We start from the raw sequence: 71,723 nt of genomic DNA on the forward strand, positions 1-71,723 counted from the left end.
CCTTGAAGTATCTAACAGCAATTAAAACACGTCCCTTTGTTCCTAAATTAATCTTTCTAATTCTCTTTTAAAAACAATTTGCAGGAGAGCCCTATGTTTAGGAGAGGGCTTCTGTACCAGCTGCAAGTGCTTCCAAAAGCCAACCTTGGGCTGAGGCCTGTGGGTAGGGGTGGTTTCATCCATAGGGCCAGCCACTGCCAGCAGGGTAACCTGACTCCCTTCCAGTGCACCTCCATCCCCACAGCCAGCTTCTCTGGGTGTCTTTAACTTGTTGAAGTATTTGCTTTTCATATTTGTGCAAGGTAGAAAACTTGAGGTCTCAGAAGCTCGTTTGGCGTATGTCACACTGCAGGAAAGCAGCAAACAAACCATGCAAGTGACTTCAGTGCTGGTGGGGGAGAGCACTGGGTCTGTGCATGCACAGAACTGAAGGAGCAAATCTTTGCTAAGCACTGCTTTTTAGCTAATGGTGAAGGCCAAGGTTAGATGACAGTAGTAATGTAATTACAACAATAAATTAGTAAGTGAGATGTGCCTTTAAGAGCAATGAATTGTTAGTCAATGGGACTGAGGTGTGCTTTGGAATAACGCTGCCAATGAAGCAAATAAGGTGCAGACGCCATGCATAAACCAGTGGTTTGGAGAGGAGATCCCAAAAAGGCTTAAAATGCCAATCCCATCTCCTGCTGTCAGTGTAAAGTAATCTGGGTTCCAATAGTTTTGGTGTGACTGATCCCATTCGGTCTAGCAGAGTTAGCAGCTCTTACTTGGGCACCGTGATGAGCTGCACCTGCAGGAGGGCTGTGCCTTCAGAGGAGGCAGCCCTGGCTGGGTGCTGCAGCGCTGAGAGGTGCTTCAGAAGCAGGTGAGTTCTGTTCCTCCCCTCTTTAGTAGACCCGTGCCTTTTTGCGGTACGGTGACTTGCTTGTTTGCTTGCATGTGGTTCTGAGAACTAGGCTGGACCAGAAGTGTAAGCACGTATGAAAACCTGGAAAGCTGACTGGCATAAAGCTCGTGGGCTTTCTTCTTGTGGCAGAGCTTGAATGTGCTCATGGCCACCTCCTGATTCAGGAGGGAACCTCTGTAGCTTCTTTCTCGTACAGCGTTCAGAACCCTCCCAAGGTTAACTGAATTAACAGGTCACGCACACAATTACACGTTCTGTCGCTTCATTCTCTTACTGTGACAGCAGAGATAGAGTGCTGGGTTTGTTTCTGCAGAGGTGGGTGCTGTGAGGGAGCAGTGATACTGATGCCCCCCCAGGGCTGTGCACACTCAGTGTCAGCCTGCTGCTCCTCAAGGCTTTGAGATGACTTTTCCTCAGTTCACGTTTGCTCTCCTTTAAGCTGGCTGAAGTCACATGTGAACTGAGTGGTGTTTCCTGTCCTTTTCCAATTTAAGTAATTGTTTGTACCATGTGAAAAGCCATGCAGCCACTGTACAGCTCTGGGTTGAGGTACATATGAGCACTGTATTTCCAGACCATGAAGAATTTCACAGCTGAAGAGCAGCGATGGTGGATTTTAACTCACACTCTGTGAAGATTACTTTTATTGTTGTTCTTCTGTTGTATCGTTTTCTTAATCCGATGCCTTTGGTTCCCACCATCGTTCCTGCTATTGACTTGTTTGCCTCTTTCCACAGGCAATCAATTATAAGTGGGAAGGCAGTGAGTGTCTGTGCTCCCTCCAGAGGGTTTCATTCTGTGCAGGGAGTGCCTTATTTGCAGGGCGCTTTTTCTCTTTAAAATTACATAATCTTTATTTTGCCAATATCGACGTGCTTTTTAATAGAGTTAAAAGTAGTAGAGAGCAAAGCAGTGCATGGACTCGCCACAGCTACCTACCTGAGCTGTTCACATGGTTCAGTTACTGCTGTTGGTGTGGTCTAGTGAAAGATGTCTGTCTTGAAGGGAATGTTGGGACTTGCTGAGGCTTAAATGCCAAGAAAGTTTAGCTGAGACAGGGGAGGTTTAGGTTGGATATGAGGAGGAAGTTTTTCATGCAGAAGGTGGTGAGGCACTGGAACAGGTTGCCCAAGGAGGCTGTGGATGCCCCATCCCTGCAGGCATTCAAGGCCAGGCTGGATGTGGCTCTGGGCAGCCTGGGCTGCTGGTTGGCAACCTGCACACAGCAGGGGGTTGGGACTGGATGAGCACTGTGGGCCTTTGCAACCCAGGCCATTCTAGGATTCTATGGAAGTGTTTTAAATAATTGCAGCTTCTTACTCTGACTGCACAGATCTGTTTCGTCACGCATCACACTCATCACAATTGTTTCATGTCTGAGGGACAAGCAGAAAGGAATTGCTTGATCTGGCCCTTAGGGATGGGGTGTATCACCAGGCTGCCAGCATAAAAGGAATTGGTGTTGTTCAAGAAAGGTGCTGTGAGGTGTACAGCCTTAGGGGAGAAGAGCAGGGCTGCAGAGCTCTCATAACTGATGTCTCAGACCAAGAAAATAAAGGCAGTGCTACAGTCAGGTTTGAGAAATCTTGAGCATATGGGATGGATGTAGTCATGGTATGGAGAGGTGGGGAAGGCAGAGGATATGCAAACTGAAGGGAATATTTTCTGAAGAGCATCCCCAAAAGCATGGAGCCCTGCTTTTCAAAGCATGGAGTGCTGCTTTCCAAGTGCCCATTTGGAGCCTGGCAGAACTGCGTGCCAAAGTTCAGCTTGGAAGGAAATGTGGCACAGCAAGAGAATCCTGCAGGGCTCTGGGCAGAGGTCAGGAGGGGACTGCTGGGGAAAGCTGGCATTTAAATAGCGAAGTCTTGCCTCAACAAGTGATTGGGTGGCTTAGAGAAGCTTTCTTGCAGATGCTGCTGCTAGAGCACCACAGAACTGTGCTGGGGCATCCCACAGCCCACGGAGCAGTAATAGCATGACACCAGTGTCCTTCTGGTCACTGCGACCCTGCCAAGGGCAGTGGCTGCAGAACCAACCTGCATCAGAGCCTGCACTGCTGGCACTGAGGTGCTGCTCAGCACTGAGCTGATGGGAGGCAAAGGTGAAGCTGCTCCCTGCTGGGAGTTACAGCAGTGTAGGGCAGCCCTGGCAATATCAGCCTGCTTGTAGGAGCAAGTGGTGCCTCTGCACTGTGCTGAACTCTACAACTCGCTGAAATGGTCTTGTTGTGTTGTGCTGGGGGCTGCCCTGCTCTAGGCTGGGTTTTGTGGAAGAGCCTTCCTGGCTGTTACCGCTTGTGGCCTCCTCTGAAGGATGCATTGGTGTGAATGAGGCAAAGCCAGTTCTCTTTGCTTTGGCTTCTCTGAGTCTCCATCTGACTTCTCTCTTACACTGAGAGGAAAGGCACTGGCACGCCTGTGCCCCTGCAGCCCCTTGCAGCTTGCCTGCAGGCAAGGGGGCTGGCTGACCTTCACCTGCGACGGGCATTTCCCATGTTAAAATTCCCCCATTGGCTTTGCAGTGATGGCTTTTCTGCTGTTGCAGTGGGAAGAAAACACTTTGTGTGCGTTTTCACCTCAACATCCGTTGAGATGTCCGACCAGACTGGGCACATCCTGTGATGTGTGCAGTCTGGGAAGCCTCCATCTCGGGAGAGTTATCTTAACCACCCTGAAAGCAGCTGTGTCCTTCCAGAAGGAGAGGGAAAGGAGATGTTTAAATGCCACTGGCCAGAGCTCCCTGATGTTCCTGGGTTTTCTTTTGGACAGCCTTCAAAAGAAAAATCCAGCCTGTGTGCTCTGTGCTGGCCCACGTCCCTGTTAGCAGCACACGCTGCTCTGCTGGCCGTGACACTGCAATTAGCTGTGTGCCCTGCATCCTTCTGTGTTGATGGAGGATATTTTTCTAAGCTGGGAGAAAGAGAGGTTGTGCACAGCAGTGCACTTGAGCAGAGATACAGTCCTGAGGACACTGTGTAAATGGGATGATTGCCCTTCACTCGACTCCTGAGTGCTTTGCTGGGAGGAGGAGGAGGCTCATTCTTTGGCTCCGTGCTCTTAACATTCCTTAGTTGTAGAACAACCTTTTAATCCATTGGTTTTCTCTGTAAAGTACCAGGAAGGAAAGGAGGAGAGGCTCAGTCGGACTGAACCATACAAAAGATGACATTGCAGCACTTCTCTCCATCTCTTCCCCATTTAGCTTTGGGGAAGGGTCCCCAGAGCATCTGCATGTTGGTTAAACAGCTCAGTTATTGCTCAGTAACTTTTAGCACTGCATCTTTGACACAGCAGACTGAGAAAACTTGTGTAAGAAAGGAGCAGAGCTGACACACGGTGTGTCTGCTGTTCTTTCAAAACCTGTGAGCTCCCTTTCCCTCATTTCTTCCCCCCCCCACAGTTCTTGGTGTGAGGTTGGAAGAAGCAATTAATTTCCTATCTCTACTTCCATTGCTAATCTTCATGCTTTGCCAGAATTGCACCTCCCTTGTCTGAGCAGTCTGACACTTACAGCCTATTTTCTTTGTCTGCTCTGATTTCTGATTATTCAGCCCTAATGAGGGGAGACTGCTCCTCCCGTGTGTAACTGTGGGCCCACGGTGCTCTGACCGTGAGTGAATTTCCCTGTTGCTGGCAGTGATGTTGTTCTCTGTTCTTATCTTAAAACTCTCTGATATGTTCCTGGGAGGACCGTAACAGAAGGAACCATAGCATCCATGATTTCTGGCCATCTATCAAGTGATCTCTTGATGCCGGAAAGTGCTGTGGGAAAGGGAATGCAGTTGTATTCCATGAGTTGCTCTTCAAATATGTGTATTGACTCTGGAAATTGGGGTAGATTCAACAGCAGTATCCAACTAAATCTCCCCACAGCCGTAGAGCTCCTGTGGGCTGAGATGTGCATGGCACAGACGTGGCACCAGGAAGGGGCCTTTTCTTGAGTCATCAGCACAGCATGGTTAAGGGTGGGACTGGAGCCGTCCTCTCTCCACACCAATATCTCTGCTGGACTCCTCAGGAGGGCCTGGTGATGGGGTGCTGGGTCCTGCTCTCAGCTGTGACCTCATCAGTCATGCCAGCATACAGACCCGCATGGAGGCAGCACCTGTGTGCCTTGGTAAGGTTCCACAGGAGCACAAACCATGCAATCTCCTTACTAAAATAGTAGCTGTGATTCTAAGATGGGACTCAGCGGGAGGCTACTGATTAAGAGCAAATTAGTAGATGGTATGAATAAGACAAGCTGAATGAGACTGTTTTTCTTTTTAAGATACACTGGATGAAACGTACAGCTGATTCTTCTTGCGGTTCTGCGACTACACTGGAAAATTGTGTGTCTTTATGGCCTGTGAGGAAGAAGTAGAAAGTGAACAGGTAGCAAGGCTTCCCCTGTTGGGTTCTGTTCTGTTAGGTGGGATATCAAATGGACCAGAAGCAAAGAGCAAATCTCCTATCTGACACATCTGATTGCCATCAGGCCCAGTTTTAGGATTATTTTGGTGTCCTTTGGAAGTGCTGCTGAACCACCCAGGCAATGGGCAGCTCCTGCTGTGTGATGGCTGCTCCCCAACACTGAATCCCCCTGTGCTGAACTCCTTTGCTGTGCTGGAGGGGACAGCCCTGTGCTCTGCCACCAGTGAAGGTGGTGATGCAGTGTTGGCTGCACCAGCTGTCAGTGCCATTAACAGCATCAGTGATACTGAGCCGTCCCATGGCTGCAGGCTGTGAGGCTGGTGACTCCAGCAGCCCAAGGGCTCAATGAGCACAAAGGCAGCTGCAGATCTGGATGCCCATCCTGATCCTGCCCACTCTCTGCAAGCACCACTGTGTGCCCAGCCTCGGCCTTCCCTGCCCTGCTGCTGCTTCTCTTTGCAGAGACTGCCTGGGAGGAAAAGCTCTTGTGCTCTTTAATGGGCTCTGCAAATCAGCGGGGCCTCAGTTGCAGATCTTCTGTAGGCCAGGATAAATCAGAGGGACTGAGAACAGTGGCTGCAGCCATGCAGTGCTGCTACATCTGACCCTCCTGCTGCTGCTCCTGAGCACACTGAGCACCCACACACAGCTTTGCTGGCTGCTGTGTGCAGTGACTGCTGAGGACTGGGGCTGCTCAGCCTGGGGTTCACTCCAGGATCCCCTTGCAGGGTCTCTCATGCATTACACAGCGAGGTTTCCCTTTCTGGCTTTACTGCAGAATCCCTTCCACGCCTGCCCCAGCCAATGTTCCCCTCTATGGAGACGTCTCTGGGATTTTCTGCTCTGTCTGATTCAGTTTTCAGGCTGCTCATTAAACAGACTTGCTCTTTCTCATTTATACAGAGGATCTGCAATAGGCTCTCAATGCGTGATATCAGAACTTACTATTCATCATATGCTCTGAGAGGGGCACATGAGTCCTTGCACTATTTTGCTCTTGGCTTGCTCCAAACTTGGAACAGGGAAACCTGTACCCATTGTATGGAATATTAATGGTTCTCCAGTCCTCTCACTGCTTTTCACAAGGCCGTAGTTACTGCGTGCCATCCAAAAGATGTTGATTTTGTTACCAAACTCATGTGGAAACTGAGATGTGAACAGCATATCCAACTCTTCACAGTCATGTAATGGCTATTTAGTAAGAGGTTCCTTCCAGACACTGTACAGGAGATGCAGCTTCATTAGAACTGTAATAATTGAGTGAGTTATCACAGAGTGCTCTTTGCCTTATATGTTATCTCATTCACAAAGCTCGGGAAGTGTTCTGATGATACTTGCACACCTCATCCTTTGGGGGTGTGATCTCCTGTGCCCTGCCTTATGCCAGTTCTTCCTCTCTGCCAGCGGTGCAAATCTGAATCAGCACCGCTGGAAGCACCAGCATTAACCTGGCTTACTGTATCTGTAGCTGCCACTTGTCTTCTGCAGAGCCCAGAGCAGGTGGCACTGGCCAGCTGTGTGCCCTTTGCCTCCAGCGTGTGCACTCAAGTCGTGCTTCTCTCTGGGGAGCCTGATAGTGCCGGTCTTGTTCTGTAGTGGGCTACTAACTGCTCTGCAGCGAACATCAGAGAGGTCCTTTCTGTCTCATGTTACCCATCTTGCCCCCGGAAGGAGGAGAGCAGGGTGATGCTGCAGAGGAGATGTACCTGACCAAGTGTGGTGGCTGTCAGGGTTAGTGGAGATCTGCCCGCAGCTCTGTGCTGTAAGACAGGAATGTCCCTCTGCGCTGCTGAGATGTGCCCTGAGCTGAGTGCTGCTGTGCAATGAGCGGTGAATAAAGGGATTACACAAGTGCACCAGGTGTGACAGCCGTGAGTATGGTACCTCAGGCTTTTAAAGAGAGCAAAATGCATGGATTTCCACCTTAGACAGCAGGTAGTTGTGCTGCCTGTGTGCCAGCCCCTGCTGCAGCCAACGTGGGCATCCCAGGGATGGCCCAAGCAAGCAGCCCTGTGATAGGAACCAGTGCTATTGGGATGTGTGGTCAATGGCTGCACTGTGCTACCATGCATCACAGCTGTCCTGAAATGCAGAGCTTCCTCACAGAGCTGAGCACTGCCTTGCCAGAACCTTCCCTAGCTGTGAACAGAGACTTCAGCATGTGAGATTTGCATTGCACTGCTGAAACCTTTAACACTGCTAGATGTGGAGCTGAACAGATCTGTCAGCTAACAGCACTTCTGGATGAAGAACAGGTGATTTGGTCCCAAATGGGAAACTTCTCTTTTGAGCCTCACCACTGTTCTGATTATTTTTTAATGTAATTCCTCTCCTGTGAGCACTGCATGTTGTTGCTCTTTGGTATGTTTTAATTTCTGACTCGAGGAGTTTGAAGGAGTGCTAAAGGTTCTCTCCTGGACTGCTTCTTGGGAGGCATCGGGTCACTAACAACGTCACATCATCTCACCTACCCTGGTGGTGTGTTTTCCTGACTTACTCTGTGTGAAGGTGAGCTGTAGCACAGCATCAGCATGAACCTGTGCAACACCATATGGGTTTACTTTTCTTTTCACAGCCTCCCTGGTCTCTTTTGTGTAGTTACCTATTTGATAGAGTGTGTATGCAGCATCTGTGAAGGAAAAACATCCTGTTATGATGGCGTGTTCTCCAGCATGTAAGGGCATGGGCATGCATTTGCTCTACAGCTTGGACAGGGACTCAGTAGTCTTGGCTGCATGCTTCAGTCTTGCTTTTCCCATAAGAACTATATGGTTGTGTTCTTCTGCCCTACTGAGTAACCTTCTGTGATGTCATCTTTATTTCTCTCCTGTTTTTGTCTTTTTTCTTCCCGTTCTGTGGACAAAATCCTGGCTTTTAATGAACTCATTGGAAATTCGGGCACTAAACTTAGTGACCAGCCTTAATACATTTTCATAATGAGGCTTTATGTGCTTCCTTGCTATACCAAAGGGAGTAATGGATGATAAAGAAAGGACATATAATTTGGGTTTCAGAGAAAACACCAGGAGTTGGACTCCATGGCCCTCATGGATCCCTTCCAACTCAGGATATTCCATGAACTCCAAAGAGTTATGCCTAAGTGAACACGTTACTCTCCCAAAACAGACATAACTCCTCTGTATTTTTTTGCTTTATAAATGGAAATGGTTAACAATATTTAAATTCATATACGCTGTGGCAATAATTCATTATCTTGTTGCCTGAAGCAGCGTTCTGGTTCACGTGTCAGTGTTCAGACATCTGTTTCATGGACAACTCAATAGCTAATGCAGCCTTAGTCATTTTCTTTTTAATATTAGTGTCTTTTATCTTAAAAGCATCCTTCTGGTGATTGCTTCTGTATTACTTAAATAGTGCTTTGTATCATATCCTTGACTTCAAGGCATTTAGAAGTGATCTGAGAGCAGAAGCAGTCGCAGATGCAGGGGAGCACAGCCTGGCCCTGCTCAGTGCATGGAGCTCCTGAAGGAGGCTGCTGCCCTCCACCTTCTGCCACTGCCCTGCCAGCCCGTGCTGAGCATGCAGCAGTGCTTTCCAGAGCTTAAGAAAGCAGAGCCAGCATTTGTATGTACATGGCTTAAAAGGCTGGGGTTCTCCCAGCTGTGATGTTAGGAGAACAACTAAATCCCCTCACTTCCCTTATTGAGCTCCCTAGAGCCACTGGTGCCTGACTTCTGTTTCTCTTGGTGCTGCCATGTGGAAACACGCACTGAGGAGACAATCTCACGGTTCAGAGAGCACTGTGTGATACTGCTGACCCTTCAAAGACATGCAAGTCATCACCATCCCACCTGCCTTTCAGCAGGAGCACGGGTGGGTTCTGCCTCCACTGAGATAAATCCCAAGCCAACAAGCCTGACAAGCTGAATATCCCTGGAAATTCCTCTTCCCACAATTCCCAGTCTGTGTGCCACAAACAGCGCTGTTGGTGAGGAAAAATGATTTGCACAGCTGAGGTCTGCCCAGGAATGGCTGCTCCCTCTTCCCAGGTGCACTTTTCTCTAACACCCCAAAACAAGGATAGGTCCCAAATCTGTATGCAGCATCCAACTGTCTCTGAGTTGTGGGAATACTTGGGTGGGGTTTGCAACAAAGATGTTTTGCACTGAGTCGTGGGAAGGAACTGAGAGTGCAGGGATACACCTGGAGCCAAATGGAGCTGGAAAGTGACGCTATGGCTGTTAGTCCCATTTAAAGAAGGTGGGTTTTGTCGCTATGGCAAAATGACAGTGACCTGTTTATTACGTCTGGGGAAAAGTGAACCTCTTGCTAGTTGTGGCTACTCCCTTCATTTGGGACAGGAGAGCATGTTGGAATAAATTTCCTGCCCCCCACCCTTGGGAACAGGAGGAGGGGACCCCAGGGGGTTCCCACCAGTGCTGGGCATGTTTGGGGTTTGAGATTCAGAGATGTGCTGCCTCCTTGTTAAGGATGGAGCATCTCCTTCCTTGCTGTGGCGTTCTCATGGCATTGTTGTTCCTTCTCAATCCAATTTTCACTTGCTAGTCTTCCTCTTAAAGTCACATGTAAGATGGCATAAGGAGTCTTTGCTGCTTGCATTCATTACCCTTCAGTTCTGACATGCTCCCCATCTCCTCTGTGAGCACTGTGAGCATCCGTCAGTGCTCCTATTGGAAAACCTTTCCCTTGGCTTTGTAGTGTAGCTATCTGCATCCAGCCTGGATGGAAACGTGCTGATGGTTGAGTTCCTCTGAAGCAATTGTTCTTTTTTTTCTTGTGGACATCGAAGCAAAGCCATTCCATCATTCTTAACACTTGATTATTTATTTTTTTTTCTACTTCCAGTTCTTTAGCTTATCTGCTACACTGTATTTATTGTGCTCTGTGCTTTGTAATGTTTATGTGTTTTTTTTTTATTGGAAGAAGAATGGATGTTAGAGGCAACTGCTGCTCTGTAGGCAGAGTAAATGTAACAAAAACAGGCAGAAAATGCACAGAACCCTTCAGTGGTGCTGTGTGCTCCTCTTGTCTGTCCCTCCCAGAGCTCCTGTACTGATCCACAGCCGATCATTTCAGTGGGAGTGATTGGCTCAGTTTTTAAATCTGTCATTTATTAATTAATTGACTGTAAAAGCTTCACATAGACTTTGTACTCTGACCATTACTCCAGCAAACAGTATTGAACAGTAACGGTTAAAATAGTAGAAGAGCTCTCAATGAAAGCACTGCAGCGTCCTTCGTGGTGCAAAGGGGTGAGTGAGGGGAGAAACAAACAAATGTTAAAATTGGAAGCAATCAAAAATCAGCTTTTTTGCACAGGTGTTTGCAGCTGACTCTTTGCATTGGGCCTATGCTTTTGCAACAGCTCGGGGCTGCAGCTCCAGTGCAGCCCTTTGGCCCCAGTGCCGTCAGAACAAGAGCGATTTCCCCTTCCTGCTCTCGGAGGGCAGTGTGAAGCAGCTGCTGTCTGCACTGCTTCTGCTGCAGCTCTGTTTCACGCCCGAGGCTTAAACATTCTGGACCAGCTCTTGCTAATGTTCCTAATGTAATATTTATCGTAACCTGCACAGTGAAGAGCCCGCAGATCCCAACAGCTGCAGCTTCCCTCTCACTTCTCCTGCCTGCTTGCTCCTGGTGAAGCCAAAAATGGGGGAAGCGGGAGTGCTGCCAGCAGTGCCTCGCCGTGCTGCTCACAGTGCTGGTTTGCTCTCTGCTAATCTGCTCGCTGCAGCCTCCCTCCCAGCCTTTATGTGGAATTATTATGCGCCAGCAAATAACCCAACCTGATGAATGTTGGTATTTAGCAGGGTAAGAATTTCAGTTAAATCAGTTTTGGGAACAAAATCTATCTCGGCAGAATGTCAGGTCTGCCCGCATAATGCAGTTTGGTGGTTTTATTGAGGTGCTGCTCAGCCCTGTGAAGTGCGTCATGCCCGCAGGCTGCGGCTGCTCTGGTCGCTGCTGCTGCTCTCGAGGTGCAGCACAGCATTTGTCAGGCGCAGGGAAACGTGGCCTTTCTCTGCTCCATGTGCAGTTTGGTAGCTAATGGCTGAAAACAGAACTACTGCAGCTGACCTCAGTCACAGCTTTGTCTCTGCTTCGCAGCCGGGGTTCCGCTGCGTGACTTCAAGGCGAAGAGAACTTCCACTGGAGGAGCACCAATAAAGGGGCTGAATGATGATAAAACGCATGCGATGCAGTCTGAATTCTAAATATCGCATACAATTAAAATGAAAGCGCCTTTTTGGGGAGCTCAGCTTCTTCTGAGGGATGCTCTGCATGGCCAGCGACGACAGAGGAGGAATTCAGGTCTGTGCACCAAACCCAGACGTGGATCCTGCTGCTGCCAGGTGCTGGGAGCGGGCTGTGGTTTGCATCACTTGCACGCCCTGGGCAGCTGCTGCCCTTGTGCCCTGCAGCAGGTGCCTATATACAAAGGCCTGCGTGCAGCTTTGTCCCCTCACTCAGCTGGACCAGCACTGCCCGTTGTGCTGCTGTGAGCTCAGGCCTGCCGTGTGCTCATCTGTCTGCGTGGTTCTTCTGGAGAATCCCCTGCTTGCTGCTAAAGCCTGTGCTGCAGATAACAGGGAAAACAACTTTCAGCACATAGAGAGTAATGGTTTCATCTTTGGATTTGTCAATTGTTTCCCTTTTAGCTGAAACGGGCTTTTTTTTTCAGGGAAAACCCATGTTTGATGTTCTTAGCTGGTATTAAAACCATTTCCCTTTTGAAGAAGAGAGGAAAAGCCGGCTGAGATGCCGATTATTAAATCTGATCCTATTTCCACGAGGACTGAACAAGAGAAATAAGTATTCATAGAATGAAAAGAAAGAAGAGCGGAGAGGTCAAAGGCAGCTTTGAGTCTGCCCAAATCAGGACGGGGCTGCACTGGTTCCTGCAGCAGATAAAGCTGCCTCGGTGCCGGGCTTTGAAGGGCATTGCAGGCACAGGAGTGGCATGCAGGAGAGTGCCATACTGCAGCAACTCCACAACGAACCCTTTTTATGAAAGAGCAATGGAGAAAATAGGGAATAGAATGAATAAATACAGCAAATACTTGAAACGAAGGATGAAAATCCCTGCTGCAGTGATTGCTGCAAGTGGAGGTGCTGGTCTGTTGCCACGGGTCCCCCATAGTCCCCCCTGCTCTGCACTGGGGAGGTCCCAGTTGGAGCACTGCTTTCCGTGCTGGGCTCCCCAGGTCCAGGCAGGTGTAAATAACACAGCACTGTATTCTTACTGGTGCCTTCAAAGTTGGTTCTCAGAGCCTTTGAGAATTTAGCAACTAAGTCTGAGTTGAGCCATTGGCATGTTGTCAAATTTTTTGCTCAAGTTGAAGTGAGTTGAACAGATGTTTGGGCAAATAGGTGAATATCAGAATTAAAAAGTGATTAAGTGACTTATAAGCAGAACAGGAAGATGCTGCCCTTTGCCCCCTGCATTGGGTCTTGGTGCAGGGGTGCCCCATGGGATGCATGTGCCACTAGCATGTGGCAAATGGAGCCTCACCCACATGGGGACTGCTATGAACCAGGGGTGAGCAGCCTGTCCTGACCTCTGGGCGGTTCTGTCATAGAATCACAGAATGGCCTGGGTTGCAAAGGCCCACAGTGCTCACCCAGTCCCAACCCCCTGCTGTGTGCAGGTCACCAACCAGCAGCCCAGGCTGCCCAGAGCCACATCCAGCCTGGCCTTGAATGCCTGCAGGGATGGGGCATCCACAGCCTCCTTGGGCAACCTGTTCCAGTGCCTCACCACCCTCTGGGGGAAAAACTTCCTCCTCATATCCAACCTAAACCTCCCCTGTCTCACTTTAAAACCATTCCTCTTGTCCTATCACCATCCACCTTGTAGACTGCCATTCCCCCTCCTGTTTATACACCCCCTGAACCTGTGAACAAACTCCCTGTCTTCTGAACAAACAGCACTATAAAAGGAACAAGAACTCTTATTCACGTTTGATGTGGTGTCCTAGGATCACAGAATCATTAGGCTTGGGGAAGACCTCTGAGACCCCCAACCCACCCCCACCACGTCCACTGGCTGCATCCCTCAGTGCCATGTCTGCAGTTCTTCCTCTTAGTGAGAGTCACTTAGAAATGCTCCTACCGAGGCTCGTTAAAGCAGCAATAAATAATGCAGTAATGTTGCAGAGGTGGCTGTGAATGTTACTTTACTTACTGGAGGTGCACTTTCTCCGTGAGACGGGATTTTGTTGGTAACTCTTTAATCCCACAAATGGTGCCGTGTGGACCGTGGTGTACGCCAGGTATGTGATGCATGCCATAGCACAGGTCGAGCTGCAGCTCAGTGAAAGTGTGTCCTGGGGCTTCTCTGATTGTACCTACAATGCGTTTTCCCTTAATTATCTTGTCATGATAATTCCCCTTAATTATCTTGCCATAATAAATTCAGTGGGTGAATTAATGCGGAATAGTCACTGCACGGCGCTGGTAATTTCAACAGCCTTGTTTTCGTTGTCAGTGTTTTTGCTGAGAAATCAGAATCCTTTCTGCTTCCACAAAGATTCCCTTAGTGTTAATAGTGCCTTGTTTTTTGACGTCCCTATTTCTGCATCACAAAGGAAGGCATGCCGTGTTCCTTTGGCTCCCCTCAGGGTGGAGGCATAGCTGGAAGTGCAGTAGGAAGTAAAGCTTTGTTACTTCAATGGACCAGACCAGTTCTGCAAACTTTTGCTAGAACAGCTGCCTGCAGCTGTGTGATTTAACATCTCTTGGATGCATTTTGTTTTTCAGAAGGCCAAAAAGAAAAAGAAAAAGAAAGTCAAAATAGCTCTTTTGTATAAAGATTTGAAGGAGTTGAGATCTGTGTGGAGCGACTGGAGTTTAATGGGGTGCAGCACTCTGGAAGCCCAGAGCTGTGGTGCTGGTGGCACAGCCTTCCCACTGCTATCTTCCTCCCTGTGATGTCTGGAGGAGGTGGGGAGGGTTCTGGGGGCTGGAAGAGCCCTTTCCCATCCCATCACTGCCCCCACAGCACTGGGCCAGTCCTACAGCATTGCTGCTGCTGCAGGAGGGAAGGTCCTGCCTCCTCCTGCTCTCATTAGTGGAGCTTGTTAGTGCTGCAGTGCAGTCCTCCTTCACTCAGGACGCTGTGTTTCAGCATCTGCAACCAAGCCCAGGAACCTTTACATACGGATGACCTACACAAGGCCCTGGTTTGGTCAGAATCGATAACTTGGATCTGTATTCTTGAAGCTGGCTGTCGTGGGGCACTGCCTCACACACGGCCTGTTGCTGACAGCCGTTACGGTGAGCCGTGATGCAGGTGCTTGCCATGGCTGTGCTCAGCACTGATGGAGGAGCTCTCTGTTCTCATGCACTGCCCTGGGTCTTCCCATTGCATCCCTTGTCTTCTCCAGAGCTCATAAAGCTCCGAGGGTAACACAGTGATGGGGAGAAGCAGGTGAGCCTGCGGGTGGCCTTAGTGCTTGAATGGGCTCCTCTCAGCCCAGCACACCTCTGCTGCCCTCCAGTAAGGGCAGCACTCATAGGATCACAGAATTGCTCAGGTTGGAAAAGACCTTAAGGATCATCGAGTCCAACCTCAACCCAACCATCCTACCCTACCTCTAACAGCCCACCCCTAAATCATGGCCCTGAGCACCACATCCAAACGGTTTTTAAGCACATCCAGGGATGGTGACTCAACCACCTCCCTGGGCAGCCCGTTGCACTGCTTAACAACCCTTTCTGTAAAGAAGTATTTCCTGATATCCAACCAAAACTTACTCACACCTCTCTGGGGTCAACTCTGTGCCAGCTGTGTCAGGTGAGCACAGATGTCATAGATGCCACCTCCTCCTGGCTTTTCCAAAATGAGGCCTCTCCCAGGACATCACATTTTCTCTCTGGATCCCAGGCAGAGTATTAAATATTTTCAGCTCATGGTGTTCTGTTGTAAAGCTGGGAGTTATAATGGCATTTATCCTGAGGTGGTACAGCCCTGAGCTTGCAAAGGGGAGAAAAGCTGGGGCAGAGTAAGAGGCTAGTGAGCACCACCTGGAGCCATAGGGGAAAAGTAAGACTTGCCCAAATCCCACTTTATTTTTAGGCAATCTGCAGGTGGAAAAGCACGACTTTGATTTGGTTTCACTCCAATTGTGGGCATTTTGGCAGAGGTTGGAAGCAGTGTTGCAGCAGGGAAACATCTGATGGTGACGGGAGCGGTGCTGGATTGTTCCATAGTGCCCTCCCAAATTGCAGGGTAAGCACGAAGGGCTGAAGCTGGGCAGGGCTGTGCCTGCAGCGTGGTGCAGAGCGGTGACCCACAGGTTGGGTGTGCTGCCTGGGCTGCCGCCACCCCATCCCAAAGTGGTGCTGATTTAATGTATCTCTAGATTTGGGCATCTGCTAATGATGATAATTAAAAGAAGCCCTGTATTTAGTTCTGCACCCAAAGTGCAAAAGGATACCTTCATTTGCTGGATAGATGTGTCCTCAGCATATCATACCAGCATCGATCCTATCACAAATTGAGAATATTTCCACAGCATTCTCACATCTGTACATGACTTGCTGGTGATTTTAGATGATGTAAATGCATACTGTCACTGATGAGTTTCTGCAGAGAGCTGCAGAGCAATCTTGAGCAGCCTTCCTTAATAGCTCAGCGTGTCAGGGTCTGCCAAAATGTGCTCCTCAATTTGGAACCACAGCCCAGACTCTCCCAGAGATGTGGTCCTTCCCTCCTGGGGCTCACTTAGCCATGATGCCCAGAAAGCTTCCTGCATTGCTTTCCATTTGTTATATGCTTTTTAATGGCCACAGGGTTACAGTTGGACAACAACTGTGCATTTTTCCGTTTGTATTTAGATTCCTGCTGGTTGGAGCAGAGCACCAAGGGCACACAGGGTGCTTTGTGCAGCTGCAGCCGGTTGGCTGTGGGCAGAGGGCATCCCCAGGTGTCACTCGGTTCCATTGAGCGTCTTGCACTGCTCACCTTCAACTGCTGCTGGAAGTTGCAGTCTGGAAAATAAGCTGTAATTATCGAGCTGCTGCTTGGGTGATTTGGGAGGTTTTTTCTTTCCATTTCTGCGACTTTGGAAAGTTCCTGTATGCTTTGCCCACACATGAAATGGATATCGTACTTACCCGTCTAACGATGCTGAGAAGCTTTTATTTGTGTAAAGAGGTGCTTTGAATTCCTCCAGATCGAGGTACAATGCAATCAGTGCTTCCTCCTTCGTGGAGCTTTGAAGCCCTGCTGTGCCTCTGGGAGGGGCTGGACACAGCAGGAGCCGCAAACCTGGCTATTTTCACTTCCATCTCCACTCCTATCAATTAGGAAATAACCAGAACTAACCCCTGAAAATTAGTAGCATGAAGATGGATGAGGAGTAGATGCGAGCTGAAGGTATGTGAGCAATGGTGATTCATGGTGGTTTCCAGTTCCTATAGGGAATCTTAGGCCAGGACAGAAGCAGCTGCAGCACATGTACGTCAGGGTAAGCAATGCTGTTGTTACTAAAGGCACATTCCCTGTTTTCCTGTAAGTTTTACAGGGGCTAGAGGTCAAAACATGCTGAAAGTTTTATTTTTTTAAATGAGCTAAAGAAAAAAAAAAAAAAAAAAGATGCTCTGCTTATGATAGCAGAATAAGGAAACTGAAAACGTAATGGTTTTAAAACTCTTGACTTCTTGATCCTTTTCCATCATCAATTCATGCTAATGGAAACCCTTTAATTTTTGATGTTAACCTCGCTGGCTGTGGGATTTGAGCACACTGAGCCCCTTCCTCACACTCCTGTTCCCTCACTGGAAGGAGTAGTGGGGAAAAAAAAAAATAAAAACCAAACACGACAGTCAACAAAACTCATCTACAGTGGTCTCTAAGCAACAAAATACAGAAAAAAGGCACCGTTTTCAGTTTCCTCCCATTCTCCTTTCAGCAGCGCATAGCACTCGGGCTGCCGTGTGCCGGCCCTGCTGAGGACGCGGCATTAATTCCTCTCCGCAGCTCCTCCACGTGTTTGATTAAAAAGTGACCGACTTCTCTGGACCTACAAAAGCATTTAAGCAAAGTGCTGCGATGTGGCTCGTTCAGCCTCCTGCGTGCAGCTGTAGATCAAGAGCACTCCAGGTGAGCCCTGGGAATGGAGCTCTGGGTTATTTACAGGAAGCCGCTAATGAGCAGCGCTTCAATGGAGCGGAGCTGTGCAGAGAGCTTTGAGGGAGGGCTGGGGGGTCACGGCTGCTGAAGGATTAAAGCACCTTCACCATATTGCTGCTGCTCGGAGCGTTTAGCTGAGGAAGGGGAAATCCTTCTGCAGGCACCGGGGTTGGTGCGTAATTTGGACGCCACTGGATAGGCTTCCAGTGTGCCTTAATGGTGGTAATGTGTTAAGAGCTGTGAGAAGTGATGGCAGGGGCCGGGTGGGAAGGGCTGCCATGCATCCCTGCCCCATGGGTGCCCACAGCATTACTTGTCATCGAGAGCAATAATGTAAGATAGGACACCCACCACTGACAGTTCTCTTGGAGGATGTCAATGGGACCATGCTCACCGTATCACAGAATCACAGAATGCCCTGGGTTGCAAAGGCCCACAGTGCTCACCCAGTCCCAACCCCTGCTACATGCAGGGTCACCAACCAGCAGCCCAGGCTGCCCAGAGCCACATCCAGCCTGGCCTTGACCCCAAGGCTGCCCTGACTGCACTGCGGCTGCTGCAGGGATCAGCCTGCCCAGCTGCATGCATGCAGAGCTGCAGTTGCTGCTCCCCGCTCTGTTAATTGCTCCTGGCCTTGCATGCTTTTTCATTGCTGTCAGCAGCAAACTGCCAAGTTTGAGCAATCTATGTTTATAACTGTTCAGGAAGTGACATTTAGATGAATAGGAGACTGTGATTTTTTTTTTGCTTTCAGAGTTTAAAAGTGCTGTTAGCTTCCCTCTAAATGCCTGTTGTTCAATTTAAATATATGGCTTGGTCGCTGGGAGTGTTTTCCTCTTTAAAATATATTGCTAAAAAAGTTGCAATGAGAAATTAGAAATGCATTAAAAGCATCACAAATCACCCATCTGTCTAACTCCTCCATTGACCACCGGAGATCCAGGGCTGTCCCTTTTGTTATATTTGCAAGGATGAGCACGAGAGACCTGTCAGAGGCTTCAAAACCCCCATTTTTATAAAAAGGAAGCCAAAAAAAAAAAAAAAAAAAGAGACATTTGAGGACTCCCGTAGTTCTTGCCCTGGATAGAAGTAAACACCACTCGTTATTTCAGTCTCCTGTGGGCAGCAAGTTCACAAAGTGGTAACTTTTCCCTCAGAACGGTGTTCAGCTGAGCAGTGTGAGGGCTTTAATGCAGGCTCCCCGAGCTGCTTGGTCTGCCTGCCCTTCCAGCACTCTGTCTGCCCCACAGGGGTTGTGTGTCCATCAGGCTCCCTGCCCAGCACAGGCTGGGGCTGCTCTGCGGCCTTTCCATCCTGAGGCCAATCACTATGATTGCATTTAATTGCTTAAAGACTGCTGCATTGATTTTGTATTTTTGTGCTTTTTTAGTTAAGGAACTGTATGGTGCTGACTCGAATTTTAGGCGTGCTGTCTCAGGGCCAATTCATTTATCAACAAAACAAGGTACCCTTCTCCAAAAAGGAAAGTCCTTAGATTATTTTACTGTAGTTAATGATCACAAACTAGAGTTAATTGTCATTGATTACATTATTCAAATTAATTATATAGCTACGATTCTAGCTTTTCTGTTACTTAAACTGTTTTTCCTTATATTAACGGTACTTGGATCACAAATAATTGCCTTTGGGCAGCACCCAAGCAGAGGGTAAGAAGTGCCAAAGAGTTATCAGGGCTGATTAGCTGACGAGGCAGATCTGCACACACATCCAGGCACGGCGCTGAGGCAGGGGGTTCCCACCTCCCTTACAGACCTCAGAGCAGGGGAAATATTGTGACACCAATGGCAGAGAAGTCAAGGGGTGGGGGGGTTTCTCCAGGAGATGGAGAAGTCAGTGCTGGCAGAGCTCTCACATCCAGCAAATCTCCCATAGACCATTACTGGAAGGGCAACAGCGTGTTGGGCTGCACCAACAGAGGGGCTGCAATGGGCAGGGAGGGGGCTGTCCTCCTCTGCTCTGCCCTCTGAGACCCCTCCTGCAGTGCTGCATCCAGGCCTGGGGCCCAGCACGGAGAGCCGTGGGGCTGCTGGAGCAGGTTCAGAGGAGGGCAGAGAGCAGAGGGGGCTTTGCAGCGGTCCTGCAGCCCCTAACAGCACACCAAGCTGCCTCAGCTCTGTGCACAGCCACTGCCTGCACCTCTAGACAAGGACAGAAGTGTGGGAGGAGGTCCTGCTTGGTAGCAAATAGCAGAGCTGCAGATGGATGATATCACATGATGCTCCTGCAAAGTATGCACTGCCTTCAGTGCATCTTGCCACCAGGCAATGCTTTGTCTTTTTGCACTAAAGCAGTGCAGCTGTGCAGCAGGAGCTGCTCCATCCCTCATCCCAGGAGACACACTCCCAGCCCAGGGCTTTGGGGCTGCTTTGCTGTCACTTGATTGGCCTTCCATAATAAAAGTAGTAATGGGGTTAGGGCATCTGGACTTTACTTTCACCTGTTCAATGACACGATGAGCTCCCAGCCCAATTAAAGATGCTAAAAAATGTTTTCTTTTGGTGATACTCAGAAGCACTGGGTTAAGTGGGGAGGTAAGATCAGAGTGAAGGCAGGGCTTACAGGGCTCTTCTTAGGTAAATGCGCTTGGAAGGAAGTTATTGGAACAATATTTTTTCATGTTTCCATCTTTAAAGTTTTCCTGGGTTTCTATGAATTTAACCAGTGGATGAAATGCATGGATGAAGCAGCATGGGGAGAAGCTGGGAAGCCAAAGTTTGCCTTTTGTATTTTGTAAGAAAAGTGGAAGTGATGAGAAGAGTTCTTGAAACAAAAGAGAATGTTTGGGCGTTGCACCACTGCTGTAGTGCTGCTGCAGTTCTCTACATAAGCCTTAAAGCTGAGTGCAATTGAAAAAGCCTGCCTCCAAAAGTCCTCTTCTGCTGCTTTCCATCACCTTGTTTTTCAGAGCTCACTAAGCAGCCAGAGGGAGTGTGAGCATGGCTGGCTGTACTCTGCAAGCTCCTCACCAATGCAGAATCACATGCGTTAAGCAAACATTAAATGGCAATGATTGTTGAGCAACAGCTGAACGTACCATAGAGCTGAAGACACAGAAGCAGTGTTGGTTCTGAGCTCTCTGGCCCTTAGAAATGGGATTTCTGTCAGCTCACGTTGCTTTCTCTGTTGTGCTGGTGAATGGGTGCAGGACTTCACTGCCTGCTGGTGGCACAGAGTGAAGCAGTGTGGGGTCACAGCTTGCAGCTGATAAATCCTGCGTGGGCTGTCCGGAAGCACTCGAGGCTGCTTGCTCCCAGGGCTGTGATCCCACATGGAAGATGTCTTCTGCTCGTGGTCAAGAAGCGCTTTGTGTGCTATTAGGTTACAGTAGTGGTAACTGTATGCACTTCAGCCAAAGTGCTTTGGCTGGATTCTGTGAGAACAAATGTGAACGACTGGAGAAGACGTTTGTTGCGTGGGCAAACTGCTGGTATACCCATACATAGACACAGGGGTGGTCAATGGCTCAGTGTCTGGATGGAGATCAGTGGTGTCCCACAGGTCGGTGCTGAGACCAATGCTCTTTAATATCTTCATCACTGACGTCATCAGTAGGGTCAAGTTTGCTGATGATACCAAGGTGTGCGGTGTGGTCAGTGCACCAGAGGGATGGGAGGCCATCCAGAGGGACCTGGACTGGCTGAGCAGGTCAGGTGAACCTCGTGAGGTTCAGCAAATCCAAGTGCGAGCTCTTGCACCTGGGCTGAGGCAACAAACGCTGCCAATACAAGCTGGGGGATGGAGGGATGGAGCACAGCCCTGCTGACAAAGCCCTGGGAGTGCTGGTGGATGGCAGCTGGACATGAGCCAGCACTGTGCCCTCACAGCACAGAAAACCAACCATACCCTGGGCTGCATCCAAAGCAGAGTGACCAGCAGGGTGAGGGGGGGAATCTGCCCCTGTGCTCTGCACTGGTGGGAGTTGGACTATATGACTTCTAAAGGTCTCTTCCAACTCTAAGGATTCTATGATTCTGTCCCACGGACGCATGAAGTGGAGAGCAGTGTGGGTAAAGGGGCAGAACAAGCAAAACCCATCACCAAGCAGGAAGTTTTTGTTCAGTTTTGAGAATTTCAAAACTAATTCTAACAATTTATAACAACAGGATTTAGGACTTTGTGTTATTTTTGTTTGTTTGTTTTTCATAAGTAGAATTTTAAAGTTATAAAGGTGATGATAATTACTTGGCTTCAGTAATTATAGGGTAATTTAAAGACTACAAAATGCCATCTTTCCATGTTGAAGTATACTTTGTCCACTCAGAACGCTTTTTTCTGGGTGTCCCATTGCTGGAGATGGCCAAAGCCATGGATGGGGCCCTGGACACAGCCCACCGCAGGGGATTGGAACTGGTTGGGCTTTAAGGTCACTTCCAAGCCAACCATTCTGTGATTCTATGGTTCTGTGACTTTATGGTGCCTTATAGCTCTGGTGTTACAAACTGTAAGACTTAGGGAATGCCAAGAAGGGTGTTCCTGCTGCCAGTTCATGGGGATATAGCTGGGACAGGGCAGGGACAGGGCACCCAAAGGTGCTAGAAATGTGGGGTGCTGCACAATGTGTGTCTGTGGCCCCTCACTGTCACTAATGCACAGCCTGAGATTGCAGGGCAGGACCTGCACTTACATGAGGGATGGGCTGCAAAGTCCCACTACAGGCAAAGAGAAAGTCAGCACCCCGGAGCTGTGTTATGAGATTAAGTAGGATTAAACCACCCTGTAGTTTAATTGTTCATCAATCAAAAAGATACTGCAACGAGCCCTAATTCTGCTGCCTGTAAAACTTATAAATATTTATTTCTCATTTATGTGACTGAAAAAACATATCTTAGGACATGACATTTCTATAATATGCTATAATCTGCTTTTGGAGTCCACACAGATGGATGAAGGAGCATCACTACACTTTCAACTGAAATTGGGGCTATCTCAACTAGAACAAAAGAAAGGCATGTGAGGACGTGGGCATAACAGTTCTATGTGAAAAAGGGATTTTTAGCAAATTTCCGCATTAAAAATAATTCTCCTCCCCTGCAGGTACGTGTGTGAAGCAAGCATCATTTCAGACTCCACAGTGGTTTGATCAGAAATTTCAATTCTTCAAAATGATCAAAACCCACAGCCTTAGACCCTGAATTACAGAACAGGAATAAGAGGCATAACAACTTTTGATATTTAACGTTTTTGCTTATGTGTTTGATCACACACATTCCTTTCACTTCCTTCAGCTCATGTCTTTTGCTCTCTTGTCTTTTTAGTAATGCGTGCCATTACAATACGTCTGTGCTTGTCAATAATTAGCTGCTGCTGTGTCCATGTCACACACACCAAGCTGGCCAGCTGCTGATAAAGTGGTTTAAAGGGAGTCACTCTTTGAAAGAGTAGATAACAGCAGGACAAGGGGAAATGGTTTGAAGTTGAAGGAGGGCAGATTTCAGTTGGATGTCAGGGGGAAGTTGTTTGCTGTGAGAGTGGTGAGGTGCTGGAACAGCTGCCCAGAGAGGCTGTGGATGCCCCGTCCATCCCTGGAGGTGTTCAAGGCCAGGTTGGATGGGGCCCTGGGCAGCCTGGGCTGCTATGAAATGTGGAGGTTGGTGGCCCTGCATTGGTGGGGGGTTGGAGCTTCGTGATCCTTGAGGTCCCTTCCAACATTCTGTGATTTTTATGAAAAAGAAAAAGAAAGAAGAGAGTTGATACAGTTCCTGAATAATAAACTCCTGAAGTTTAAATTGCTGTTGGTTTGCATTCCGTGTAGAGAATGGTAAGCAAATCAGCACTCAGATCAGAATCAAGTCCTGAAGCCTTTGCTCAGCTCTTAACCAGTCCTTGTGCAAGAGAAGAGTATCATGGGTGCAGATATTATGGAGTTTGCAAACCTGAAGAACTCCAGTGACCTGTGTAATGCACAAAGACTTTCCTAAAGCCTTAGCTTCAATAGAAAATCCTCCAGTGTACTGAGTAAGAAGTTATGAAAGCAGGAGTTAAATGAATTAAGAGCAATGAAAGGGAATAACTGCATGCTAGAAATCATCTATGTGCAGAAATGTTTGCACTGAGACTCTGTAGGGCCTCTCCAGCATTTGACTCAATCATTTTGAAGGATATTGCTGTTGATTAAAACGAATAAAAAATCTAGCAAAGCTCTGGTCGCTAGCACTAAGCTAACAGTGAGCAGGAGTCGGTCAGAGCAAAGTGGATCGTGCAGTAACCTGAGACTGTTTGGAAAAATGCATTTGTACTGAGGCAAATGCAAGCACCTGCCTGGGGCTCAGCAAGGAGGATGGGTGGCTGTATCTTGATTTGGGGGTAGGAGGCAGTTGTGGGTTTGGTGCTATGGGAAATGTGGTCATTGCTTGGATATCATCAACAGCGGGGGAGCTCTTGCCCTCCTTCTGCCACTTTGCATGTGGGACTGCTGGAACCAACCCAAAGGGCTTTTCGTGTCCACCTGATTATAAGGGAAGAAGCACGTTGCATGGCCATGTGAGTGCTTGGAGAACGTGTCTCAAATGAGAGCATCCAGAAATTCAGCCTTGTAACTTATTAAGAAGGCTGAAATGGCTTCAGTGTATCCCACCGGGACCTCTGTGGGAAGAGGATCTTGTCTGTGAGAGTGTGCTTTGTTCTGGCAGGGAAAGGCAGAGGGGAACTTGTGATGCAGTGGGAAAGCCAACAAGTGCAGCCTGCAGAGGAGTGCTTTAGCACAGGGCATGGCTGGGCTGTAGCTTTCCTATCTGGATGCCTTTGGGCCCAGAATGAGTATGACATCCCTGTGAGATCTGTGCTGCAGCAGGAGGAGTAATGGTGTCAGTGACATGCAACCAGGAGAACACCAGGAGTCAGAATAAAGAAGATTGATATGCCCTTTACCTCAGAATCTATCAGTTTAAGACCAAATTCTTCTGCTTCTGATCCAGAGTAGGAATTGGCCTTTCTGTGCTGGAACTGATGTGAGTGCACCCTGATGGGCACAGGGGTCCTAGCACACAGTATTGTACCAGTCAGCGCCCACAAATGCACTGCAGTGTGCATCAGTAAACACACTTTCCAATAGCTGGGAGAGTGCTGGTCTGCTACTGCTCTTTTCTTTCCCTTGTTGTATTTGTTTCTGTAATTAAACATTTTTCCCCTTATATTATGGCTAATTTGAAAGCCTAAATATTCAGAGGTATAGAAACAAGTTAATTGATGTTCCAAAATATCAGAATCATTCAAGCCAAAAAATAAATGAAGTGCCTGATACGAAGCCACGCACACAGAACTGTTACATCTGTACGCCGCAGCTGAAGCTCACGATTGATTTTCCCAGTGCAGGCTGCAAACCAAGCCCTGTTTGTGTCTGTACTTTACCTCGAGGAGCAGCCATAGCAAACTGCTGCCCCAGCTTTACTCAGGGCTGATGTGGGGCAGCCTTGTCACGAGGCTGGGTCTGACAGCACCCTGTGAGCAGCCTTCCCCACTGCTTTTGGCATGCCAGCACAGAAAACCCCATCCCACGCTCCGTCTCACGGGAAAAGAAACACGAGGAAAACCCCTACTGAGACGGCTGCTGCCAAGTTCTTCATTAGGCAGGAGCTCTGATGCAGACAGAGCTGAGCAGTGCAGGCGGCTGGTAAAGGTGATCCAAGCACTGCCAGCCAAGAAGAGACTTTTATCCCAAGTTTGTTCAATTTCAGGGCCTCCAGTAATGAGGGGGTGGGAAGCAGAGCTGCCACATCTCTTTGAGAGCAAAGCCCTCAGAAAGCGCCTATGTCAGATGGATGAGGGCTGCAGGGCAGCTCAGCACTGCGCTGCCTCCCACGCTGTGTCTCAGCTCCGAGCATTGTGCTGTGCACAGAGCAGGGCCAGCAGCACGACCAACACCTTTGGGCTGGCAGCTGCTGGCAGCTGCGCCGGCACCGATAAAGGCTCCATGGTATGCTGGTCTGCTGGCTGTTCCCTGCACATATTGGGAAGTGCTGGAGTGTGTTCAAAGCTCAAAGAGACAGAGGACCACCTCCCCGGGTGCTGCTTGCATGCAGCTCACATTAAGGCATTCATCTCAGCACAGCTTCGTCTCTATCATCCCACTGCCTGTCTGAGGCGTCTGTTTGTCTCTTTCAGTTTAGCATCCCATTTAAAGATGGGTGCTGCTGTTCATCATCCCAGATCTGAACATAACAACACATTTTGTGGCTGTTGATTCGATGGTATTACAAGGTTGTTTTATCACAGTCCCATCTCCTACCCGTGAAACCCAAGCAAGGACTGCTGTAGTGCTACTGGTGGCAGTGGGGAGGTCCAAATTTCTCAACATCATCTGTTGGTATCCTGTGAGCAGAGACCATCAGGGGCAGTTTCCCTGGGTGAGCTGTGAGGGTGGGACCACGCAGTTAACACCCTCAGGTACTGGTGGCCTGCAGAGGTCCATCAGCCAAGGAGGCTGTGGATGCCCCATCCCTGCAGGCATTCAAGGCCAGGCTGGATGTGGCTCTGGGCAGCCTGGGCTGCTGGTTGGCGACCTGCACACAGCAGGGGGTTTGGACTGGATGAGCACTGTGGGTCTTTGCAACCCAGGCCATTCTATGATTCTATGATTCTATGATTCTATGAACACATCACCTTGATGCCTCTTTAGTTTTCCAAATATTCCTTCATTTTTGTTTCATGTTTTTGCAGAGCAAATGATGGGATGGCCAGAGAGTCTCTGCAGTCTGAGCCAGCAGGACCTGGAAGGCACTGCTGGACAAGGCCGTTCAGACTGATTTCTAATTTGAGATGGCATGCTTGAAAGTAACTTTTTCATTTTGCCCCTTGTTTTTGCTTTTCATTACAAACCTGGCAGGATTAATCTCAGAGGCTGAGGAACATGACAAACTCAAGGAACGGAAGATACACTGTGATCCATCCCAAAGCAGGAGGAAAGAAATGTAACTGTGATCTCTCTGTGGGCCCTGACACACTGCTCTACCTTTCCCATTCATCACCTGCAGAATATATTTTCTATAGCATTTGCTTGCAAATAGCTTCTCTGCTGTAGGATTACTATTCAGAAGAGTAACCACCTTGGCTAGAGTTCTTTAAAAGAAAAATTTCCACATGATTGCAGTGAGGAGCTGCCAAAATTACCTCTTGGTACGAGACAATATGCTCAGAGGAGCAGCAGTAATTGTTTTGCATTTTCTCAGGAGGAATTGAAGATAAGGCTGGATGGGCTTTGTTTGGAGTGTCAGTTCTTCCAGCCTGCCCTGAGGTTGGGAAGGATGGGCCTTTGCAGTGCCTACCAAATACTTTCATTTTATGGGGAATGAGTGGACAGAGCCTTTAAGTCACAATAGAAAATTCAGGTTTTCAACCCTGTTGTTATTTTCCTGATCAAACTGTAGAGAGTTTATGGTGTTCTTTGTAAGGTTTTGTTTGTTTTAACAATGTAACCTACCTATCACCTGGACCTACATTTAAAGCTTTCCTCCATGGGAGATGAACGGTGCAGAATAACTCATAACCTCTGCTGTAAAGCAGTGAGAAATCCCATAGAATGGAAGGAAAACATATGGCTCTGGCAGAATGTATGATGAGATTTTTGCAATGGAAGGAATAGGAAAGAAAGGAGCAGTGCTACCTGGCAGTGCTGATAGATGCAGCCTGGAAAAAAGCTCTGTGAAACTTGGGGACTGAGTCCATTTGGAAAGCATTGATTCTTTGCTAGGGCAGAGATTATCTGGGGCAGGATTTATACAGATGCACTAGACTGTGTAGACTGACTTAGAAAGACTAACGCTATTATTTGTAATTTTTGGAATGAAACCATATGTATGTGTTGCATACAAAAGAAATCTGCATCGATACACGAGTCACTGACCAAATTCTTATAGAGTCAATGATGCTGAACCGTTCCTCATATCCACTGAATTCAGCAATCATCTGCAGAATGAGACTAGAGAGTGAAATGGTTTTTATCTCCTGAGAATAAGGTTATTCCTTTAATCATCATCCAGAAGAAGGAAAAGAAAGGAAAGGGGAAGGGGAGAGAGCAGAGGGGAGAGAGCAGAGAGGAGAGAAGAAGGGGAAGGGGAAACGGATAGGGAAAGGGGAAAGTGAAGGGGGAGGGGAAAAGGGAAGGAGAAAGGAAAGGGAAGAGGAAGAGAAAGGGATAGGAAAGGAAAGGAGACCAAGTTTCTTTTGTAACAAGCCTAGTTACAATTAATATTGCATTATTGAGGAAATGCAAGGCTATGTATAGGAAGAAGGGTTGAAGGGAAGGCTAACAAACTGCACATGACATTTTGGAAGACTCACATTGATTTGTACTTAGAAGTTTTCATGTTTCTCCTCTGCCCCCGGACACTGAAGTACTTTGTGAACCTGTGGAGAAGGGTTCACTGTGCACAAAGTGATACCTTTTTTCAGACAAGAAGGTGTGATGGTGGAATGAGGCCTTGCAGGTGTCCTACGCGGGCTGTGGTTAGGAGACATAATATGTGGTGTATTTATAAATAAATACGAATGACAGCGTGGAAGTAACCATTATCTATGAATACCGCATCAATAGTTGTAATTTGCTGCTGCAGCTGTGATGATGGAGGACTAGAAAAGAGGCAGGGTATGTAGGGATAGGTAGTATCTTTTATTAGTCCTGAATCCGTTACACAGATGTGATAAAAGTATTTGTACATCCAAAAGCTCTCCCGATGTCACTTGGCCAGCCAAACATGCTGCGTCTCCCTGCAGGCTGCTCTTCCTGCTGCAATGGCAGCTGTGAGAACACCATCTCTCTACCAGTAGCAGCCCACCAGTAACCGTGTGGAGATTGGATTAAGAAAACATTTAACACTTCCAAAAATACAGAAAGGGAGAGAAATTGCAAGGAGGATAACTCACAAATGGAGAGCTCTGTGGCTGGGCTGGGCTCAGCCCGTGCTCTGCCAGCTGCACACGAGACGATGCCGTCTGCAAGGCTTCCACACTCAGGGTGATCCCTGCAAACAGCAACAAACATAGCATGAGGCTGATGTAAGTTCATCATTCTGCTGATCCATACTGAGCAGGATTTCACAGAGCTGGGGCAGCTCAGCATCTCCCCAGTCCTGGGCCATTTAAATGGCCGTTCAGCTGTAATCTTTAGGCTGTCTGTCTGTGTCTTCCCATGTAGTTTAAAGACATTGACAGTGCCAATGCTGCTAAAATGCATTTGATTTGAGATTGTTAATGTTTTCTTTGTCTCTTAGCTAGAAGGAGAAAGCTGTACTCTGGACCCCTCCACCACCCAGAGAAAGGCAAATTTTCATGAAGATGAGCAGCGTAGAACTGACTACACCTCGTGCAGCACTAAGTAGGAACCTTATTATTAGCAGCTTGTAGCATGTGTTTTGTATTCTTTGCAAATTTTGGTATTTTTAACCACTAAGTGCTGAAAGCAAACAGCAGCTTCCAGGCAAGGAGCTTTACTATTTAAAAACAAAATGAGCAGCAACAAAAATCTTGCTGGATGATGGCACAGTCTGGCTTTTGAGAGCTGACTGCAGTCAGACTGCAGCTGTGTCTGCACAGAACAAACCTGAGGCCCCTGGTGCCAGCCCTGCAGAGGTGATGTGTGTGCTGCCCTGCAGCTGCCAGTGTCACCAGGAGCTGGGGTGTGTGTACTGAAGCCAAGGTGTGGGCTTGGAACAGGCAGCCATGTTTTTCTGCATCTGAAATAGGGCTGAGCAGGGATTACTTGAGTTTAGAGAAGGCTCTGGGGAGACCTCATTGTGGCCTTCCAGTGCTTGAAGGGAGCGGATAAACAGGAGGGGAACAGCTGTTTGTGAGGGTGGGTGGTGATAGGACAAGGGGAATGGTTTGAAAGTGAGATGGGGAGGTTTGGGTTGGATCTGAGGAGGAAGTTTTTCAGCCAGAGGGTGGTGAGGCAGTGGAACAGGTTGCCCAAGGAGGCTGTGGATGCCCCATCCCTGCAGGCATTCAAGGCCAGGCTGGATGTGGCTCTGGGCAGCCTGGGCTGCTGGTTGGCGACCTGCACACAGCAGGGGGTTGGGACTGGATGAGCACTGTGGGCCTTTGCAACCCAGGCCATTCTAGGATTATGGAAAGGCTGTAGCAAGCACTTCTGCTCAGTTGTGCAGGGAGAGGCCAGCTCGTGCTGCGGGTGTAAAGCTGCCCTGAAGACACAGATGGGAGACAGATGGAACCGAAAGCTTTCTACTCAGACCTGCAAGAGGGATCTGAATGTATGCATATCGTGCATACATGCCCCATATACACACCCTACATCCGTGTCCCACATATACATCCTATATACATATCCCCCACACACCTCATATACATATCCCATGTGCACTTCCCATATCCGTATCCTATAAGCACATCCCACAGACAGCCGTTCAGGGCTGCAGGCAGAGATAACCACCCCGTAGCTGGAAGGAAACCAGATATATCACTTTTTTCTTTTTTTTTTCCTACTTCAAAGGAGACCTCCAGAGGGTGCAAAGGGGCTAAAACCAATCAAAGCATTTCTGGGTTCTGAATTTCTATGCTAGAGCTTCAAAACTTCAGTTTTCAGAACTTGAAGTGCTATTTCTATCCTTCCAGAGGGATCATTTTCCGTGGTTTTGTCGTTCATGCACTATCTTACAAAAGAGCAGTCATACAATGACATGCCATAATATGGGATTGTTGCTGAAACACTCTTATTTTTGCCATTTCACCACTTTCAGGGCTCAGGCGGAGCACCAAGCTCTCCTCCCCATGCAGTTACAGCAGAGCAAGGCTGCACCCTGATGCTAGCTCCACACTGCCTGCCTTTCTCTTCAAGAGCTCTCCTGGTGCTCATTCTGTGTGTTTTTATACCCCCACCATGGTTATAAAAAACGCATTTTGGGGGCTTCAAACAGCAACTATGGACACTACTTTTCACCTCCTAAGACTCTAAGAAATACACGTACTTTGATTTAAAAATGCCTACGTGTCACAATTTATGCCCCCTTGAGCCCAGCTCGTTATGCATGTTTCGCACTGGAATATTGCTCTTATTTATTAAATCCCTGATAAAGCTATGCTTAATGCTCCCATAATAGAACATGCATCTTTAAATCTGCTGAGTATGTGGTTTGTCACCGATGCAAAGTGCATTGATTAATTAAATAAGACTTAGAGACTCATAAAGCAATTGCTCCAAAATGAAATGTTATTTACATCTAAGTATATTATCAGTTATGGAAACTTAATTTTGCCCTTATACAATCTGTCTTGAAATTCCATTGATATTGTTGCAATCTCATGTGACTTAATGAATTAAAGCTAATTCTCAGTATTGAACACACTTGCAAAAACCTCAGCTATGTTTGTCACAACCAATAATGTTGATATTTGGTGTAATGGCAATTTGCAGGTTTTAGTGGGGGTGGGGAGAACAAGGGAAAGAAAAGCAGATGTGATTTCCTGCCCAGTTGGTTGAAGTGAATATTTATCTATCAGAGCTACAGTATATAAATGTGAATCCTTCTATCACGATGAGTTTTTGGTAATACAAGGGTTGTGTTTTCATTGGTAGTGCTTTCTAGTTGTTCCAAACTCTGCTCTGTTCTCTTATTATCTATCAGCTGCTTTCTGGCACTTAATCAGCCAGCAGCAGCCCAATTCAATCCCTTATCAAGGCCTTTATCACAGCTCATCAAATGGCTGAGACTGCTCCGTCAGCCCAGTGGGATCCCACTGCCACAGCCCCATTAACTCAGCTGCGTCAAAGGGGGAAATAAAAGAGGGTAGAAAGAGACAAAACTTCATTCATCCAATTCCTGTTGTTTTCTCTTTTTCATGCAAATGAAAAAATGAGCGATGCATCAGATATCTTTCTCTCCCCTTCACCAAGGTCTCCGTCCTTAGGTTTCCTTTTTATATAATTAACGTATTAACAGATAAAGGGATGATGGTTTGCATTAAATTCGGGGTTTTAAAGCCTGATGGGAATTGATGGATGGTGTCATTTAGAAAGGCATTACCTGAGATCTAGTCTGTGGCAGTTTCCTCACTCCTTTGATACCACAGTTCCTGACAGCAGCTCCTTCTGCTGGGTCTCTTACCCACTTATACTCACAGGAGCTCAGCAGCAGTCCTGTTCCCAAGGCCTTACACCATCAGCAGGAAGCATTCCCATTGCTGCTTTAGTATTAAGGTACAACCACACTCCAGCCATACACAACATCTATACATAGCATTTCACCATCCCTGGAGGTGTTCAAGAACTCTTTAAACGTGGTACTGAGGGATATGGTTTGGTGGGGAAATATTGGTGGTTGATGGCTGGCCAGCCTGGATGATCTTGGAGGTCTTTTCCAGCCCTGGTGATGGTACGATTCCATATTTATTCATGAAGTTATTCGGTATGAGTTGATGTGACACGGTGCAGGGACAGGTCCTTCAGGCCTTCTGCTTTTACCACTTTCTATGTAGGGACCGGAAGATGTCTTATGACCTCTGCTTTTCCATATTTCTTGATGCCAGCCTTTGGGCTCTCTTCCTGAGCGTTCCCCACCAGTATCTCAGCACCGTGTGCTGTGGCTGGGAGAAGCCTTTCAGCCTTTTCCCCAACACACTCAGCCCTTCATTGCTGGTCCTTGTGAGACACCCAGGGCTGCCTCTCCATGGGAGGGAGCAATGAGGTTTGAGTGCTCTTCAACATCTTGGAAGTCATCCTACCTTCATTAGTAGAAGAAAAATAAGAACTATTTTCTACGGGGAGATGGTGAAGGCTTAGACTTCATCAGCCATCTTGTTTTAGTTTAATGTTTTTAAAGAGATTTGGAAAACATTTTTAATCTCTCTGAATGATGTGGTACAAGCACCTGAGGATTAAAATGCTTTGTTTTGTGTACACTGATGGGCCTTTAGAAGAGGTTTACTGACCCCGAGGGGCACGCAGCTGCTCCCCATGGGTTCTGTCCCACTGAGCCCCACTGCCCCCTCCTGTGCTCAGCCCCATGGATCTCTCCTCTCCTTTGTGGAGCATTGTGCTGCGAATGTGTGCGGAGTAAATCTGTCATCAGGACTTTTATTATGCAATTCTGACGTGCAAGAATAGTATCTAGGCTGTTTAGAGTCATTGATTGCTATTGAGCTAATGAGCCAAGTGCTAATCAATTCTCTAGGAACTGCCATGAAAAACTATTACACTCCCACAGTGCCAGCATTGACTGCTTATTGGCAGAGTGATTGTGTTATCTGCCTCCAATTCCACCACACAGATTATAATAATCTAGAAAAGTAATTTACCGTCAGCTCTCTGTAAGGCATGCCTGAGAACGCTGAGGAAGGCTGCACGGAGCCCTTTCATTGCCACTGCTTGAGCTGCAGCTCCTCTGTCCTGGTGTAGAGCATGGGGCACAAATCAGAGATCTTTACCCCACCGATTTTCTGGCATGGGAAGTGCAGAATCTACTTCAAGGCTTCAGAACAGCGTTGGGTGCTGTCTCACAGGGGAGTGGGTGCTTCTCTGTGGGTTGAGGTGCTGGATGGGTAGCAAAAGGGCTGGAGTGTGAAATGCACCAGGCTGCCCATAGAGCAGAGCTGTGCTGACTCAAACACATCATGGCAGAAGGTGGGAAAACGGAGGGGGTTTGGCAGCATAAGGGAGGATCCAAAGTATCGCAGCACAGGGAGTGAGAAGAAAGCAGAGATTAAAAGATGGACAGAAGTTGGGTTTGCAGATAGAGGGCTATCCGTGTTCAGAGATGTGCTGATGCTGTGAGGTGGAAGTGAATTGTCTGGGTGCAAGTGGGGGAGAATACAGATACCTTGATTAGCCTCAGCTGTGAACCAGCAATCTGAGCCTTGAACAAGCTGTGTAACACAAACTAGGCAGTAGCATGATACATAGGTAGGTAGATAGATGGATAGATAGATAAAAATAAAACTCTGAATTCCTGAAAAAATAAATCTGAGCTGTCTCTGGGAGGTGCTCCCTAGGCTAGCAGTGCTGTTGGGGAGCACAGTGCTGGCCTAATCTGGATGCAGTGACTGAACATTGCAAGGCCAAGGAGCAGATTTCCTTTTGGATGGATCCTCTCGGCTGAATTCAAGGTGAGTGATCAGCAGGGAGCATCAACTCATGGACACGAACAACGGCTGCTACCGTTGAGTTCAGCCCCCAACAAACCCTGGAAAAAATATTTATGGAAAGAAAATTTTTACCATCTCCTTTATAAATATATAATATTTTATATTTTCATAATAAATAACAACGTATTTCCCTTTTCTCCACTGGGAAAGAATTACAGCATTGTTTCCTTACCCTTCTTATTGTTACAGCAAAGGAATGTGCATTTCTTTACCTGTTTCTGTGGCACACCAGCTATCTGTGCAGTCTGCCAAAGCCAAGGGAGCTGTTAAGGCTGTGTGAGATGCCAGGGTAACTGAAGTTGCGTCCTTTGAATAGCGGGGCTCATTGCTGAGCTCTTGCTTAGTGGAAACTGTTTCAGGCAGCCATGAAACAAGGAGTAAGAATGCAGATGCTGATGAATGCTGTTACATTTGTTTCTTCTTTTTTCCTCCTCCAAGGTACGCATGCACATTTCAAAAGTCTCAGGAAGGAACTTTGTGTGTGCTTTAAAACTTCATTCCTCGTGGAAACAGTAACTTATGATTACATATAACGTGTATCACAGCATCATAGAATCACAGCATCGTTTGCATCGGAAGGCTCCCTTTCAGGCCCTCTGGTCCCACCGCCTGCAGTGCACAGGGACACCCCCAGCTCCATCAGTGCTCACAGCCCATCCCTGACCTTGGCTGTGTGCAGGGATGGGGCAGCTCCTCTGGGCAGTCTGTGCTGTGCCTCATTGCCATTACTGTAAAAAAACCTATTTTCTTGTATCCAGCCTAAGTATATATAACATCACATTTATAAATGAGGTGGTAAATATAAATAAGACCCACGATAATCAGTTAAAAAAAAAAAAAAACACAACAAAAGCAACAAGCAATAACAAATGGCCATGTAAAGAGCACAGGAGGGTGCAGTGCTAAGATTTTAAGCCTGGCCTGCCAGTGCTGCAGATTTTGTCCCAGATTTTGCAGGTGTCTGACAGGAGGCAGGTGGGACCCAGCAGGCCTGGTCCATCATCCCTGCCTGTCCCTTTCCTGCAGAATCCTCCAGGTGCTCTGCTGAAGGGCACAACACAGAGCTGCCTCTCTCCTTGGTATGAGGAACCACAGCCTCCTGCCTGGAGAATTAGTGCTGCAGACACAGGACTGAATGGGTTGATCATGGTCCTAATGGAGCAGCATGGTAGAAGAAGGGCACAGGCTGGGGCAGGATTACAAGTGAGCCTTGGCTGAGTCGGGCAGCGCAGGGCACAGGCTGGGCAAAACAGGTCCTGCCAGCTGCAGGGCATGGGACAGCACTCAGCCCTGCTCCCTGTGGGGCAGCCCAAGTGGAGGGAGTGCTTGGTCACCAGTCCTGCCTCCAGCAGCTCTAAGAGAGGAACCCATGTGGCTTCTAGGACACTGGGCACTGATCTTTAAGGATATCTTGCTTTTCACAGGAAGTTTTTCAATTGGAAGAAAAAAAACCCAGATGCAATTGCTGAAGAGTTCCTTCTTAGATCCAGATGCTGTCCTCAGAGAAGCTCTTAGCTCTTAGACAGCTGCAGTGTCTCAACACCAGGCACTGTGCTGGTTTGGGTGAATTCCACCCTCTGGTGCTGTAGGACAAGAGGTGACGGCCTCAAATTGCACCACTGGAGTCTCAGGTTGGATATTAGGAAGAATTTCTTCTCAGAGAGGGTGGTGCTGCAGTGGCACAGCTGCCCAGCAGTGGTGGGTCACCGTCCATGGAGAGGCCCCAGAGCCATGGGGATGTGGAATTCAGGGATGTGGGCAGTGGGCATGGTGGGGTGGGCTGCGGTTGGTTATTGTACAAGTCTTTTCCAACATCAGTGGTTTCACAATTGCATGACTCCAAAGGCTTCAGCCGTCTGAAGATCCAGAAGAGGGCACACAACTTAGAAGATAATTTCTGAGTACCTCAGGAAGGTTGCTGTCTGTGAGTAGCAAGCCTGGTGTTTGCAGCACGTGCTATCAGAGGCTGAAAAGAGCAAACCGTAACCACCTCTGTGATGGCTTCAGGGTCTGGTGTGGGCTGTGGAGGTGCCGCAGTCCTGGAGATGGGCACAGACACCAGCAGGCAGTGGAACCACATGTGTCCTGTTGGCTGTGTCAGAAGGTGCGTGCTGCACATTCCATATATTATATGGAGATGAGGGTTTTTTTGTTTTTTGGTTTTTTTTTTGGTTGGTTGGTTTTCTTTTTTTTTTTTTTTCCTTCCTTTTTTTTCAAAAGAAGAGGAAATGGCAAATTTGCCCATTTCCTTTCTGTTTGTTTCCTTGCAGTTCATCACAGCATCTCCCCAAACTTCTTTCCCACTGGAGTCTCCCCAGCTGCAGCTCCTGCCCATAGCTTCTTGTTTTGCCTGCCTCAGTTAGATTAGAGAGACCTTTAATACCTGTTGTTTTCTCCCTGTGAAAGCACTTAGATACTGTAATCAAGGCTTCTCCTAATCGTCTTTCTGATGAACTAAACAGATTAAACTCCTTAAATCTCTCCGGGTAAAGAACTTCCTCTAATAGTCAAATTATTTTTGCAGCTGTTTTCTGCCCTCTCTCTAATTTGTTGAAGGCTTTTTAGCACTGGGGAATTTGGACTGCACAGTTTTGCAGTGAGCCCTTGTTGCACAGCATGCAGCACGAGGTGTCCTTGAGCCAGGCAGGGTCAGAGCCTCTCAGAGCCCATTGGAGGGCTGCCCTCAGCCTGGTGTTAAATGCCAGTGCTGGAGAGACATTCGTGCTGTTGTTGTTATTGTCCAGACCTCCTCAGGTATCTTTCAAAGTCATTGCATTCCAGGACTACGAAGCTGGATGTCTCCATCCCTTGTGGCACTGCTGTTGACTCCTCCCCACTGTCACCCACACCCCCAGCACTGAGTCCATGTCTCATCCTCCCCATTGTCATGAATGGAACCAGCACTGAGTCCATGTCTCACTCTCTGGCAGGCAATGGTTGGGCCACAGCTGGCATTGCTCCTTGCAGGTCCCTCCTTAATGCATCCCCCTCATCTCCTTTAGTCCCATTCCTTCTCAGTGTGGAGTTTGTCTTTGGTCAGTGGTTATTTCAGGGCTCCCATTTGCACAAAGCCAAAAACCCTGAGAAATTCTGCATCCATCTGATTCAGCAGCCATCCTTCTTAATTCTTAGTGTCATGAAATAATAAAATCCTCCCCTTTTTACTGTTCACAATTTCAATTTTTCCATAATAAAACCATGTTGGTAGTCTCACTTGTAACCACGCCCTCAGTTCACTGACCTGAATCTTACTGCTGCTTTTCAGTTTTTCATCTGGGATTTATTTCTGGCTAACATACCTATTTCTGCTCAAATCTGCCTCTTTGAACACTGACATGTATTTTGGCCTCTTGCACTTTTCCTGATATTTAAATGTATATCTAAATGTATACATGTGCATGTACATTATCCCACGGACTTCTTTACTCACCCTGCTTTTTGCAGCGAGCTTATTAAAAAATAAAAATAAAAATAAAAATTCAATATTAATAAATCTTTTAAATATTTCTTGCCTGTGAAGGCACATGGAAAACAGTTGACCATCATGAGATGGTCACACAATGGCCCCTGTGCCTAGGGGAAGCGACCTGGCTCAGTTACACCACCTCCATCCCATGATGTGGCACAAACTTCACTGCTTTCCCTCCATTCTTATGCCATTTATACATCAGATGTTTCAGCCTCAGTGTCCTCAGTCTCTCTGTGGGAGAAGAAGGGCTCTGAGGAGATGCTTGGAACTGACTTGTCTGCATCTCTTCGACAGAAATTGAGATATGCACTAATTTGTTCATCTTTATTCTCCCTCCAGGCAGAAGTTTGGTTGTTTCTTGCAGCACAGGATGAAAATCAGATGAGCCAAGTATCGAGAGAGTGTTTTGAAGTGTTTCGCTTCACAGAAGCCGTTTGGAGGTACTGGCAATAGCAAGAAGTGGTCCAAGCACCCCACACAGCACCCATTGCCTGCTGGTTGGATGGCAGCACAGCCACTGTGCAGTGTTTGCTGCACACTGATGGCAGCCAGCACTCCTGGATGGCAGCTGCAGCTCCTGGGCAGGGGATAGAATTATATCATAGTGTGGCCTGGGTTGAAAAGGCCCACAATGCTCATTCAGTTCCAACCCCTGCTATCCAGCTGTTTTCTTCCCAAAGCCTTCTCTTCTCCAAGCTCAACAAGCCCAGTTCCCTCAGCCTTTCCTCACAGCAGAGCTGCTCCAGCCCTCTGACCATCTCAGTGCCTCCTCTGGACCCGCTCCCACAGCTCCACATCCTTGCTGTGCTGGGGGCCCCAGGCCTGGACACAGATGGGGCCTCACAAGAGCTGAGCAGAGGGGGACAATCACCTCCCTGTCCCTGCTGGCCACTCCTCTCTTATTGCAGCTCAGGATATAGTTGGCAGAGAGAGGGCATGTCCTGAAGGAAGTTAAAAGAAAAAAGCTTTCCTTTCAGTCAGATTTCAGACACTTTTTTACTTTTTGTTCAGCAGAAAAAGGATGAAGGCAGAATTTGGCCACTTCCAGGCAGGTGTGATGTCCATCACGCGTGGACTGCAGCGGTGTGACAGTGGGTGTTGGGGTAGAACTGGGCTCTTCCTCACCCCTCATCACCTGCCTGTGTTTCCCCATTGCTTTAACAGCACTGCCACGCAGCACAGCTGCCAGTTGTGTTAATAGGGTATTAATGAGAGCAGCCACAGCACTCTCTGGTTACTTGCAGCTAAGCAAATAGTGATTATTTTGCTGTTAACAATTGTGTTCTACTAAGATAGCTCTACACCACTGTCTTTTCTCCTCTGGGTACCACTTTCCAGCCAGAGTTGACTCACATGAGTACACTTCAGTTAATTCCTTTTTCCATCTTGACATTGAAATGCTGAATAAAAAATGCTGGATGGAGAGTAGGGCAGAAGAGGAAGGCTTAGCCAACAGGGTGCCAATATTCGTAACATGGGCTCCTCGACTCACAAGGCTGCCTGCATTTTCATCTTTCTGCCTCTCTCATTTATGATAATCACATGGAATTCACATTAACAAAAGCCAAAATTAGCGAAGAAAAAAGTTTTATTTTCAGATTATGAGAAACCATCTGATATCAATTTTTAGGAAGTACCAAAATGTGTGTTTTCTTTAGTAGCAAAACTGCAGACAATGGCAGCTTTTGTTTTATTTTATTTATTTATTTTTTTTTAAAGGCAAAAGAAATTAGGAAGAAACTTAACAGGAGGAATGAGCACATTTTTCATGATAAAGAGGGAGGTTTTCGGAAATTAAGGACTTGAACCGTGACTGATGAGTTTGGGTTAAGTTCTTGCCTCACCCAAGGACTTCTTGTGCAGCTCAGATAATTAAATTTCTTTGTTCCATTTTGTCCCTCTACAGCTTTTCCTTCTGAGTGTGCACTACCTGCACCAGCCTGATGCTGACGCCGGGATCACCTTCCTTGGCACCACCGCCTGTTGCTGTAGGCAGCAAAGCGTGTCTGAAATAGGATGGGAAAAGCTGCGTGGGATTGATCCAGCCCCAGGTGCAGGCTGGGTGAGTGGCAGAAGGCTCAGGGCTCCTAATGCACAAGTCAGCATTTATTGAAGTGCCTCCTGGTCAGCATGCAGCAGTGCGAGCCCCAGAAGTCTGCCTCACATCTCATTTGCCTTTCCCGAATCAAAAAATTAATTACCGTCCAAATACCGCTGCTTTCCAACTGTGGTACATGCTTTACTTCTAGGACTTGATTCTCCTGTGTCCTGTGTTTTGTCCTTTGTGACTGCAGAGAGAGCCTGCTTTACTGATGGGCAAAGCTGGGGGACCTCCTGTTTCAGTGGGGTTACACTGGCTTGAATTAATGGATGGTATTTGCACTGAGCCATAGCTTACAAGACTCGAGAGTATGAAACAAATTAAGCATTTGGGGCAGAAGAAGAAATACAACATAATATTCTTGTTTTATTCCCATTAGTTCTATTCTCTATAAATAGTAATTGTGCAGTGTGTAATGCATTCCCTCACGTCAGAGTTTATCAGGGAAGTGCTTTGGCTGGGTGATTGCTGTGGGAGGCATTAAGGGCTGCGCCTGGTTCCAACAACACCTTTTGCTTTCGCTGTTAAATATTACTGTTAATAAAAACAGATTTTTATGTAGTAGTCAAACTGCAAAAATCCAGAACAGAGCCTATTTACATTGCATAGGCGGGCTCAGCACTATTTGATGAAAGTGGAATAGATCACATGGTAACGCTAATTACTGTTATTAGAAATGCAACCAAAAATTAATATGCGCTGTGGTACTGCAAGTTGTATCAGCCAGCTCTGAGATAATATGCAGTTTTCCTGTGCAAACACGTCCAGGGTGGAAGGGAGCCACAAGAGGCATCGGCTGCTTCATGGTCACTCTGAGTCCAAATGATGGAGACCACAAGATTGAATCGGTCTGAGAAGATCTGCAGTTCAGGCACTGCTTTTACAGACTGGCAAAATATTTCTGTTTAATACTGAGGTTCAGCACAGTGTTTGCTGATTGAAGTCAGAGCCGCTGGGGGCTGTTTCTCCCACCAAAGGGACCCCTGCCAAGGTGCTGCGGTGCAAACCAGCCCTGCGAACTGCTTTCCTGTGGGTGAGTGCCCTGCAGCCAGCCCTGTGCCCTTGTAGCACATCGTGCAGTAGGACAGCAGACTTCTGAACGCCAGGCTGCAGTTCTGAGCACTGAAAAAATGATTCCTATTTCCCCCTTAGTGATTCCTCAAGACACAAGAGCTCTCCATCACTTCTTAAGGAAAGGAAGAACTGACCCTGGAGGAGAGGCAGCCGATGCCATCTATGGCACTGATGGGATCTGTGCTGCAGGCACGTGGCTGATTGCTGGCGGGGGGTGGGAGCTCTGCGGGGCACTGATGGAGCTGGTGCTGGAGAGGAGCAATCACAGCTGCAGCATCGGGGCAATGCCATTAGCATCACCTGGCAGAGCCCTAGAGGAGTGCTACTTATGGCAGGCACTTCCATTTCCAAAGAAGAGCTGATTTATGATGAGGAGAGCCTGCTGGTGGACTGGCTCAGTGCTGGACAAGTTAATCGCTTGGTATGAGGATCCTGTGTTTTGTTTGATGCTCCCAACTTGGGCTGTAAAGATTTTGTGTCAGGCAGCAGTTATGCAGGAGCAAAATGAGCCTTAATCTCGTTTCACTTTATTTGAAGCCCGTGGGGATAGACCTGAAGCTCCTTGGTGGTAGGAAGCCTCTGGGATCAGCAGCAGCTGGTAGGGGCTGCAGGAAGCCCTCATCAAACTCCACAGGAGGAAACAAAGCCCACAGCTGTGCTGGAGTGGGAGCCCCCCCTGGGCAGTGGGTGGAGCTCTGGGTTTTCTAAGGGTCTCAGACTGATGTGGCTGTGAGGGAGGTGGGTATGTAGCTTGTCTTTTTGGGTTTCTGAAGCCAGCCAAGTGATGGCTTGCTGGCAGGTGCTTTGGCTTCACTGGACCGTATGGACTGAAAGCTTTTAAAACTGCTTCCCTGGGAGGTGTTATGGATGGGGTCACTGCATGTCACAGAGCAGCATGAGATGTATCCAGAAATGCTTCATGGTTAATGCTGGAGGATATTGGCATAAACTTTCACTAAAAGGAAAAGTTCTCACCCAGGACTGAACTCTTCAATCTGATCTTGTACTTGACCTGGTGTCTGGCAAACCTGCCTGTAGTAGGGCTGGGAATTTGATGATCCTTGAGGTCCCTTTTGATACAAGCCATTCTATGACTATGATTCTATGATTTTGCAGGGTCTCAGTACAGTGGAAGAAGACTGGATGAAGGCAAGGTAAATACTTGTAATTAAATCAACCTCCTCAACAAGAAAAGAATGGAATGCTCTGTACTGCACGTGCTTCATTTTACAGAATCGTGTTCCAAATATATGACTCTCCACCTCGACTGTGTATTTAGGTTTGGTTCCAGAACAACCTGAACATCAGGAGGCATTCATCCTCTGTGAATGAGACATCCAAGGATTGATATTGGAACGTTTGAACCAAGCCAAGAAATGTATCTACCCAAAAATAGAAGCGTTGGGGTTTAGACTGTCCCATCTGAGACAAAGACAGGTGGTGTACAGTACAAGGTAATTAATGCTGGTAAAAATTTCAGAACAAAGTGGCCAAAAGGCTGAGCTCCAATTCAACAGGTGAGTGCCAACAGCATCTGCAGCTCACTTCTGATTGCTAAAGCTGAAACTATTCCCCAAAAACATGCTCTGAGAGGGGGAAACAGTTTGGTTTAGTGTGGGTAACGATGAACTTACATGTGATGCAAATACTTTATCATGGGGACATGGAATTGGAATTAATGGAAGAGATACTAGAGAATGAGCAGAGCTGGTAGCCTATGAGAATGGCTGCTTGTGCTCATCTCCCACAGACTGATTGGGATCTGGGAGGGCACGTTCACTCCACGTGCAGCAGTGCAGTCCCAGGGATGCATGTCATCCACTGCATTTGCGTTCAGCCCTGTGAACACATGTTGTCTTTCTCAGTTAAGAAGAATTGCCAGAGGGCCTATTGGAAAAGCACTGTGAAAGGCTACTTTAGGTTTGATATTTAGCAAAAGAAAGGCAGGTGGAGACACTGAAGGCAGATGGCAATTGGGTGATAAGGATCATTCAAAAAAGATAAAATGATGTAATTTGGTATTCTAAAGAAAGGGAGAAGGATGGAATGAAGGTGATGGACTTCAGAAATCAGGCAGCAGTGAGGGTCTCTGGTGGGCACCATGAAGAGGTGGAGAGGTGTCACTGTGTGGAACAACAGAGGCCTCAGCCCTGCAAGAAATCAAAAGCATCCTCCAAAACCAGAAATAGAGACACGTGGCCATGGGTGAATAGCAAGGAATAATCTCTCCACTATGCAGATGCAATCAAAACACATGAGGCATAAAACTGGCAAAGAACATAAAAAGCAAGAGGAATGACATCTCTACACGCATCAGAAATAAGAAGACAAAGGAATGCATAGCCCTTGTATGGAGCAGTGAAGGGAAACAACTGAACACTAAAATTCAATACTTTTTTATTTCAGACTTTGGAAAAAGGTGAATTGTTACCAGGCAGTTACTGCAATTAATTGTAACGAAGGGATTAGCAAGGACAGAGATGGTAGAAATGCATTTAGATGAACTAGATGTTTTCAAGTGATTGGAGCCTGATGAAATCCTCTGCATCAGCGGTGGCTACGGGCAGGAGGAGCAGGGCTCTGCCTGAGCAGGAAACCAGGCTGAGTGGGCTGAAGACTTCTGTTTACCACAAGCTGAGCAGTGTGAGCCTCAGGACTAGCTCACGTTGCTGCAGGGCATATCCATTGGCACTGTGAGCATTTCTAGAGAGGGAGGATTCACAGCTTGTCCAAGACCTTGCTTCACTGCATTCAGCACAGAATGACAGAATGCTTTGGGTTGGAAGGGACCTCAAGGATCACGAAGCTCCAACCCCCTGCCACAGGCAGGGCCACCAACTTCCACATTTCAGAGCAGCCCAGGCTGCCCAGGGCCCCATCCAACCTGGCCTTCAGCAATGCCACAACCCCAGAAGTCAGAGGGTTTTGTTCAGATCTCAGCCTCTAGACTTTTGTAGAGCAGTAGGTGGCCATTACCTGCTAGCACTTCTGTATACACACGTTACAGCACTGCAAGTAGACTTCATACCGTAAAGAAATAATATAGTAAGTTACAAATTGAGTGCTATAGATGGAATCCACTCAGCTTTTAAAATTAGATGTTAGGAAACTGGTTTGAGGAACCCTGTAGTTCAGGTAACACCCTGGCTTAGGTCAGCTTTGACTATTGAGATTCCTTTTACAAACATCCTTCCATGCAAAGGCATTTTGGAGTGGAGCCATGAAAACCTTTTGCTTTGTTATTGGTGTGGTTCAATTCTTGTTGAAGCTCTGAATCAACACATACTGGAAAAAGGTGAATATTTCTGTGCTTTGGTAGCATGCTATTCTTTTCTACAGAGCCCAAACATCAAAACCTTGAGATGTATCTTGAACGCTTATAACCAACAACTATTCTGGGGAAGAATGTGCTTATAATGTCATCTTTTTGTTGTTGTTGTTTCTTTGATGGGCTTTTTCATTATTATTTTTTGCCTTTTGCAGAATCTCTTTAATAGAAAAGCAAGACATCTGAATGAATTTTATATGCTCCTTGAACTGCTCAAGCCTTTGAAATAACTCAGCTGGAAGTTTTAGTCGATATGAATGGAGACATTTAAAATAACTTTGTGCTCTTCTGTCAATAAAAGGTGGCAAAAGGCTAAACAGATGGAATTAGACAGCAGAGTTCAAGATTCAAGCATCCTCCACCGGGAAAAAGCCATTCATTAGTAATCACAACTGAGAAATTTCATATGAATTTATTTCTGTGTTTGGTACTAAAGAAACAGCTTTCATGCATGAGTGATGTTAGGGGTGGAAATAGAGAAATCTACCTATTAATGATTAATTCAGTGCTGGAAAAATTCTGAATTCCATCTTTTTCCAACTCCATTTGCAAATTCTGTGTTCTCTGAAGAACAACAAGCAGAGGAGTTAGCAGTGTTGGATGTAAGCAGCAGTGAGTGGATGTGCTCTTGTGAGCCATCATGCAGCACTGGTGGCCTTCGTGGGTGGGTGAATGCAGGACTGCATCCATGGAGAGGAACTGTAGAACAACTGTGGAAGCTCCAAGGCTTGAGAAGTTTCAATAGTTCCATCAGCACCTCCTGCCATGGGCCTGTGCTGCTTTCCAAACATCAGCACTGCAGCACAGCGTTGCTGGCGTGCCGTGTGCTGGATAAGATGCCTTTTGAAAACAGTCTTCCAGCTAATTAGGAAAGGAAGTCAGCGCTGCGGAAATAGAATGAGATGATGTTGTGCCAGACAACTTTCATAGCCCTCAGCCTTTACCTAAATACAGAGGGTGCTCCAGAGATCAGCACAGTGACTTGTGCCAGTATATGCCTCTTGACTTGATTGGGTTTTATCCTTATGCATTGTCTGAATCTGTAACACAGCTGTGGCAGAAAGTTTCTAGATGGGGAACTTCTGAACAGCTTGTGAGCACAGTCCTTAGCCTTGTCATGTAAGAGGTGTTGTGGGAGAAGTTAGCTCATCCTTAGGACTTCCCAAACCCTGCACGTGCATAGCAAAATACTGATAAATATTTTTGGTGTTATTGATCAGTATTATTGATCATAATGCTGATATTGCAAATTGGTCAGCATCTGACCGATTAGAACAGGCTGATGGCTGCTCTCAGAGTGATGGGAATGCATGCGGATCTCGTGCATAACTCAGACTTGGTGTCTATAAATCAAAACCAACAACTTTCATTCAACCCACAAATAGCTCATGGTGCTCTCAGTGATTTGCACCAGCTTTGTAGCAGATACTTCGGGCTTGCAAGGAAAATGTAGCTTTGTCCCTCCTACCTCTCCTTTAGTGAAAAATGCTTGTCAGGCCTGAAAAGAAAAGATGAGATCTTGAAATGTTCCTGCCTGTAGGCCATACCTGGTACATGGACATGGGCATTGTTCAGCTCGCTCACATTCTTCCTGTTATCAGCTGGGCTTCACTGTGTGAAAAACAAGGTTGGATTCCATGAGGTTGGAAAAAAACACCCCTTACTCGTGGTGTAGGGGTCACTGTGCCATGACAGATAGCTATTCATTAAGGTATGATGTGTTGTGTATCTTAGCAAGGTTGCCTTGCTGCAGTATTTTCACCTCTGTGATCTCCTTTGCCCACTAAAGAGGAGCCCTTTCCCGTAGAAAGTTGATCACTGAGGTGCATTATCTAAAATAACACCTAGGCATGAGGAGGATCTATAGAAAATACATTATGAGGCAGTTATGAGAGAAGCACCTGTGCTTTCTTCAGTGGGCACTAGGCAGTGGATCACACTAATAGTGCTGTTTGCAAATATCAAATAATAATGGAAAGCATGACAATAATGAAGTAAGTAATCAGATGAACTGTTGAGCACAGGTGCCTACATTTACAACTCTTTCATCAAAAAGAAAATTAAGCGCTCTCAGAATATTACTGCAAATTACTTGCTGTTATATGACTGCTAATCAGGTGGAGTACGTAAATGCATCAGGAAAAATCTTCTTGAGCAATTATGGCAGTAGATGATTAAGGCTCACAGCACATCATGGGACAGAGAATGGGCTCCTTTCTTTGCCCGCAGATGTAAATGCTCATTGCAGAAACCCTTTAGAGTTAGCAGCAGCTCTGATGGGTTTGGCTGATGCACAGTGTGGCAGAACACGGCTCCTGTGTCACCACTCTCTGAGTGGCACTGCATGAGGCCATCTGTCCTCCTGGGGCTGCGGTCCTTGGGGCTCCCAGTGAAGGTGTGTGGGAGGCTGGGATGGGGGCACCCCTATATGCAGCACCACATCTGGTAGTCAGCTGTGTGAGCTCATGCCCACACACCCCCAGCACCATGATGCGAGGAGGGCCCTTCTACAGGGTGCCTCACGGGCCACTTCTCTGCAGGATTAGGAGGAAGAAGATGCTAGATTTACAGAATTCGACTGGAGAACTTGCCTACAGCCCAGAGCACGTGGCCATGCAGGTGCAGAGGAATGCTCCATCCCCAGAGATCTGGAGATACCCGAGGCTGTGGATGGGCCCTGGGCAGCCTGATCAGGTGGGGAGCACCCAGCCCAGGGCGGGGGGCTGGGGCACGGGTTGCTGTGAGGTCCCTTCCAACCCAATCAAGCTGTGATTCTGTGAGTCTATAGCTCTGCGATGATCACTGTGCCTTGCCAGCCTCCTGGCTACAGGGGAGGTTCCAGGGAGGTTCTTTCAGTACAACAATATTGCTGTGATAGCATTTCCCAATAAACTATACATTAATTGTGCAGATGTGACATAGAAACTAGCTTGCATTTATACTTTGTGTCACATTTGAATCCACAACCAAACTGTTTTTTGATATTTACAGACTATGCTATTCCTGCAAGATATGGAAAATCTCCTTTAATTTAAAGCACACAGTGGCATCCCTTCAGTTTATCGTGCTGCCAGTGCTATCATGAAAGTGTTCTGTGTTCTTCTGCCGTACAGACTGAGCTCTCTGCTGCACAAGCCCACTGCTCATGTTGTGCTGAGCACGGATCCTTGTGTTGTAAGAGCATGCAAGCTCTCTGTCAGCCTCAGTGACTCAGGATTAGTATGGCAAGCCATAAAGAAAAATGAATTGGGTTTTGGATATCTCAGGATAGAAGTTAATATAATCCTATTCTTAAAAAAAATGGTATCTTCATCTGTTCTTCTCTGCTGCTTCCTCTGCTCTCTTTTATTGAGTTTTATAAATCCTTCTATTTCCCTTCATTTAATTTCTGGTGAGTTTGGGATTGTGAAGCTGTTCCCATACTGACACTTGAATAGCAGACGTGCTAATATCTGCGTGTATCTGCTTTATCCATGCATGAAAAGGAAAGTCAGTGGGCTTTTTTTTTTTTCTTTTTTTTTTTTTTTTTCCCAGCTGTGTGCTGGCCCCCAGTGGCACTTGCTGCCATCCCAGCCAGTGCATCACACACAGAGTTTGTGATGGAGAAGACCTGGAGCCCAGGCAGAAAGCTGCTGAGGCCACCACGGCTGCTGGGCACATCCTGCAGGGGGTGATACCTGGGCGGGTGTGGTGGGTGCCTGGGAGGTGCCTTGTGCTCTCTGGGTGAAGCCCTTGGCAAGAAGCTTCCCAAAGCCTTGGAATTCAAACTCCTCCCCACTCCAACAGGCGCCTTCTTGGCCAGTGCAGGACCTGACCCGTTCCTTGGGGAATCAGTATCTCCATTTCTCCTGTGACCAGGATGGGTCAGATACACTGAGCCTCAGCACTGCCACCTCTAATGCCCGTGTGTGCTTTGCAGTGGGGACTGAGGAGCCTGGAGGAGCCAGGCACTGCAGCCTGCACCCAGCTCTTGTGGACGCTACTGAAAGCTTGGAGATGTGAAAACAGAACCTTCTGAAATCAAAAAACAGGCACACCTCTAAATGGAGCTTATAGGCTGTCCTTTGCAATGCTGCTTCCCCAGTCCTCAGACATAAAGCAACATCTGCAGCACTCTTACTCTGCTGCCAAATGGTTACGTTAGGGATACGTTCGGCAGCCCTGCATATTTTAAGGTTGAGCACAGCGATGTGCTGAGAGCCCCAAACACCCCCTGGATTTATGGGAGCGTTGCCTCTCAGCACATTATCTCACAGAATTCTGCAGACAGTTTCCCCGGTGGGACCACTTGCTTCTGGAAGGTTTGCAAATCTATATCTTAATTTGATAGAGGCTGCTAGCAGTACAGCTTTGACACCCCTACATCATCCCTCTTCTTAAGCCGCAAGCTGCATCTCGGAGACGCTTATAAGCTTTTCTAAACATAGTTAGAAAAAGAAAGAATCCGATTATATAGCATTTGTTAGACCATGAGGATCTCTTAAAATCTTCAGGGTTTTGAGTCGCGCAAAGAAGATCGTTACCGCTGTAATTTCTACATCTTGTATTCTTAGAAATGGGAAACCAAGACGTGGTACGGCTCCACGTGTCTGCAGCAGCATCTGCTGCTGGCTGTGTTCCATGGAGAGACCGACATGCACCGGCGGGAGCTGAGCAACACAACTAACAACTTGTCCTCAGGTCTGCAATTTGTAATCTGCTCACATCCTTGCAGAATCATAACCCACAAATACCAGCAAACCTACTGGCTCCTCAGATTGCTTGTTTTCTGCTGTCAGTAAAGCTGCTAAATGGAAAGAGACAGCCAGGAATATTTTATTGTAATTATTTACAATGCAACTCTCTGAGCAGCTTCCATCGGTGGTGCTCACAATTTGTGACTTATCTGCATCCCGTGTGAGACATTTGCACAGACCCCTGGTGCAAGTCCCATGAATACCTGCAGTACACACGAGCACTGTGCACGTGCATGTACCTGCTGGTTACAGGGTCTGCCCTGGTCTCTGCAGGCTCACCAGGGCTGCGTGGTACCTCTGTGTGATGGAAGCTAGCAGCATATAGTTTTGGAACTACTCGAGCTCCTAAATGATCTGTGCAACGCTCCTTCCCCATTGGAAAAGTGCATGTGTGTTGCACGGTAAGTGAATTCTCTGCCTGGTGTTTTAGCAAGGTATTAGAAGTACTGAGAATATTATTACTGTAACAAAGTAGGCACGCAATAGCATTAGCACACAGCCAAAGAATAAAGTGCTTGCCAATGTGATAACATTATGGAAAAATTCTCTATAGAGCCAACCAAGGAGATGGAACCAGTTTGGATATGGCTGCTGCAGTTGCTATTCTTGTAGACATTTTTGATTAGTGCAAATCTTCTGGAAGTGTCAGTGCACTTGAATGGTTCCAGGTTAAGAGTGGCAGGAGCGATTTGAGGTCAGGAAGCCTTACCTTACAATGGAAAACCAAACAAGCTCAATCTGTTCCATTTACATAATGAAAGAGCTTGCTTCATCTCTGCTTAAGTACTTGTGGGGGAGAAGATTTCTGACAGCAGAACGGCTCTTAAATTGATCAGGCAAAGGTACAATGAGGTCCAGTGCCTGGGAGCAGCAGGCAGGAAAGCCTGGAGCGGAAAGAAGGCAAATCAAACCATCGTATCACGAGCAAAGTGATGTGGATTATTTGAAATCATCCCTGAAGATAGGATGCACTTCTGAGTCTCCCTGCTGCAGGGGGATTTCACAGCCCGCCAGCAGACTGAGCACCAACTTCTGAGTGTACTGCCAGCAGGAAAAAGGTTTACAGGATATCAAGTACCGAAAGATGAAGTCACTCAGTCACTCATTTAGCTTAAATCAACGCTAAATTCATTATGCATATATTGTAGAGTGACTTTGTGTACATTGCTTCAGACTTCATGGTGTTTATTGCCTTCAAATCCATAGGGGCATCTGGCACAGGCTCTGAACTGACACCACGTGTTGCCAAACAGCCTATGGATGCATGTGAGGAGAGCCAAGTGGTAAAAACAGGGTTAGATCAGTTTAACATAATTTTTGTCAGAAGAGTCATCACTGTCTGTAAAGACGATATATATGCATTATTAACAGGCAGTATTTGTGTACAAACCCTCCAACCTATGCATGTGTGCATAACTATATAGGTGTATTTTGCATGTAACACATCTGTTTACATGCATAAAATCATGCACTGAGTGTTCTGCCAAAGTCCCATCTGTTCCCATAACACCACCTCGCTGCTGACCCCATTCCATGCCCAAGTAGAGGGGGCTGCACACGGGGCTCTGGGGCTGCCCAGCATGGGGCAGGACACCCCGGACCCCCAGGTGGAGCGGGGCCCTGGGGCTGCCCCCCATCCCTGCCCAGCTGAGGCAATGACTATAGCCTCCTGCTGCACCCAAGGCTTTTTCTGTGAGTTTTCTTCTTTATAACCGCAGCCACTCAAATAACACGGATTTAAAAGTATTTTATTTGCTTTAGTGGAGCTGTTGGGGCGTAACAACATTTAAAATTTCCTTTTGTTTTTGCTCTTGGTGAAATCTGAATTTAAAGGCTTAATCATCTTCTGTTTATTTATTTGTTTACTTGTTTATTTATTTACTCGGTTTCCTTCTTGCCTCCCTCCAGCCCTTCGGGTTTCTGTGGAAAAACAGAGATAAGTTAATCTGAGCAAAACACGGTAATACTTGAAAAGTCCTCCCTGTCAAATCACAGGGAATGACATCTACTTTTCATCCACATTCCCCGTTGGCTCTGATTGCAGGCTCTGTCGGGCAGGATGTGCTGGGGAGCATTTCTTGTCCTCACACACTTGGCTGCATTTCCCCAGCGATGACCAACAGCAGAACCCAACGACACCAGCAGGTGCTGCATCTCCAGCAGTGGTGCTGATCAAAGGCACGGCAAAGTGCTCCCTTGAAAAACCAGTGGGATGTGCTTTGCTCAAGGGCCTATAAAACCCTCACTGTAATGTTCGTACCCACCTCTAGTTTCAAAGATTGATATATCTTTTTGACTTTCCTTTACACTGTTTCTGACGTCTGCTTCAGCATTGCATTCAGTTTATCATATCACGGGATCATAGAAGGTCCTGAGTCAGAAGGGGTCCACAAGGATCACACAGCACCACCCAAACCCTATGTCAGAGCTATCGGCTGCCATGAGGATCTGTAGGGCCACCTTGAGATCTAGATCTGCCATGAGGATCTGTAGGGTGCCATGAAAAGCTGTAGGACTGCCATGAAGAGATGTAGGGTGCCATGAAGGGCTGTAGGGTGCCATATGAAGATGTAAGGTGCCATGAGGAGCTGTACGGCTGCCATGAAGAACTATGGGCTACCATGAAGCCTCACCTCAGCCTCCTCTGCTCTGGGCTGAACAAACTAAGAGCTCAGTCGCTGCTCATACGCCTTGCTCTCTTGCCCTTCACTATTTTCATAGCTCTCTTTTGGATGCTCTCTCATAGCTTTACATCCTTATGCCATGCCCAAAACTGCACTCCATGCTCAAGGTGAAGCCATACAAGCACAGAGTATCATTAGATCATAGAATCACCAAATAGTTTGAGTCGGAAGGGGCCTTTCAAGGCCCTCTGGTCCCATTCCCTGCAATGCACAGGGACACCCACAGTTCCATCCATGCTCACAGCCCATTTCCTGACCATGGCTGCTGTCTGCAGGGATGGGGCAGCACCGCCTCTCTGGAGCTAATACACTGAGCTAAGATTTTTCCTCCACAAAACTGTATTTTATAAAGCTGTACAGCTGTACCGACCTTATGTTTTCGGTGGGTTTTTTTTCCATGACATATTTATTTCTACTTTTATTTTTGAACAATAGATAACTTCATAGCATTATTTGTCATGTGTTAAAATATTTATAGCCCACCATGTGAAAAGAAGTCAAGTGATTATTTTTCTCAGGAAATTAGAATGCTGGCTGGAAACCTGAAACATTTTGGGTTTTGCAGATAAATAAAACACTCTTTTCCAGGGCTGCTCCTGGAAATGCTGTGCAGCAGCTGGGTGTTATTTTTAAAGCTGAAAGCACTCAACTTCCCAAGCCCATACTCCAGGTAGGAAGAGGGAGGAATTATTTTAGACATTCTGCCACAGACTGAACAGAAAGAAGCTCACCATCAATTATCAGAAATAGGGAGAGAAATACAGAATAGAAAAGAAGGAATGTTTGAGTGTTAATAAAAAGAGCAAGCTAAAAAAATGCAGCAAAAAGGAGATTTGGGGATCTTCCTTGTACAGCGGTGATTCTGCTGTTCTATTGCTACTGGTCTGTAAGTGCAGAGGCACAGCTCTGCCCTGGGGGGGAAAAGCAGCTTCAGGTTGGGACGAAGCCAACCAGGTCTGCACTAAGCAGGGTTGGAAAGCAAGCAGGTTTGAATGATCGGAGAACAGACAGATGGTTTCTAAAGCACTGCCGATCAAAATATCAGCCATGAATTTCTGGCCCTCTGAACCTGACCTTCAGACCAGTACTGTATTTCTGACCCAGATCTGCCCAGAACCCAGCAAAATAAGGTTATACCTCCTGCCTCATCATTCAGAATAGTAATTAACAGTAGTGCTCTGATCTCTTTTCAACTATTTTAATGAGGAAATGCCAAAGTAGGTGTGAACTATGGAATCTCTGATGGGAACCACCTGGCAAAGGTCACCTTTAAATTGAAGCACAAACCTGTTCCTTTGGGTTAAGTTGCTGCTTTGGTCATACTGCAGAAGTGGCTTCCTTTCTAGCCTGAAACTACCAAAACCAATATAAATCTGTGGCATCTTGGAGGCACAACAAGATAAACTGTTGTTGATCTATGTGATAAAGAAGCGTTCTTGCTTTCTGTTGTTGCTGCTGTACCTTGACTTGTGGGAAGCAGCATGGCTCAGGTCTGCCTATGGCTGCTATCATTGTTTTGTGTTCCTGCTTCTGTTTGTGTGAAGTTGGAACACCCGGGCAGCTGGCTGTGTTCCCCAGGACTCACCTCCTTTCTCTTGGTGAGTCTGAACAGCTCTCTTCTATCTTTTATAACATAGAATTGTGAAGATTTATGGCCTCGCTGTGTGTGCTGCTTTCTTTGTTCCCCTTTCCTTTCACTCTTGGCTCTCCCTGGTGGAAGTGCCCAGCCAGCTGAAGGCTTGTCCATTATTCCTTACCATCCTGCACTTTTAATTGCTATCTCTACTTCTTACCAATGCTGGAAGCTAATAACCTCAGTCCATGAGGTTTTGTATTCTAGCCAAAATAAGCCCTGAAGGCAGCAGACTCTTACTGGGACACACAACCTGCGTGGAGCTGCTGCTCATGTTGTGTCCTCCATAGGGCAGGTGTCTGCTGGCCAGCTGCATCTGCTTCTGATGGCAACATGTGCTGCAGTATGAGGCTTGGCCACCATGCTAAGGCACCACAGCACTGACTGGGCCAGATAAGGCTGGGTGAAATCAAAGCTGCTTTGAGCTAACTTTGTCTCGGCTATGCAGTGTTAAATACTGTACTGAGGTGATGCAAACAAGGGGCCATGTGGGAAGCCCATACACCATGAGAAGCAGAGGGCGAAGGGGGTAACTGGAGTATCTGCTGAGGAGGGCTCAGAGTCCTCACTGCCCTTGCTACCAGAGAGCAGTGTTAGGCTCCATGCCTCACTGTGCCTAACCCCAGGTGCCGAGCAGAGATGCTCTGATGATGACTTGTCACCAGCAGCAACTGAATCTGTTGGTTCACAGCCTTGCCTGCTGTGCAGTTTGCATGTCTACGTCATCCCAAAGAGAGCTCTGGCCATAGGGGTAGAGTCATAAGATGTGAGACTCCCAGAGAGTACAAGTGGGATCTAGGAACTCTCCTTTAAAAGGTGGAGCAGTCATGGAAACAAGTATTGGAGCCCTTCAGCCTCTGCTGCAATGAATGCTTCCCTGCAGAGCTGTCTGCTTGTGCTCCTGAGAACAAGTGCTATTGTCTGTTCTGCCTCTGCTAAGCTCAGACAGAGCCAGCTGCTCCCAGCTCTGCCCAGGGCTGACACCTCTCTCCATCACTGCATTTCTCCATGATGTGACTCTAAGCAGCTCCCTGCCAGCCTCCCTAAGTGAGCTGAGCCTCTCAGCAGCAAGACTTGCTGAAGTAGATGGTGACTTCTGTGCAGATTCTCAGGGTGTCATCTCTATATATTTCCTATTTTTAGTGTTTCCTATTTTTAAAGAAGTTATAAGTCAGTGCCCAGAAAGCGCACCCTATTTTAATTGAAAGATTACTTGTGATCATTGTGATTTGAACAATTTAAACTAACTCACAAATTAAGTAATACTGACAGCTCTCTGGCTGATAAACTTCTATTGCCCTTTGCTTGACATGCCCGTATTTGAGCTAAGGATATAATTTTTAACCAAATGGAGGCCTGGAGGATCACTTCTGAACATCTCATGACCTTTCCTTGTTTGCAGCATTCAACAGAGCCCCACATCTGCCACAGATTGGCAGAGGGATGGCTGAAAGCAGAGCTCTGTGCACCCGCCTGGCTTACTGACACTTTAAGTGACTTTGTCTGCAAAGGTTACACAGTTAATATAGCTGAACAGGACAGAAAATGTCAGTGCAATAATCTCTGTAATGGAACAAAGTCTGCACTGCTGCATTGCACAGCATTTCTGGCTGAGGGTATGGAATTTGTTCCCATGAAAGGACATGAAGCCAGCAGCACGTGCCACTTGTCACTAATTAACAGCTGCCTTCTAGTCCAGCAGAGCTCTAGATCAGCAGATCCTGTTGAAAGGAAGCTGTAGTTGGGGTTGTTGAAAGAGAAAGCAACAAAGCTGGGCAGCATGAGGGGTAATTGTGGCATTTCAAAGACTACCCCGAGAGCACCCAGGTTTACATACCTGCAGACCAGAACCTTTTTTTCATCCATCCCTTCTGTCTCCTGGAACACACAGGCAGCCCTGCTGGTGCCAATCCTTTGGGGCCCTGAACATCAGAATGGCACAGAGCCTCCATGAAGTTCCTTGGGAGGACAAGAGAGAAAGGTTGGATCCTATGTGGCTGGTGTGTGGATGGGGTACCCAGATGCAGTGCCATCGATTTCCAAGCTCAGCACAGACCTCGAAACGTTTTCACACTGATAATTCGACAGGCTGCTTGGAGTGGGGGAGGAGCTTTTTTGGCAGAGCAGCTGAATGGCAGCCAAGGAAAGGTACAAGGCAATCTGAACAGTGTTCATCATGAACATTTTTGCAGTACTCCTCTCTAATAACTGGGGCGGACTCACATTTGCTCTTTTAAACATCTGTCACACAAATCTAATCTGAAAGTTTGGGCTTCTGGCTTTCATGCCAGCGATATCAAATGGAGCTGAATGCTAAAAATGAACTTCAGTATCCAGAACAAGCCCAAGAAAGTTCGTAATGCAAAAAGAAGTTCAGGATACCTGTGCTAGTGCTGGTACACAGGCATGCCCACTTCACAGCACACTTTGGTGTTTTACTGACGCAAACCCTAATTCTCTAGCGACAAAACTCAGCAGATGTGGTTACCATGCTTCAAGCTAGCACATCCTTATGGATGAAAATGAGCCAAGGTAATGCGGAAATGCAAATTGCTCTTCTGACCTTTGTAACCTTTCTTATACTTTGAGAAAATTATTTAGTCAAAACTGATTTATTTCCAAGAAAATATTAAAGCTTTACAGTTATTATTTTACGTGCTGGACAAAGAGTGTCAATTAGAAAGACTGCTGCCACTGTTCCAACAAGATGTGGATATGCAGTATTTACCACAAAAATCCAACTTTTCAGCAACTCTTCTTAAACTGAATAAGCAAAATGCTAATAGGAGCTTGTTCACCTGAAAACCCTTCATCTGCATCAATGGAGTGGCTGGCAAATAAGTTAGGGCCTTAGACAGGACCTGACCGTCAGTGTTCCGGTGCCTCTGTCCCTTCAGGCTGCCCTGGTAGCCATGACAAAGGCAAGGGAACTTGCAAACGCTTCCCTTGTTCTTTCCTGATTTTCTTTCTGCTGGGTTTCCTCTGTTCCTTCTCCCTCCCCTCATACATGTCCCGTTCATCCTTGTTATTTTCAGCAGAGCTGGCTGAAATCTTTCTTTGCTGCAGATTCAGTGTTTGCTCCCAGGTTATTTCTGATCTGTTCTTCATTTCTTCAAATGCGTTTTGCTGCCTCATGTTGGAAAGGATGCCAGAGGACATGTGGGCTGTGTTTCTAGACAAGAATAATCTTATTTTTACAGGACTCTCGCTTTAAAACTCTCACATTACATTTCTGATACTCTTAGTTTTAATATCTGCTTTTGGTTTTAATACTTGAATAATCTATGGATAGAATCCATTGCAGTTGAAGGCAAAAGTCAGATTTCCAACACGAGCTAATGGCCTGGACAAGTGGTTAGCTACTTATATCTTAAAAGCTGATAAATTTGGCAATTTAATACTGGCTTCCCATGCTGTGGGCAATACAGAATGGTGCTATAATCTATCTGATATGTCACAGGGTAGCAACTCTTTCTCTTTTTTTTTCTTCACAGAAAGCTAATCCTTGACAGCATCAAATTGGAAGTCCCTGGGCTTGCAAGTGAATGTGGGTATTTTCATCAGACATTCACATTTTCTTCAGTAACTGTGAAATTAAAAGCACTTCTAAAAATCCATCAAGAACACTTTGGAGTCATGGGGAATATCCAGTTTGGTCTGCTAGAATTACTGGATGAAAGAGACAGTGGAAAATAATAGTTGGCCGGACTGGTCTCAGGAAAACATGGCTGAAATGAGTAAAACCATTATGAAAACCAATTTACCCTAGAAACCTGTACCTACATAGGCTTTTCTTATTGTTATTTCTGGACTCAGAGCTCTGTGTGATTAATGGATCTAACAGTGTAAGTTAGACCTGAAATATCTGTTTGAAAATATTCTGTTAAATGCTGTTGCTCATTTACATACTGTCTGCCTGTTAATAGAGTCACAGGAGAGGAAGAATGCTGCAGAACTGTCTTATCTGCACAAATAACACCTTGCATTTTGGAAACAGAATGATCTGCTTTGGAGGCCTCTGCTGCAGCATTAGGTGACCACAGAGGACGCTGCTTTCAAAAGCAACAAGGCTCAGCCTCCTGCCAGAGCTCTGCTCTGTAGCACTCACATTTAGTGCTGGACAAACCAAGCTATGGTGTGTTTCCTGTGGTGCTGTACACCTCTGAGCTCCAGCAAGGAGAATTTAAAAAGAAATAGAGCAAAAGACAAGGATGGATTTAATGAAGGTTTTTGCTGAGCAAAGTCTATGGCACGAGGGCCAAACTGATGGGGAAGGAATGGAGCGGTTTGCACGAGGCAGGCACTGTGCTGCTGCACTGCTTCACCCCAGTAATGCTGTGCAGTAGATTCTGCTGAAACTCAGATGTTGGCGAGTTCTGTTCTGGCTTCCTGCACAAAAACAAATGTGCTACTGTCAAGTGAGCCTGGAATGTAATTCTGCTGCCCTGCCATCCGTTTGTGGTACCTTCTCACATTTGTGCTAATGAGAGTTCTTTTCCAGAACTCCAGAAAAAGAAAACAACCCAGCAAAAATCTCCACCAAACCCTCACTTGGATGATGTTTGCTCTGTGAAATAAACATTTATTTGTGCTTTGGAAAGCTTCCTATTTCTTTGTGCTTTTTGCTTTTCAAAGCAAAATTTTTCAGTGAATGGGGCTGTGATCCGATTCTGGCTGCAGAAAGTAAACAGTGCTTCTGTGCTGTGAAGACCAGGAGGCACTGGGAGCTTCTAAGGACGCTTCTTTTCCCAAGAGACCCCCACTGCTGTTCCCATCTCAGCCTCTTCCCAAGGATGAGATTCCCCACCCTTCTCTCAGGCACAGAACTCGCTGCATCATGCCCTCAGCTCCCCATCAGCCCCGAGCTGAGCGTTGGTGTCCCCTGTGGCTGTGATGCTCTTTGCTTACAGTCATCAAGGCTGGGAAAGACCTCGAGAATCCCCAAGCATCAATCCTAAGCGTTTCCCTTCTCCATTTCTCAGCCCAGGACTTTCTGGCATCTCAGCTCGGCAGAGTGGAAGCAGCAACGATCTGAGAAAAATAAAGTATATTGTGCAGTCAGAGCTTAGGGAGGAAAAGAAAAATCAGATGAGGCTTCCTGGAGCTCCACAATCTCTTGAAAATAAATGAACAGATTGCCATGAATGAATAAACTGCTTAAGACACTAATTCACATTCAGGAGGCCGCGGAGCTGAGGGTACCAGTGAAGATGACAGAAACATTTCTCTCTGATTGTTCCTGCATCGTGCCGTCTCGTTGCTGAAGGTAGCAAACAGAAGGTAGCCGTGCTTTGCACACAAACCGCTCGGCACAGATGGCTCCGGGTGCGTCTGTCGGCTGCGAGCTCAGAGCACATTGCTGCCCACGGGAGCTGCAGCACTGGCTCAGGAGAGGAAAAATGGGGGAATTCAGTCAGTAGCAGCCACAGGGCGATGAATCTCACGGCCTGCGGGTGAGTGCTCAGGCACTGCGCGTGCCGTGGTGGCAGTGGCAGAAGGGATCGATGCCCTGTGCCTGTCTCAGCACGGGGCTCTGCCACACTGAGCCCTGAGGGGTCCCACTGCCTGTCCCCAGCTGGATAAATGCAGCACAGCAAGGTCAGACTGTCACAGAATCATGAATTCATTCAGGTTGGAGAAGAGCAGTTCTAAGCTGTTCCTTATTTGATCTGGTGCAGCTCCGGAAATTGGGTACTTTGATAGAGCTGGGTTTTTTAGATAAGCCATCTTTATTAGCATTTCCAAGTGGTGTTTTGGTAGATTCCCTGAGATGTCAAAATGGACAGACTGCAAAAATCCGTGCAAAAGCAATAACTTGTTATGGAAATCCTTGAGTTAAGCTGCATTCAGCAGAGCAATTTATGAATATGCAGTTCAGGCTGTACCTACTGCACACGTAGGTTACCATTGCTTTTAGCTTTCACATGCAGACAGTCTCACTCAGCAGAATAGCATTCTAACATCCAGAAATGACTAGCTCTTACCATCTAACAACAGATGAAGTCAAATTTTTTTGCAACAGCTAACACTTCTATTTGCTTAGGGATAGTTAAGGAGAGATGCTCCTTGGTGCATTTAGTAGAGAATGCTGATCACACACCAACTAAAGGCATCTGTGTGTGATGGCTCCCAACGCCGCACAGCTGACACTGATGGGAGCTCAGGCTCTGACACAGGAGATGCTCACCTTGCTGTCTGTATAAAACTGACCTTCCAGAGCAGTCCTGTCTTGCAAGGAATCATCAAACAGGTAGGCTGAGGGTAAATGCATGGTAACAAGCATGGAGATGCTCAGGTGCCTGCTGTGCACAACCACAGCTTGAGGCTCAGTCAAGTTTGCCAAACTACTGAACTGAGATTTGTGAGACAAGTAAGAGTGCTGTAACCAAAGCAGAGCTATCAGTTACTGCCTGCAGAGATGAATAATGCATGGCTGGTGGTCTGCAGCCTGTGGGGCTGCCTTGTCCTCGTCCTGATGCCAGCAGCCTTGTGTTGCTGCCTAAAAATACCTGTCTTATGGTGTGGGTTCTTCAGGCTTGTTACTACTTGTTCTTTTGGACTGGATTTTGTTATTTACATAGAAAATATAAATTACTTATTCCTGTGGCTTTTGCTATGTTTCCCAATGGCAGAATGATAGCCTTGCTTTGTTTTGACTGGGAGATGTGTGGTTTCATGTCCAGAGTGGGGCACTACAGAATCTGCAGAGGTTTGATACTACAAAATAGTTGCAGTCCTGGTTCAGGCACAAAGCTCGTTAGAGCCTGCATTTAGCCCTGCAGGCACAGGAGTGTGCCCACATGTGGAGGCGTGGGTTGTGGTTGGGCCATGTGGTCACGAGGGAGGAATTCAGTCCCGGGGAAACTCTGAAATGCTTTTGAGTTGGGCAAAAGCAGTTCCTTCTCTCTAGGCTCTGCAGCTGAGTTATTCTAAATTGGACCAGGTGGAAACCATTTCTCTTCAGCTGAAAAGTCATTGCAGCCAACAGCAGTGAAAAATCTTCTGAGCAAGGATCAAGAACTGCTGCAAATTATCATTGCTCCTGTTACGAACAAAATATGTGATGCCATGCCCCAATCATGAGAGTGATCTGATAGGGATAGGCCTCCCGGAGTTGAGGATTCTGCCGAAGGGCAAAAGAACGTAGCAGAAATAATATCCCCCTAAAAATGGGGGCAAAGCATTGCATGGACGTTCAGTGCTCCTGCAGGAGGAAATAGGAAGAAAATCCAGCAGGAGAGACATCACCTAAGAGGTTTTCTCCTTGCCAGTGGAATGCTGAGCACGTATTAAATACTGAGAGAGGTTTGGTGGGTGCTTGGATGCAGGTAACTAAGAAACAGTGTGAAAAATAGTTTGAAAGGGTCGTTCTTCCTGTAGCTTTTATTTTCAGCTTTCAGCAGTCAGTGGTATGGGAGTTTCTTGGCTATTGGATTTAATAGTCATCAGTGGACCAATCCTCCTCAAATCTCCCTGAATCACTTTTGAAACCAGTAATACCTTGGTGTTACCTGGTGCTGGTAAGTTGCATATATTTTATTATCTGCTAGATGAAAATGCCTCTCACTTGTGTTAAGTTTCTTAAAAGGTCCTTCTTCTATTCACTCTCCTTGAGAGTGGAAGGCTGTGTGTATAACTGGAGTAGAGAGGTCACTGAAGAGTGGGAGAGCAAAGAAAAAGCACGGTCCCAAAGGAGGTGGTGGGTGGAAGTCTTCCGTTTTCCTTAAATTGAGTGCATGTGAAGCTTTCCAGCTCAACCCTGGAGGATATCCAAGCAGTACAGCTGCTATTTTTGTTAAACTGTTTTCTTGAACAGCTGCCTACTTGTGAGAGTCCCTCTGCATTTATTTTCTGTCTCGATATTCCTCTGGTAATAGAATATAGTCATTTAGACTTGAATAGAAAAGGAATTAAAAGCCTGGAGTATACACAGGTATGGGTTTTTTCAGTACTTTTCAGTTATTACTGAGGGTAGTTGAATTTAACTCCTAATTACATGGGAGAATTTTGCAGACTAAGCAACGCTGATGCTTTAAAGTAAATTCCTATCTGGCAGTTCAGACTTCAAAGTTCTGCAGCCTTGTGTAGGGGCACAGAAGATCTTCAGTGTCTGTGTCTTTATCAGACTAGTTTTACTTGAATTTCAGTGTGCTCTTTTGCAGCCAGGGTGTTAATATTTCTATGTACCTAACTATCACAGTGAATGTTGTGTAAGAACATTAAATGTCACTTTCAAGCCTTTATATGATATCTGAGGTTCTGTTCATTACTGCAAGATCAACACGCATAATAAATCAATAAAATTCAGGGCTTACGTAGCACTTACAGGAACAGTCTGATTCTTGGTATCAAAGATGCAATTATTCTTGGTTTGCCAGTTTGAAACTTCCATAGACTCCAAAGAACAGGCAGCCCAAGTCTGATCCAAGCACAACACTTGTTCCACTGGAGCTTCTGTGGGGAAGGAGGGCTGTGTTTCATGGTGCAGGAAGCCATGCATCATCCGTTCTCCCAGTGCCTTTTCTCAAATTTCTTATGCACTCCAATCCCATTCGCTTAAATAACACAAAATTTCACTGCAGTCAACAAAAATGGAGTGTGCTCTGTTCTGTTTGCACACCTGGTAGACAGGAGTTGAGCTGAACCTGGCTCTTCCACCATCACGCTTGGTGCAGCCTTGCGTGCTGCTGCTCTCTGACCTGAAAGCAAAAAGACCCCATCCGTTTTCCAACCAGCACAGCTCATTTATGTGGCCATTCAGGAGGCATTCTCATAAGCCAGTCTCGATCACTGCTAAAATCAAGATAAGTAGCACTTAGCTTCCTTCTGAGCAGTTCTGCTCTCAGTTGGAAGGTCAGGCTTGTTTGGCAGGACTTGCTCTTAACAAATCTTCTTTAGTTGCTACTTATCCTGTTATTTCCTGCAGTTTGCAAACTTGTTTGAGTTTTGCTTCTCTATTTCTTACGTCTGAATTTAAGATGATAGCTCTGTAATTATATTTACATCTATTACTATTTTTTTTCCTTAAGATTTGCATGTGTTATTAATGGAATCTTTCACACAAATGAACGTATAGCAGCTTGTAATTATTGGTCTGGGAAGGTATCCATTAAATCCATCTGTTGGGTGCATTATTTCCACATTTAGCAGAAGCAGGCCCTTGCAGTACTGCTCAACCAGGAACACAGAGCAAACTGTTTCACTATATGGCCCCATGAGGAGAACAAGGTGTAGCTGAGGGCAGGATGCAGCCCACGGTTTATGATCCAGTGATCTCATCTGACCACACAAGTGGTCTGACAGGTGGTGACGTGATCAACTATTCAAATATGGATGAGGGTTTTTTCACTCTCGCTCCCAGCTAGCTAAGTGCTGAGCTTAAGCAGATCGCTCTGTCATGCCATTTGGAACTGCATGTTATTTTCTCACTTTCTCTTGAGTAATTTCTCATACGTTTCCTGCTTACCTTTGAATAGAATAGCAGCTACTTTGGTCATCCATCAAAGCGGAGCTTGGTGACAGGAAGTTTTACAGTAATACTAGCTGATTCCTGGGCAGAATAGGCATCAGCACTCTGCAAAGATAGAGTTGTCAGCACAGATCAAAAACCTTGGCAAAACGAAGTGATCCTTTCTTCTGCTGTCAAAGTCAGAATTAAGAAGACAGCAGGAGGGATGTAATGGTATAAATAGCATGCAGACACAGCGATGTAATATTTGGGATATTTCACGCCTTAAAGGTCAGGAGTCTGATGTTGCCACCAGAACACCTGTGAAACTGGGGCATTGATTAGTTATTAATTGCTTTGTTAATTTTACTTACTTGAATCACAGCATGGCCTGGGTTGCAAAGGCCCACAGTGCTCATCCAGTCCCATCCCCCTGCTGTGTGCAAGTTGCCAACCAGCAGCCCAGGCTGCCCAGAGCCACATCCAGCCTGGCCTTGAGTGCCTGCAGGGATGGGGCATCCACAGCCTCCTTGGGCAACCTGTTCCACTGCCTCACCACCCTCTGGCTGAAAAACTTCTTCCTCATATCCAACTAAACCTCCCCTGTCTCACTTTAAAACCATTCCCCCTTGTCCTATCACCATCCACCCTCACAAACAGCCATTCCCCCTCCTGTTTATCCGCTCCCTTCAAGTATTGGAAGGTCACAATGAGATCTCTCTGTAGCCTTCTCTTCTCCCAGTTCCCTCAACATTTCTTCATAAGAGAAAACTTTGAACGTCAAGCTCAAGCATGGAGGAAACCTCCCTTTAGTCAGGAAAGAGGACGTGCGTGAGCACCTAGGCAGTACTAAGATCCACAAGTCCATGGGACCTGATGGAGTGCATCCACGTGTGCTGAGGGAGCTGGCGGAGGTCATTGCCGAACCGCCCCCCATCATTTTTGAGAGGTCTTGGATAACAGGGGAGGTCCCTGAAGACTGGAGGATAGCCAATGTCACTCCGGTCTTCAAAAAGGGCAAGAAGGAAGATCCGGGTAATTATAGGCCTGTCAGCCTCACCTCCGTCCCTGGAAAGGTGATGGAACAGCTTGTGCTGGATACCATCTCCAGACAACTGGGAGAAAAGGAGGTTATCAGGAGTAGTCAGCATGGGTTCACCAAGGGGAGGTCGTGCTCGACCAACTTGGTGGCCTTCTATGATGCTGTCACGTGCTGGGTGGATGGGGGAAGAGCGGTAGATGTAATCTACCTTGATTTTAGAAAGGCATTTGATACTGTCTCCCACGACATCCTTATAACAAAGCTGAGGAAGTGTGGGATAGACGAGTGGACAGTGAGGAGGGTTGAGAACTGGCTGACTGGCAGAGCGCAGAGGGTCGTCGTTGGTGGTGCAGAGTCTGGCTGGAGACCTGTAACCAGTGGTGGCCCCCAGGGGTCTGTGCTGGGTCCGGTCTTGTTCAACATCTTCATCAATGACCTTGATGAGGGGATAGTGGCCACCCTCAGCAAGTTTGCTGATGATACGAAGTTGGGAGGATTGGCTGACACGCCTGAAGGCTGTGCTGCCATTCAGCGAGACCTGGACAGGCTGGAGAGCTGGGCAGTAAGAAACCGGATGAGGTTCAACACAAGCAAGTGTAGGGTCTTACACCTAGGGAGGAATAATTGCATGCACCAATACAGGCTGGGGGATGAGCTGCTGGAGAGGAGCTCTGCAGAGAGGGACCTGGGCGTCCTGGTGGACGACAGGTTGGCCATGAGCCAGCAGTGTGCCCTCGTGGCCAAAAAGGCCAATGGCATTCTGGGGTGCATTAAAAAGAGTGTGTCCAGCAGGTCGAGGGAGGTGATCCTCCCCCTCTGCTCTGCCCTGGTAAGGCCTCATCTGGAGTACTGTGTCCAGTTCTGGGCTCCCCAGTACAAAAAAGACAGGGATCTCTTGGAAAGAGTCCAGCGGAGGGCCACAAAGATGGTGAAGGGCCTGGAGCATCTCCCCTATGAAGAAAGGCTGAGTGAACTGGGTCTGTTTAGCCTTGAGAAAAGACGACTGAGAGGGGACCTGATCCAGGTTTATAAATATCTGAGGTGTGGCGGCCATAGCGGTGAGGCCAGTCTCTTTTCAGTGGTACGTGGAGACAGGACGAGGGGAAACGGACATAAGCTGCAGCACAGGAAGTTTTGCACGAATGTGCGTAAGAACTTCTTCACAGTGAGGTGACAGAGCACTGGAACAGGCTGCCCAGGGAGGTTGTGGAGTCTCCTTCTCTGGAGATATTCAAGTCTCGCCTGGACGCCTACCTGTGCGACCTGGTGTAGGGAACCTGCTTTGGCAGGGGGTTGGTCTCGATGATCTCTAGAGGTCCCTTCCAACCCCTACAATTCTGTGATTCTGTGATTTTGTGAAATTAATTTAGATTACTGATAAGCACTCGCAGCAAAATTCTTTGTATTTGAAAGCAAAGTGTAACTTGGTGGACATCAGCTCCCTCAGAAATGGGAGCTTCTACGTGCAAAGTGACATCAGTGCCCAGGACATGTGATGGGGCCTCTTTGGCATCACACATGCTGCAGCTCTGGATTAACAGGAGCAAAACCAAGAGCTGCACCTGAACACACCTCTGTGCAAATCTTCCTACGCCCTTGGTTTGCTCTGTGGCCAAGGAGAAGCAACGCCTTTCTCCGGTTTCCTGTGGAGGTGTTGTGCAGCAGCAGAACAAGCAGAGCAGACAGCTTCTGTCACCCCAGGTGGACACAGACAGGGCCGGGTGTCTGCATCCCTGCTCTGCTCTGCTCTGCGCAGCACCCAGCGCTCTGCAGCCGGGGGCTCTGATGGACACGGCCGCTTGCTCCCGTCAGAGCTGTGCAGCAGGTCAGACATATCCTGACAAGGCAGGTTATTGTCACCATCCTGCCCTTCATCAGCAGCTCCGTGTTAGCAGCAATCTGTCAGTTCTGAGGAATTTCAAATGGAGCAGGAAGGCAGTGTCAGAGCTCCGGAGGGAGAAGCAGCAAGGTCACCATGTGCGCCCAGCCTGCCCTACAGAGCGGTTCCGTGCACCTCCTACAAACAGTCTGTGTGTGCCCCAAGTGCTGGCCAGGTGTGTGCTCCAAACACTCGCTGTCTGTTACTTTTTGGTCTTTATCTTCATGGCCAACTATGTTAACCTGGATTTTCTACTTAAGTACAAATGTTCTCTCTCCTTTCACGTGGTTCCTGCTAGACATGGGGTTACAGTCTGTACGCACCGTGGCAAGCTGCAGAATGTATATAGACACTCTGTCGTGTCTAAGTTAGATATTAGGAGGAAGTTCTTCACCCTGCCCAGGGCCCCATCCAACCTGGCCTTGAACACCTCCAGGGATGGACGGGGCATCCACAGCCTCTCTGGGCAGCTGTTCCAGCACCTCACCACTCTCACAGCAAACAACTTCCCCCTGACATCCAACCTCAATCTGATGTTTAGAACACAAAGCGGCACCCAGTGAAGCCAAACTCACCTTGTAATCGGTCTAAAACCTCAGAAGAATGTCCTAATCCCACTTCACCACCTCTCCCCTCAAGCTCTCCGTTGATCCATAGGTAGATTTTTGGGTAATTGTAGGGATTCAGTACAGAAAACCTGGAGATTAAGGAGGATATTTTCCATCTCTTTGTCCCTGTAAAGCAGACTTTCTTGCAGAACTAGTGAGTGGTTCTACCTGTCCAGGTTCTCATCTGTGTCCGCAGCTGGTGAGCGTATGCTTGGCAGCTATGGATAAGTTTACATGATAAGTATGAGTATTAACTTTGGGAGGATTTTAATGATTTGGATGACAAATATTCAAAAAACAAATCTTTGAGTATTTAAAGAAATAGAGCTATTCCAGATTTAAGGCATTATTCAAAATTTCCTTTCTATATGTATTCAAAATGGAACTCTTTGATTCCTCCCTGAAGTACTTAATAGGGATTGTCATGGTGGATAACCTGCTTTTTCTCCAAGAGACTGAAATGCAAACATTAGGTTGTATAGCCTATTTTTACTTACTGAAAGAAATTGAATAAGAAAAACTGTTGGCTTTTTTGCTGTTGTTGTTTTTCCAGGCTTCTGCAAAGGAGGGAAATCCAAGCAAGAAAAATGTTTGGAGCCCATGGGCTCTGGGTAATGTTTGTTTCTTAGAGCATTCTGTTTGCAGATGCAATTATAATGGAAAAATGTAGCTTTTCCAGAGACCAATTTTATGTGTAACAAAACTTTGATCTATGATTTCTGTTGCCTGTTCACGAGGGAAAAAATAGGAAATATTGCAGAGGGAGTCGAGGGGAAAAGGAGAAAAAAATCAATATTAGTAACATAAAGCAGAAATATACTTAAAATGTGTCTGCAGCACACTGTTCTCAGCGTTAAGCTCTGCAAATGGCACATCTTTGGATGCAAAGAGGAGCTGATGGTAAACAGTGATTCTATTAAGCAGATGATAATGCAGAAATCTGCATTGCACATAGAGCTGAATTTCCCAATGACTCAGGAAAAGGAGGTGAAAGTTAGAAAGGAAAAATTAAAATTCTCATGGGAAAAAGGGAACATATCTCCATTATTTTGAAGTGTGATTTTTGCTGCTCAGTACTGTGAAGCATTTGGCATTGACCAAAGAGGTGCAAATCCCATCCTGGGTAAGAGACCATGGCTAAGCCAGCATGGGGCTTGATATTGATGACAACAACTGAAGATATTTCACTTTGGGAAAGCTGAAAACATGATGCATGTGCATTTTAAGTGAACTCTGAGAAGCTCCATAGGGACATCCTCTCACTGACCTGCTTTCCAGCCTGCTCCCAGCACAGAGACGTTTGGGAAGATGTATGTGAAGCTGATCTAAGGTACATCTACTGTAATGTAATTCTGATTCTCCTTTTTACTCTAGCTTTTATTTTCTATACTTTCTTCTTATCTGTTTACGAGGGTGGATGGTGACAGGACAAGGGGAATGGTTTTAAAGTGAGACAGGGGAGGTTTAGGTTGGATATGAGGAGGAAGTTTTTCACTCAGAGGATGGTGAGGCACTGGAACAGGTTGCCCAAGGAGGCTGTGGATGCCCCATCCCTGCAGGCATTCAAGGCCAGGCTGGATGTGGCTCTGGGCAGCCTGGGCTGCTGGTTGGCGACCTGCACACAGCAGGGGGTTGGAACTGGATGAGCACTGTGGGCCTTTGCAACCCAGGCCGTTCTATCATTCTCATCATTCTTCTCACAAAGAGGTGCCTGTTTTGTCTGCTAGGCAATTGGTTAATACCTTATTCAAATCAGAAGCTATTTTTTTGTTGCTGTTAATGTTGTTTGCAATGTATGCACTAATTCAGATATTAACACCTGGGCAAATATTGTTTTCATTTTGTTGTAGAGGAAACCTACAAAGTAAGGACTAAGATACTGCTTTGCAATAATTTTTCAGAATTTGTGATTATATATATGTATTTTTATCACCAAAAAGCAGTTTTCACATAAGAAGTGGTAAAAAAAAAACCACCCACAACCCAACAAACTTGTTTTGATCTGTTCTCATTTGTTTCTGCTCTCATTAATATCCAACCCACACTTCTGTGGTGCCAACAGTGCTTCTCTTCAGCACTTCATTCCCCTGCTCCAAGAGTCTTGGAGAAGCCATTCTTATCAACATCTCAGCACCATTCATATAACTCTATCTATGAATGTATGTATGCACACACACAAGAAGCCCCAACGATCTACAAGAATATGTGTTCCTGTGATTTGCTTGTGGTGTCTGTGCCAGCTCAGGACTCGATATGGTTTGGTAGAAGAACACTTGAAATCAAAGCTCCTCAACTCAATGAGGGTTACTTTTATGTCTACAGTAAGTATACAGCATACTTTCTATTTCTATATAGGCTCCTGATGAGCTGGAAGAAAATACACAGGCATAACTTTGGTTGGGTTGGAGCTTCACGATCCTCGAGGTTCCTCCCAACCCAAGCCATTCTATGATTCTATGAGAACTTTCTCTTTTGAAAATAATTTATAGCACTAATTGTATGTTGTCAGAGCTGATGATATCCTTCCTTCTGCATCACCAGAACTGCAGCCAGCTTCAAACACTCATGGCTGACACCTGGGAAACACGACAAACATAAAAAGAAATATTTAATAAAAAAAAAAGCTTTAATTGAAAATGTGACCCTGCCACTGAAAAGGAGCCCATCTGTAACAAACGCTTGTGATTGCTGCCAGTGCAAATCTGCCTCCAGAAAGGTCTTCAGAGCTTAGGAAACTCTAACAAACTATTCCTCACTCCTCACCTTTGTTGGCTTTACATGTGGTAATGCTTTAGAAATTGATTTAGCTGAATTTGTATTTGGAGTGATAAGATCCTCAGTGTCAGCTGTGTGTCACCCTGCAGGCATGGAGACTTGCTGGCTGTGTTCAAGGCTGCTGTGTCCCAGCTAAGGCACAGTTCTGCAGAGAACATCCTTCTCATCCTTCGCAGGGAGGTGGCTGGAAGGCTTTGTTGCAGTTGGCTCCACTTGTGCAGATCTGTGTGGTCCCTGAGCACATGCGTGTACACCTGGACTGAGGATGTTTTCAGCTGTAGTACAATTTTCCTTGCAAACTATTGTTTGTGCAGAAAGGAGTGGTTGTTGGGGAAAACAAGAAGAGAGGGTAGGGAAGTCAGGGTGGTTGACCATCGAGCAGAGCATGAAGGGAAACCTCCTGTTTCACCATCTGCTTTCCAAATCCCCTGGTTGCACGAGGAGTCTTTAATGATCTGAGCCCCTGCCCAGAGGATCCTCGTGGCTGTTAGGACCCTGCCATGAGAACAGTGCCTCAGTGTCTGTAATCCACAGCAATGCCTGATTCTGTGGTGTTGCTGCTGCTATTTCTGCTGTCTTCTCTTTGGACTTTGAGACTTCCTAAGACTTTGGAAGGTCTCATTTTGATCTCAAGTGTGGAGGAAAGAAAGAAAGAAAAAAGAAAAAAAAGGTGTGAATGTTTCTGCACAGGAGGAGTTGTTTATTGCCAGGCAGCCTCCTTGGTCTGTGCCATCCTGAGTGTCACTGTCATTGGAGCTGTGCCTGGGAACTGAAGGGAAGAATGAACCCATCACATTTTCATGATTCTGTAAAGTCAAGGAGGAAGAGGTTTTTTGCCTGTCAGACTCACTAACTGCATGTTCCTTTGCAGAAAGGTTGATATGGTTTAGTAGAGATATGATTTAGCAGCTTAGTGGGTAGTAATGCCGATAGGAGGACGGTTGGATCTTGTAGGTCCTTTCCAACCTTGTGATTCTATGATTCTGTGCTCACACACAGACGTCAGGGACCAGAGGGAATGTCTGCCCAGGCCACATCCTTGGCACAGTCCAGCACCTAATGCCAGCAGCAGTGTGAGGGCAGGGAAAGCACGCAGTGTTATTTTCAGAATTACAGCTTCCAAAAGCCTCTGTGCTGAGACCAAAGAGTTCAGCAACCATCAGCTCATGTTTCGTTGGTGGGTCTTTCTGGATACCCACAGCTCCTGCAGCAAGGACCCCCCAGCCTGGGCTGCGTGGCAAGGGGATGTGCTGTGCCCAGCTGTGTGGTGGGGGGATGTGCTGCTTTCAGCTCCACTGCGCCCCTTCCCTGCAGAGCATCTGCCTCCAGCCCCCAGGAAAGACAGAGCACCCTTCCCTGTTAACCTTGCCAGCCCTTCACAGTTGTATTGACCTCTATCCTATTCCCCTCAATTCTCTTCTCCACTCTGGCAGATTTGGGGAGTATATATATATATTTATATATATATATAAACAACCTGAAAATCTACTCTATGACAATATTTCAAGCTGATGGCTCGCACATTATGGGAGCCTTTAATCTTCCTTGGGATAAAGTAAAGCCTAAATTACCAGCTGGCTGGGAAGTGCTGTGATGTGGAGCTCAATACCAGGCTGGGCTGACTCTGGGCGCACGGCCAGGAGATTATTTGCCTGACAGCATAAAGCCCCAGTGCTGCTCAGCCTCTTCCTTGCCCCCTCAATCTGCCTGCATGGTTTTATAGGCCTGATTTGCAAATATTTAAGGTCTGTGTTAAAATTAGCAAGAAAATATTACTTGTTTTCTAGCTGAATAATTAATGAAATTACTGAAGAGTGCTGTTTAAAATCTTATCTTCACCTCAGTCCTTGAAAATACCTTACAGGTTAATGCTTATTTCAAAGTAGATGCTCCAGATTTAAAATTGCAGCTATTAGGCAACTGAGGTTTATGTCCTACACTTATGTGTCTCCTTATGACACGAATGGAATTGCAGCTGATGCTCGGTGCTGTGCTGCACTTGTTTCTATATAATTATATTACAATAGAGCAGCATTTTAATTTGTAAAGATTGTCTCCTAGCAGGTACTTCCTTCTAGAGAGCAGAATGCCAGCCACACTTACTCTAGGTTTGATAATTTTCTTTTTGCTTACAAATAAAAACAATTTTCTCTTTTCACCTTCCTAAATTGGTAACATTTTAGAAATGTCAATAGCCAAAAATAATACTGACATATTTGTACACAGTGCAGCTCTGCTGTAAAACAGAGCCTTTTTCTTACTCACGAGTGCAAAATTTCTATCAAACTTATCTGTAGCAGTGCCATCTCTGCATGTGCTGTTAACTGTCAGTGGCAATAAGGGCTGATTCCTGCAACAAGTTAACTACTTAACTCACCCAGAGGGTGGTGAGGCACTGGAACAGGTTGCCCAAGGAGGCTGTGGATGCCCCATCCCTGCAGGCATTCAAGGCCAGGCTGGATGTGGCTCTGGGCAGCCTGGGCTGCTGGTTGGCCACCTGCACACAGCAGGGGGTTGGAGCTGGATGAGCACTGTGGGCCTTTGCAACCCAGGCTGTTCTATTTCAGCTCTTGCTCATTGCTTTTGTTGGTGTGGTCACAGTCTGAGATTCAGGGCTCTGAAGCAACAGCAATTCACAGTTTGCATGGCTGGAGAGTGAGGCATCCTTTCTCCCCCAAGAAACTGCAGTGGAAAGGGAGCTCAGGCAGTGTAAGCAGTCTGCAGGAAGGCAGGCTTTTTTGCTGAGATGCGATTCTTCATCTGCAATTTTTTAGGAGCTTAAATCCTGAATGGCAGGCCAGTGTAAGTACAGCTCAATTTTCAGGCACAAGTGGTGTCATACAATATATCTCCCTGAAAGACTGCCAAGGGTCTTGGGGAAAGGAGGAAAAAAGTACTCAAGAACTTGACATTTTAGAGGAGTGTAAGAAAAATGGAAAGAGGGCCCTTTGGGTCTGTTGTGCATCTTGTAGTCATTACCGATGTTGATCCTCTCAGTGCCAACAGAAGGACAAAATGATCAGGCAGAGCTCTGCTGGGGCCACGTTCCTGTTGCCTGTTCGGCCAGAGCACATCCTCCCCTCCCCTTGCTGGGACAGGAAGAATAAAGGAGAAGAATACAATGACCAGAGGGGTTTGTGCCAAACCTGCTGCACGGATCACTTGCAGCACTGCACGGTATTGTTTGCGGAAAGCTTTTCAATGGTTTTAAGCCAGAAAAATTGAAAAGACTCCATAGCTACAGGAAAGATAAGATAAGGGAGGGGAAGGAGTGTGCTCAGCCTGTGGATGCCTGTAGAGCACTGATTCCCTTGGGCTGATGGAGGGAGAACTTTTCAATATCTAAGCCAGGTTGTCATGCAGTAGGCAGCTATGGAAATATAAAAGTCACCCCTTCCAAGC

At 46.8% G+C, this 71,723-nt stretch overlaps 1 long non-coding RNA gene across 2 annotated transcripts; it reads left to right on the forward strand.

Moving 5' to 3' along the window:
• Positions 1-10,052: 10,052 nt before the first annotated feature.
• LOC116216708 (uncharacterized) lies at positions 10,053-57,122 on the forward strand. Of its 2 annotated transcripts, XR_014883839.1 has the most exons (8): positions 10,053-10,556; positions 37,353-37,453; positions 38,920-39,075; positions 41,305-41,342; positions 41,468-41,642; positions 43,672-46,210; positions 48,070-48,196; positions 56,064-57,122. It is a non-coding gene; the product is annotated as an uncharacterized LOC116216708 (long non-coding RNA). The 2 variants fall into 2 exon arrangements; XR_004160017.2 differs by having other exon boundaries at positions 41,468-46,210.
• The last annotated feature ends 14,601 nt before the right edge of the window (positions 57,123-71,723 follow it).

This window comes from Meleagris gallopavo, chromosome 5, assembly GCF_905368555.1.
Source record: "Meleagris gallopavo chromosome 5, MGAL_WU_HG_1.1, whole genome shotgun sequence".
NCBI classification, from domain to species: domain Eukaryota; kingdom Metazoa; phylum Chordata; class Aves; order Galliformes; family Phasianidae; genus Meleagris; species Meleagris gallopavo.